This window comes from Lathyrus oleraceus, chromosome 5 (genome assembly GCF_024323335.1).
Source record: "Lathyrus oleraceus cultivar Zhongwan6 chromosome 5, CAAS_Psat_ZW6_1.0, whole genome shotgun sequence".
NCBI lineage: Eukaryota > Viridiplantae > Streptophyta > Magnoliopsida > Fabales > Fabaceae > Lathyrus > Lathyrus oleraceus.
Genome location: NC_066583.1, coordinates 74398784 through 74470872, shown reverse-complemented (window position 1 = coordinate 74470872; position 72089 = coordinate 74398784). Strand labels below are relative to the sequence as shown.

The following is a 72089-nucleotide window of genomic DNA, read 5'->3' as shown; positions in this document are numbered from 1 at the left end:
TGTTTAGCTTCATAGATGAAGATAATAAGAGCATTCAGCCCGGGAACTTCGAACGCCACTGGGGGTTATTTTACTTAGACGGACAGCCCAAGTACCAACTTAATCTCGGAACAGGCCGGGCGAATGGATTGGTGGCAGCTAGCGGCGTCGAACATTTGGAGAAAAAGTGGTGTGTGTTGAAACCATCAGCAAACCTTAATAGTGATCAATTGGCACCAAGTGTGTCATATGCCTGTCAAAATGCAGATTGTACAAGTCTTGGGTATGGAACATCATGTGGTAATTTGGATGTAAAAGGAAATATCTCTTATGCATTTAACAGCTATTACCAAGTGAATGACCAAATGGATAGTGCATGCAAATTTCCTGGACTTTCCATGATCACTGATAAAGATCCTTCATTTGGAACTTGCAAATTTAGAATCATGATTCAGACAGATTCTGCTGAGCTAAATGCTATGGTTGGATCAACAACAACAGTACTCATGGCTTTGGTTGTTTTACTGTTGTGTAATGTTTCATTTTGATATGCTTGTTTTTTTTTTTAATTTATTATTTTTGGATGACTTAATGTGCATTACAAATTCTCAGTATGTATGGGTTTAACCGGTGTAAAAAAGCACTTGTAGCAGATGAAAGAAGATTAAAAATGTTTTTCTTGGGCATTAAATTTCTAATTGTATTAGTAATGGAATATGCAATGATTTTCATGGTCCAATGATTCTGGATTGTTAAGATATGGAATTGCGAACTACATTTTTCATAATGAAAGAAAGAGAACAATACATGAAAATGGAAAAACTCTTACGCTATGTTTGGGTTAATGAAACATAACGGAGCGGAATGGAACATGATGGAGCGGGAAGAAGCGGAACGGAATGGAATATAGATGTCCCTCCATTGTTTGATTATTTTATTAAAAATGTCTAATTTCATCGCATATATTTCAAATTGGATGGAAAAAAAATAGAGATTTAGATGAAATGAATTTCATCATATTCCATTTCATTTCATCCATTATTTATAAATTCAAACAATGGAATCTCATTAGTTCTCACTCAACTCCATTCCATCTCATACCACCATTCCAAACATACCCTTAGATTCTAGAATTCGAACGCATCCCAACCCATTATCCCCGAATCATCTCAGAATTAAGGGAAAATAAAGTCTAAAAAAATGGATTTCAAAATTCTTGCTCTATCTTTCTCTCTTCCTTGTCTTTAATTTCTCAAATATGAATCACTTGAAATAGAGTTCATGTCTATTCCTACTCTAAGATTTTCCAATCTTTCTCCTAACTTCTACTCCAATTAATTCAAATCTTAGCACATCTCTCAACTTCTATTCTACTAAAGTCAAGTCAAAATCATTTATCTCTCACATTATATAAGTTTATCATTTTCTTACTTTTTTATTTTATTTTATTTAAGATGCATGCATTTCCTAAAATCACTATCGTTATACTAAATTAGGTAAATCTATGCAATAAAGTTGTTATATTTATTTTGTCCTAATTATATTTGGTAGGAATTTCGAACATCTGAGGCGGCACATGGTTTGTAATGGTCTATTTCTATTTTTGTTTTCTAATATTGTGTAGTTTAGATTTTAAAATCCAAAACCTTAGTATGAATAACAAAATTTGGATTTCTTTGTTTTATAGACTATTTCGAATTTTGATATGCTAGTATATTGTTTTCGTTTCGTTGATTATGATATGCATTTTATTGTTTGATTTTAGGGGGGAAAATTGGCTGACAACCAATACAGATTAGGACATAGAAGAGTGTTCCAACATGCCTAAGTGCGCAGTAAGAAAGCTAGACCCTCGTGACCGGCGGTTGGAGAATCGTCCTTTGTTGCTGAGGGATCTTCTTCTCAGGCTTCGGCTTATCACGAAGCCCTCGTTGCTCCAATACATGTTGTTGTACTCTACGTTGAATCTGATGTTGTCGTGTCTCATAATTTCCTCATACCTTTCACTACTACCTCTATATGCACATCATGCTGCTAGGCATGTGTGGGAGGGAGGAGTAACATAAATAATTGAATTGCCAATGTTAAACATTTGCGTTATAATAATTGAATTGTTAAATCACTACTACAAAAACACATTTCCTAACACTGTATTAGTACGACCATTTAACCCACCGAAGTAATATATGTTTATTAGACGTCTTTTATTTTTTATTTGTAAATTACATATAACCATAATTCATAAAAACAATCATTGTGATATGTGAAGTAGTGACACGTTTCGAATTCCCACACCTACAATTTTATATTTTTTTACGTTAAAAAATGGTGTGTTCCCTTAATTTTTATTTATAAATAAAAATTAAATATTTTTCATCACAATCCATATAAAGGGAGTAATGACCCGGTCTAAGATAAGTAACTTTTGTTCTCACTTCGCGTTTGTTTCACAAGTAGAACCTAAAAATGCCAAAGAGGCCTTGATTGATGAATTTTGGCTAATGGCCATGCAAGAAGAGCTTAATCAATTTAAAAGAAATGACGTTTGGGAACTTGTCCCTCGTCCGCGAGATCATCATATCATAGGCACTAAGTGGGTTTTTAGAAACAAGCTTGATGAAAACGGAGTGATTACTAGGAACAAGGCACGCTTAGTAGCACAAGGATATAACCAAGAGGAGGGCATAGACTATGAGGAAACTTATGCTCCAGTTGCTCGCCTCGAAGCTATACGTCTTTTGCTTGCCTATGCGTGTTCTAAGGATTTTAAGCTTTACCAAATGGACGTAAAGAGTGCCTTTCTTAATGGTGTCATAAATGAAGAAGTATATGTGTCACAACCTCCCGGTTTTGAAAATGCTGAAAATCCAGATCATGTTTACAAATTAAAAAGAGCTTTGTATGGTCTTAAACAAGCCCCTCGGGTTTGGTATGAAAGGCTTAGCAAATTCCTAATTGATCATGGATATTCAAGAGGTAAAGTGGACAATACTCTCTTTATTAAACACAAAGGGAAGCACATTCTTTTAGTTCAAGTTTATGTCGACGATATCATATTTGGTTCAACTAACATACACTTGGTCGAAGAATTTTCTAAGGTTATGCAGGGTGAATTTGAGATGAGTCTAATGGGGGAGCTGAACTACTTCCTAGGACTGCAAATAAAGCAACTTGATGAGGGTACAGCAGTATGTCAAACAAAATACTGCAGAGAACTACTCAAGCGCTTTGGAATGAATGACTCAAAATCGATTGACACCCCAATGCCTACCAACGGAAATCTAGACAAGGATGAGCATGGTAAGTGTGTAGATGTCAAAAGGTTCAGAGGTATGATCGGATCTCTCTTGTATCTTTCTGCTTCTAGGCCTGACATCATGTTTAGTGTTTGTATGTGTGCACGCTATCAATCAAATCCTAAGGAATCGCACCTTAAAGCGGTAAAGCGCATATTTAGATACCTTCACGGAACACCTAAATATGGGCTTTGGTATTCCAAAGGAAGTGATTGTAGCTTAGTAGGGTACTCCGACTCTGATTTTGCTGGCTGCAAATCAGATAGGAAAAGCACAAGTGGCACATGTCACCTGTTTTCAAACTCCTTGGTCAGTTGGCATAGCAAAAAGCAAGTTTCTGTGGCTTTGTCAACTGCAGAGGCAGAATACGTTGCAGCCGGTAGTTGTTGCGCTCAGATTTTATGGCTGAAGCAGCAACTACAAGACTTCAACATTCAACTCAAACGTATTCCTATCAAATGTGACAACACTAGTGCCATAAACCTTACTAAAAACCCTGTTTTACACTCACGCACTAAACACATAGAGATTAGACATCATTTCCTTCGTGATCATGTTGAAAAAGAAGACGTTGTCTTTGAGCACGTTGATTCCAAAAATCAGCTCGCTGATATTTTCACTAAACCATTGGCAACGGAACCTTTCTTCAACATTCGTCGCGAATTGGGAATCTTAGATCTTTCTCAATTGATGTCATAAGCATGTTATCTCTTAATTATATTATGCCTCACCATGGTTAATAAGAGCTGTTTTAGATTTCAATTATCCATCACACGAGTTCTCCAACAGAGGTAATATCAATCCTTTCTACAATTTTCTTATTGCTAAGTGATTGTGTATGTTACATCAAATGTTCTTACTCTAGTTGACACAAAATTTGATTGCATATACTCCTGTCCATATTGTGTGCACACTAATAAATTGACTTCTGAATCTCTGTTGAGCATAATCATCATGACAGTGCATAATGCATATTCATACTGCATTAAAATTCATTAAAAACTGGTTCAGCATCAGTATGCATCGACACAAACAAAGCCTGCATCGATCCATATATTCAAAAATTTCAATTTTTTTAAAACTGCTTCAGGATGTATCGATGCATCCATCGCATGTATCGATACACAGGGCAATTGTAAACACTTGGCATCGATGCATCCATCGCATGTATCGACACACATGACATTTTTGAATACTAGGCATCGACGCATGACTATCTGCATCGATACATACTGATGCTATCTGAATTAAATGCAATTTCTTTCTCTCTCATGCATCGACACATCAACCAATCATATCACCTCCTATCTCATTACTTCATCTCATCTGCCCTCAAAAACCCCAAAACCAGTGGCTAACCCTAATCCTCCTCATCTTCACTCTCTCTCACAAACTTGGTAAAACCCTAAATCTCACATCACCATGCCTCCACGCACTATTCCAGCCAGAGCCAAAGGAAAAGGAAAGGGAAAGGAAGCAGCCGGTACTTCTCAGCAACCACCAGATGTTCCTTCAAATGCCTTAGACATTCTTCATCCTGCCATTACTGCTGAATTTGAGGAATCCTTCAAAGCCAGGTAGAGGCTATATGTTCCGGTGTTCTATCGGAGTCAGAACATATACCTTTGAAGCCGCTGATTGGGAAACGGTATTTCAAATGCCGCTTCCGTCGATGGCTGTCAAGTCCTGGCATGACCTGCATTTTGATCCTGAATTTGACCTGAGGGAATTTACAACTTCTATCCTAAAGATTGACAGACCGTTGAGTGAGGACGAACACGTCACGTCAGCTCCAAAACTGTGGCTCTAGGGTATGCCTCTCAAATAATGAAAATTCTTAAGTTTTGGAAAGTTGCAATACCTATTGTGCCTCTCCTATCTCCATCGGCAGCTCAAGAGTTTGATTCTGCCACTCTATCGCATATGGGATATAGGTGGGACAAAGACCGCAAATGCTTCTATTTCTTCGAAAGAAAATCCAAAACCAGAATTTACAACTTTGATGTGCCTTCGGAACGCATCCATGTTGCTGAAGAACAACCTGATGAAGAAATGCAGGATGCACCTGAAACAGATGTGCCTCAAGCTGAGGCCAATACTGGGTGGGGTGAGTGGGTGCCACGAAGGTGGTCTCCCACCAACTACGTACCTGAACCTACAGCCCCTCCATTCTCCGGTGGTACTTCAGCCTCAACACCAAATGCGGACATCACTCACATGCTTCAACAGATGGAAATTGTCAACAAGGAACGCCATGAAGAAGCACGGTACTGGCATGTTCAACAATCTGAATGGCACAACGAGCATCGGGACTGGCATGATGAGCATACACGGATGTATCACAATCAACACGCTTGGCACCAAGACTTGGTTAAATGGCATCAGGTTTTCTACAACGAAATGTCCGGCTTTATGGATGATTGCCGTGAAAATCCTGGGATTATGGACAGCTTTAGAAGCATTGAAGTTCAGAATCGATTTAGGCAATACTCCTTCATGGGCCAAAATCCAGACAAAATGCCTCCTCCTCCGCCTCCGCCAAGCTACCGAGATCCTGACAGACATGATGAGGAGTCCTGTGGTGGCAACAATCCAAATTAACCCACCATCCTTGCATCTCACTGCATTTCATTTCATATTGCTCAAGTTTCATTTTGTTGCACAACATACGGTTTAGCTTATGTAACTCTTAAACTCGTCTGTACCTTTAAAATGCTTTTCAATTTCTGTTTATCTCTATTTGTTATTGCCCTTACCTTTTGAATGATTCTTTGTGAATGATTCTTTAACTTGCAGCTTCTTTCTTTGTGATTGATAGCCTATTATCCATTTTTGCCATGCCCTGCTACACTTTCTGCCTGATAACTATGTTTCTTCCTCTTTTTGATGTTGACAAAGGGGGAGAAAATGCAGATATGCACAAACTCAGGGGGAGTATCACACATCTTGCCAAGAATTTGCCATCATCAAAAAGGGGGAGTTTGTGAAAGAATTCTTTAACTTGAATTAACTTTTAATGATAGCAAATTGTGTGATCATCATCCAAATTAGTTGTGCATTGCATTACATGATATATTTGTGTTCTTACTTTGTCCTTCATCCCACTTTACTGTTGCATAAACATACATATAAATCTACATTGAAAATTCCCTTAAAATAACTATTAAAATGCATTTTATATCAGTATGTATCAATACATGAGCCTTTGCATCGATACATGTAACCTGTGATTAATCACAAAACAATTTCTGTTCAGTATGCATCGATGCATACGAGCCATGCATCAATACATGGAAGGCCAAAAACTCTATGTATCGATACACACGATTCCTGCATCGATACAGGACTACTTGAGACTGCATGTGCATCAATACATGAGCATTAAGCATCGATACATATCAGTGTAAAAATCACATGCATCGATACACACGACTTATGCATCGATACATGAGTAATTGATTTCACCAAATATTCACACAACTTACAGTATGTATCGATACACACTCCCATGCATCAATACACAAAGTTGTTTTAAGTCATAACAGCAACTGTTTTTGCAGAATATAAGAACAGGTTTCAAAAGCAGATGCTAGAGACGAATTCATTGAGGGAAAACAATTGAACACAGATCAAAAGCAGTGTTGGAGCAATTGTTTGTGAGCACATAGAAACCTGAAAGAGACTTCATCTTCTTCATCTTCTCAATCACTTTTCTTCAAGAACATTTACACATAACAATTCTTGTTCTTTGGATTAAAGAAGCATTGAGATAACGTTCAGTGGTACGATCAAGGATCTAGCTGTGGTTTGCAGTGGAACGATCGAGGATCTAGCTGAGTCGAAGATTGAAGGGGGTTTCTAGGAAAAACCTACTGGTTTGTCCTTCAAGAACTGGTGTGTTCTTGAGGGTTTGGGAGTCACATTTGCAGAACATATTCAGCCGCAGCGTTGCGTTTGGAGATCGGGGGATTTCGCAAGCAGGTCGTGGAACCGGTGAATTGTTTGCAACTTTGTGCAGGAAAATCTTGATCGAGCTCAGATCAAGTGAAGGTTATACAAGAAGAGGTTCTTAGAGTTTAGAATTCTGTCTTTGTATCAAAACCTTGTATCAACGGATTCGGCAATAATTGATAATCAAAGTTCTCAATTTCATTTGAAATTGAGAGGGAGACGTACCCACACGCGAGGACGACGTGGGGAACTTCCTTACCAAATCTCTGCGTATCGTATTCTTACCTTACTCCTCTTTACGTTTTTCAAACTGTTTTCGCAATATCAGTTAGTGTGTGGTGATTGCTTCTTTTTCAAGACAGCAGTGGCAAGAAAATTTTAATCAAACTCCATTGCCGTTCATTGACGATCACACACACACCAACTGTTTGATAAAACGGTTAGCTAGATTTAAATTCATTGGAAATAGAATTTAAGGATAAGCGCATTCAATTAGTTAAAATTCTGGTGTGAATTGTTTCTGTCATTCTCATTAAAATCCAGCAATTACACTTGTGTGTCCGGCTTTCTAGTAGCGGTTCAGAATAGACGGAAGTCGATTCGGGACCGATTTTTCCGCCATTTTTGAAAACTCTGATAAAACGTTAAATCCGTTAACTTTTTAAAGAGGTGATCTATTCACCCCCCTTCTCGATCACTAGCCACACCGTCTAACAAGTGGTATCAGAGCGCCGGTTCGCTGGTGCTCTGTGGCTGCCTGTAACAGTATGGATTCTGAACCAAAGGGGGCGTATAATAGAGCGCCTATTTTCAACGGTGAAAATTATGGCTACTGGAAAGACTGCATGCGAGTTCATATAAATTCTGTGGATAGGTTAGTATGGGCTGCCATTGAAAACGGTCCGTTTCAAATTACAATGACTAATGCGGCTGGCGCCATAGTACCTAAACCAGAAGATGATTGGAATGAGAAAGATGAGAAAAAGTGGTCGTGTGATTGGAGAGCTCGAAACATGTTAATTTCAGCACTTGGTGTTGATGAGTATTATCGAGTATCCCATTGCACGACAGCTAAAGAAATGTGGGACGCTTTAGAAGTTGCCCATGAGGGTACTACTGAAGTAAAACAGTCCCGCATTAACACACTCAATCAAGAGTTTGAGCTCTTTCGCATGAAACAAGGAGAATCCATCTCCGACATGCAAAAGAGATTCACCCATCTAACTAACCGATTGAATGCTCTTGGAAAACCTATTTCCAATGAAATTGCTACTAATAAAATTCTCAGGTGTCTTAGCAGGGAGTGGCAACCTAAAGTTACAGCAATCAAGGAAGCCAACGATCTTACAAGACTTACGATTACAACACTGTTTGGAAAGCTGGAAGAACATCAGCAAGCTTTGGAAAGTCTTGAAAAATATGAGAATAAAAGTAAGAAGGAAAAGGAGAAGAAAAGAGACAAAGAGGGAGAGAAGAAGCCAATAACTCTTGTGGCCTCTAGCTCTAAGTCCTCACGAAAAGAGCAAAGCGACAATGATTCAAGTAGTGACAAAGACTCGGATGATGAGGAAATGGGACTGTTTGTAAGAAGATACAATAGATTCATTCGAAAGAATGAAGTCAAACATTCCGACAAAAATCTCATGAAATTTCGAAGACAATCTATAAATTCGAAACAAGAAGAGAACAAGAAGAGTAGAGGAAGAGGATCATGCTTTAATTGTGGTAAATCCGGACACTTTAAAACGGACTGCCCTATGAAGTATAAGGACCAAAGAAAAGATTCACCAAAAGGGTACAGCAAACAAAGAAGAGCGTATATTGCATGGGAAAGTGATAGTGATTCATCAAGCACACAAAGCTCAAGTGATGGTGATGAAGCTGCAAATCTGTGCCTTATGGCTCACACTAAAAATCTGTCCTACCACAAGAAGAAAAACAATGACAAAAAGGTAAAACAAGTCTACTACAATAATTTCTCCTCTATGTCTTTTTCGGAATTAAAAATAGCTTTTGAAAAACTGCATAACGAAGCTGTAGATGCTTTTAAACGACTAGCTTCCGACAAACATATCTTCTCCTTTTTGGAAGGAAAAGTAAACAAAGCTGAAATTGATTTAGAAGCATTGAAAACTAGTATTGCAGAAAATTCAAAAACTATTGACATTGACGGATGTAGTAGAGTTAGGTATTGTGACGCTTGTTATGTTTGGCAAAAAGAGGTAAACACTCTTAAGGTCAAATTAGAGAAAGCGCTACAACCTAAAATTACTTATGCCGTTGACCCCATGTTGTTTAAGAAGTCATTGAATCCTCCATATGCAAAATACTCTTTTATTCTAAAGGATTCAATGAACAAGAAACAACAAACACATCATCATGGTTTATGTCATTATTGTTGTCATGCTGGCCATACCATTGAGAAATGCAAATTTAGGAGATTTCTAGTCCCTAAAGGTATTTATCAATGGAAGCCAAAAGGCAACCATGTTAACACTTACCCTCTTGGACCCAATGAAAATTGGGGACCAACTTCTCTCTTTTGATGTTGTAGGATGAGTGCCTTGCCTCCGTAGATAGAAGATGGTTTCTTGACAGCGGCTGCTCAAGGCACATGACCGGTGACATATCGCTTTTTATAGACTTCAAGGCGAAGAAAAAGGGATATGTTACTTATGGAGACAACAAAAAAGGAGCTATACTCGGCAAAGGTAGTGTAGGTAATCCCTCCACCACTACTATTTCAAATGTCCATTTAGTTGAGGGACTTAAACACAATTTGTTAAGCATAAGTCAACTATGCGACATGGGCTATAAAGTTTCGTTTACAAAAACTTGCTGCATAATTGAACATGCTGAACAAAACATTGTGTTTAAGGGTGTAAGAGTAAACAATATCTATATGCTTGACTTGTTTGATGTACCGTTAACAAATACTAAATGTCTAGTCACCTTGAATGATGATTCTTGGCTTTGGCATAGACGTTTAGCTCATGTTAACTTCGATTTGCTAAACAAGGTTGTATCTAAGGATCTAGTAGTCGGTCTACCAAAAATAAAATTTTCAAAAGACCACCTATGTGACGCGTGCCAAATGGGAAAGCAAACAAGGGTGTCTTTTAAATCAAAAAATGTAATTTCAACTTCACGACCCCTTGAGCTTCTCCATATGGACCTCTTTGGACCTTCTAGGACAAAGAGCCTAGGTGGAAATTACTATGGCTTTGTAATAGTTGATGACTACTCTAGATTCACTTGGACTATATTCCTTCATAGCAAAGATGAAACTTTTTCTGCTTTTAAAAATTTTGCAAATCTGTCCCAAAACAAAATGAATTCCAAAATAGTTACAATTCGTAGCGATCATGGTGGTGAGTTTCAAAATTATCACTTTGAGAAGTTTTGTGACAAGTATGGCATTGAGCATAACTTTTCAGCCCCTCGCACTCCACAACAAAATGGCGTTGTAGAGCGTAAAAATCGTGTTTTAGAGGAGTTGGCAAGAACAATGCTTAATGAGGGTGGATTACCAAAATACTTTTGGGCCGATGCTGTTAGCACAGCCTGTTATGTTCTAAACAGAATCTCAATTCGCCCTATTTTAAAAAAAACTCCTTATGAACTTTTGAAAGGAAGAAAACCAAACTTGTCACATCTTCACGTATTTGGTTGTAAATGTTTTGTTTTGAATAACGGTAAGGAAAACATTGGGAAGTTTGATGCAAAAGCGGATGAAGGTATTTTTCTTGGTTACTCAATGTCAAGTAAAGCATATAGAGTGTATAATAAGCGTTTACTTACTGTTGAAGAGTCGGTTCATGTTTCTTTTGATGAGTCTTATCCAAAAATTGTCGGAAAAGGTATTTCTTTTGATGACGCAGGTGTATCTACAGAAGACATACTCAAGGAAGCTGTTGAGGAAACTGATCAGTCCAAAACAGCTGCCCATGAGAAGGAGGAAGATACAAGTCATGAAGAAATTGAGGAAGAAAAGACAGCTGAAGTAAATGATCTTCCAACAGCTTGGAGATCCTCAAAAGACCATCCCATCGACAACATTTTGGGAGACATTTCAAAGGGAGTAATGACCCGGTCTAAGATAAGTAACTTTTGTTCTCACTTCGCGTTTGTTTCACAAGTAGAACCTAAAAATGCCAAAGAGGCCTTGATTGATGAATTTTGGCTAATGGCCATGCAAGAAGAGCTTAATCAATTTAAAAGAAATGACGTTTGGGAACTTGTCCCTCGTCCGCGAGATCATCATATCATAGGCACTAAGTGGGTTTTTAGAAACAAGCTTGATGAAAACGGAGTGATTACTAGGAACAAGGCACGCTTAGTAGCACAAGGATATAACCAAGAGGAGGGCATAGACTATGAGGAAACTTATGCTCCAGTTGCTCGCCTCGAAGCTATACGTCTTTTGCTTGCCTATGCGTGTTCTAAGGATTTTAAGCTTTACCAAATGGACGTAAAGAGTGCCTTTCTTAATGGTGTCATAAATGAAGAAGTATATGTGTCACAACCTCCCGGTTTTGAAAATGCTGAAAATCCAGATCATGTTTACAAATTAAAAAGAGCTTTGTATGGTCTTAAACAAGCCCCTCGGGTTTGGTATGAAAGGCTTAGCAAATTCCTAATTGATCATGGATATTCAAGAGGTAAAGTGGACAATACTCTCTTTATTAAACACAAAGGGAAGCACATTCTTTTAGTTCAAGTTTATGTCGACGATATCATATTTGGTTCAACTAACATACACTTGGTCGAAGAATTTTCTAAGGTTATGCAGGGTGAATTTGAGATGAGTCTAATGGGGGAGCTGAACTACTTCCTAGGACTGCAAATAAAGCAACTTGATGAGGGTACAGCAGTATGTCAAACAAAATACTGCAGAGAACTACTCAAGCGCTTTGGAATGAATGACTCAAAATCGATTGACACCCCAATGCCTACCAACGGAAATCTAGACAAGGATGAGCATGGTAAGTGTGTAGATGTCAAAAGGTTCAGAGGTATGATCGGATCTCTCTTGTATCTTTCTGCTTCTAGGCCTGACATCATGTTTAGTGTTTGTATGTGTGCACGCTATCAATCAAATCCTAAGGAATCGCACCTTAAAGCGGTAAAGCGCATATTTAGATACCTTCACGGAACACCTAAATATGGGCTTTGGTATTCCAAAGGAAGTGATTGTAGCTTAGTAGGGTACTCCGACTCTGATTTTGCTGGCTGCAAATCAGATAGGAAAAGCACAAGTGGCACATGTCACCTGTTTTCAAACTCCTTGGTCAGTTGGCATAGCAAAAAGCAAGTTTCTGTGGCTTTGTCAACTGCAGAGGCAGAATACGTTGCAGCCGGTAGTTGTTGCGCTCAGATTTTATGGCTGAAGCAGCAACTACAAGACTTCAACATTCAACTCAAACGTATTCCTATCAAATGTGACAACACTAGTGCCATAAACCTTACTAAAAACCCTGTTTTACACTCACGCACTAAACACATAGAGATTAGACATCATTTCCTTCGTGATCATGTTGAAAAAGAAGACGTTGTCTTTGAGCACGTTGATTCCAAAAATCAGCTCGCTGATATTTTCACTAAACCATTGGCAACGGAACCTTTCTTCAACATTCGTCGCGAATTGGGAATCTTAGATCTTTCTCAATTGATGTCATAAGCATGTTATCTCTTAATTATATTATGCCTCACCATGGTTAATAAGAGCTGTTTTAGATTTCAATTATCCATCACACGAGTTCTCCAACAGAGGTAATATCAATCCTTTCTACAATTTTCTTATTGCTAAGTGATTGTGTATGTTACATCAAATGTTCTTACTCTAGTTGACACAAAATTTGATTGCATATACTCCTGTCCATATTGTGTGCACACTAATAAATTGACTTCTGAATCTCTGTTGAGCATAATCATCATGACAGTGCATAATGCATATTCATACTGCATTAAAATTCATTAAAAACTGGTTCAGCATCAGTATGCATCGACACAAACAAAGCCTGCATCGATCCATATATTCAAAAATTTCAATTTTTTTAAAACTGCTTCAGGATGTATCGATGCATCCATCGCATGTATCGATACACAGGGCAATTGTAAACACTTGGCATCGATGCATCCATCGCATGTATCGACACACATGACATTTTTGAATACTAGGCATCGACGCATGACTATCTGCATCGATACATACTGATGCTATCTGAATTAAATGCAATTTCTTTCTCTCTCATGCATCGACACATCAACCAATCATATCACCTCCTATCTCATTACTTCATCTCATCTGCCCTCAAAAACCCCAAAACCAGTGGCTAACCCTAATCCTCCTCATCTTCACTCTCTCTCACAAACTTGGTAAAACCCTAAATCTCACATCACCATGCCTCCACGCACTATTCCAGCCAGAGCCAAAGGAAAAGGAAAGGGAAAGGAAGCAGCCGGTACTTCTCAGCAACCACCAGATGTTCCTTCAAATGCCTTAGACATTCTTCATCCTGCCATTACTGCTGAATTTGAGGAATCCTTCAAAGCCAGGTAGAGGCTATATGTTCCGGTGTTCTATCGGAGTCAGAACATATACCTTTGAAGCCGCTGATTGGGAAACGGTATTTCAAATGCCGCTTCCGTCGATGGCTGTCAAGTCCTGGCATGACCTGCATTTTGATCCTGAATTTGACCTGAGGGAATTTACAACTTCTATCCTAAAGATTGACAGACCGTTGAGTGAGGACGAACACGTCACGTCAGCTCCAAAACTGTGGCTCTAGGGTATGCCTCTCAAATAATGAAAATTCTTAAGTTTTGGAAAGTTGCAATACCTATTGTGCCTCTCCTATCTCCATCGGCAGCTCAAGAGTTTGATTCTGCCACTCTATCGCATATGGGATATAGGTGGGACAAAGACCGCAAATGCTTCTATTTCTTCGAAAGAAAATCCAAAACCAGAATTTACAACTTTGATGTGCCTTCGGAACGCATCCATGTTGCTGAAGAACAGCCTGATGAAGAAATGCAGGATGCACCTGAAACAGATGTGCCTCAAGCTGAGGCCAATACTGGGTGGGGTGAGTGGGTGCCACGAAGGTGGTCTCCCACCAACTACGTACCTGAACCTACAGCCCCTCCATTCTCCGGTGGTACTTCAGCCTCAACACCAAATGCGGACATCACTCACATGCTTCAACAGATGGAAATTGTCAACAAGGAACGCCATGAAGAAGCACGGTACTGGCATGTTCAACAATCTGAATGGCACAACGAGCATCGGGACTGGCATGATGAGCATACACGGATGTATCACAATCAACACGCTTGGCACCAAGACTTGGTTAAATGGCATCAGGTTTTCTACAACGAAATGTCCGGCTTTATGGATGATTGCCGTGAAAATCCTGGGATTATGGACAGCTTTAGAAGCATTGAAGTTCAGAATCGATTTAGGCAATACTCCTTCATGGGCCAAAATCCAGACACAATGCCTCCTCCTCCGCCTCCGCCAAGCTACCGAGATCCTGACAGACATGATGAGGAGTCCTGTGGTGGCAACAATCCAAATTAACCCACCATCCTTGCATCTCACTGCATTTCATTTCATATTGCTCAAGTTTCATTTTGTTGCACAACATACGGTTTAGCTTATGTAACTCTTAAACTCGTCCGTACCTTTAAAATGCTTTTCAATTTCTGTTTATCTCTATTTGTTATTGCCCTTACCTTTTGAATGATTCTTTAACTTGCAGCTTCTTTCTTTGTGATTGATAGCCTATTATCCATTTTTGCCATGCCCTGCTACACTTTCTGCCTGATAACTATGTTTCTTCCTCTTTTTGATGTTGACAAAGGGGGAGAAAATGCAGATATGCACAAACTCAGGGGGAGTATCACACATCTTGCCAAGAATTTGCCATCATCAAAAAGGGGGAGTTTGTGAAAGAATTCTTTAACTTGAATTAACTTTTAATGATAGCAAATTGTGTGATCATCATCCAAATTAGTTGTGCATTGCATTACATGATATATTTGTGTTCTTACTTTGTCCTTCATCCCACTTTACTGTTGCATAAACATACATATAAATCTACATTGAAAATTCCCTTAAAATAACTATTAAAATGCATTTTATATCAGTATGTATCAATACATGAGCCTTTGCATCGATACATGTAACCTGTGATTAATCACAAAACAATTTCTGTTCAGTATGCATCGATGCATACGAGCCATGCATCAATACATGGAAGGCCAAAAACTCTATGTATCGATACACACGATTCCTGCATCGATACAGGACTACTTGAGACTGCATGTGCATCAATACATGAGCATTAAGCATCGATACATATCAGTGTAAAAATCACATGCATCGATACACACGACTTATGCATCGATACATGAGTAATTGATTTCACCAAATATTCACACAACTTACAGTATGTATCGATACACACTCCCATGCATCAATACACAAAGTTGTTTTAAGTCATAACAGCAACTGTTTTTGCAGAATATAAGAACAGGTTTCAAAAGCAGATGCTAGAGACGAATTCATTGAGGGAAAACAATTGAACACAGATCAAAAGCAGTGTTGGAGCAATTGTTTGTGAGCACATAGAAACCTGAAAGAGACTTCATCTTCTTCATCTTCTCAATCACTTTTCTTCAAGAACATTTACACATAACAATTCTTGTTCTTTGGATTAAAGAAGCATTGAGATAACGTTCAGTGGTACGATCAAGGATCTAGCTGTGGTTTGCAGTGGAACGATCGAGGATCTAGCTGAGTCGAAGATTGAAGGGGGTTTCTAGGAAAAACCTACTGGTTTGTCCTTCAAGAACTGGTGTGTTCTTGAGGGTTTGGGAGTCACATTTGCAGAACATATTCAGCCGCAGCGTTGCGTTTGGAGATCGGGGGATTTCGCAAGCAGGTCGTGGAACCGGTGAATTGTTTGCAACTTTGTGCAGGAAAATCTTGATCGAGCTCAGATCAAGTGAAGGTTATACAAGAAGAGGTTCTTAGAGTTTAGAATTCTGTCTTTGTATCAAAACCTTGTATCAACGGATTCGGCAATAATTGATAATCAAAGTTCTCAATTTCATTTGAAATTGAGAGGGAGACGTACCCACACGCGAGGACGACGTGGGGAACTTCCTTACCAAATCTCTGCGTATCGTATTCTTACCTTACTCCTCTTTACGTTTTTCAAACTGTTTTCGCAATATCAGTTAGTGTGTGGTGATTGCTTCTTTTTCAAGACAACAGTGGCAAGAAAATTTTAATCAAACTCCATTGCCGTTCATTGACGATCACACACACACCAACTGTTTGATAAAACGGTTAGCTAGATTTAAATTCATTGGAAATAGAATTTAAGGATAAGCGCATTCAATTAGTTAAAATTCTGGTGTGAATTGTTTCTGTCATTCTCATTAAAATCCAGCAATTACACTTGTGTGTCCGGCTTTCTAGTAGCGGTTCAGAATAGACGGAAGTCGATTCGGGACCGATTTTTCCGCCATTTTTGAAAACTCTGATAAAACGTTAAATCCGTTAACTTTTTAAAGAGGTGATCTATTCACCCCCCCTCTCGATCACTAGCCACACCGTCTAACAGTTATTGTTGTTCAAAACTTTTCTTGTTTGTCTTATTCAAAATATACGTGAAATATTTGACTTATTGTTTTCTTATTGTTAAGATGAGATTGTAGTTTTTATATTGTTATTTTTGTAGAGATTAGCAAATGATCTAAGTTATTGTTGATGTACGTTGTTGTTTATGTTAAGGTAAATTATTGTTTTCTATCGATAAATATTGTTGTTTGTGTTATTGTAAATGTTTTTTATTGTGTATGTTGATGTTTTTGTGGAGGTATGTTCTTGTTTTATTAAGTTAAGTTGTTGTTTATGTTAAAGTAAGTTGTTATTTTTGTTGATAAATGTTGTTGTTTATGTTATTTTAGATGTTTTTGTTTAGGCATGTTGATGTTTTTGTGGAGGTATGTCGTTGTTTTATTAAGATAAGTTGTTATTTATGTTGAAGCATGTTGATTTTTTATTGATAAATATTGTTGTTTGTGTTATTGTTAATGGTAGTCCTTATACAATGCAACTTTCATTTTGTTCAGCCAACATGTCGTAGAAGATGAATTTATTATATCGTATGTGGTTTGAGTAATTTATCAACCCTTCACTAACTACATAGCCTTTCAAGTTGAATTAGAAAATAATAATATGATATATTAATTTATATTGGAAAACAACTTACACTTATCAATGTTTTTCGAGCTTTTTGCGGCTCATTTATATCTTTCTCTTTAACGGTTATAACTTGGTTATGTGCTTCTAGTTATTCTTCTATCACTTTCCTCACTATTAGTTTTGTTGCAAAGTAATTAATAATTTGCAAAATGAAATAGTGGTGAATGAAGTGTTAATATAAGAATTAGAAGCATTGAAACTGATTTTAATCCTTAAAGAGCAAAATGCGGATAATGGATTATATTAAGCTCGTATAATATTGATTAGTGTAAATCGTTCTTCTAATATAACTCAACTTGTTATACTATTAATTCCTAATTCAGATTGAAAGGTTATATGTTTAATGAGCAATTGGTGAAATAAGCATTCCACATAAGTTATAATAAATTCAAGTATACATATCACCATGGTTGGAATCAATGATTATGGTGATATATTGTGCGCTAAGTCTTTCACTACAGTTGGAAGGAACAATCGTGATGAAAAGGTTTTAAAATCTGCCAAAATATTGGCAGTGGCTATCAAACCCATTGTTTCAACCTTTTACTACGCTTGTTTTCTACAATTGTAGTGATATGTTACGCACTACTATGTTTTTACCACAGTTACCATCTTGTGATGGTAAAAATGGCACATATTACCATACCTACTTTTTCTCATAAAACCAAATTGCAATTTGGAATCTTTCAAAGCAAAATTAGTATGTCTTAGTATTGATATTTTTTATGATTAATTTATAATTTATTTAATTAAATGTAATTTATTTTCTTACTATTAATTTATAATTTGCTTTTAATTTATAATTATTAATTTTTTATGGTACTATATTAGAGAAAAACACAACATAATAAAATATAATTGAATATTAATTAAAGTCTTTTCTTCATGATTTAATTATTAATATTTTTTTATGATTAATTTATAATTTCTTTTATTTAATGTAATTGATTTTTTTTGTTATTGATGTAGGAACACAATTTCACAACAGGATAATTAGTAGATCATCGACGGACACAAAAGACATTATGAGAAATTTCAGTTTTTTTTATTATGCCTCATAAGATGCCTCCTAAGAATAGAAAATTTGAATGTGGAAATGATAAACGTAAGAAAAAGAAAAAAAATTGAAGAGTTAATTTAATCTCAAGTAGGAGCTCTTGATAAATTTTTAATCAAAGAACCACAAGTTTCAAATGAAAGTCGTTATGTTGATAATATTGATAGTTTGCCTATTGAAAATGATAATCTTGATAGTGTGCTTATTGAAAATGATAATCTTAATAGTGTGTCCATTGAAAATGATAATCTTGATATTGTGCCCATTGAAAATGATAATCTTAGTAGTGTGTCAATTGAAAATGATAATCTTGATAGTGTGCCAATTGTTGATAAAGTTAATAATGATGATGATGTCGATGATGATGATGATGATGATGATGATAATGTTGATTATGATATATATGATCCAAGAAATTGGGATCGTCTTCAACCTAAACTGATTGATTTATTAGTTGTGAAAGGTCCTAAAAGAGATAATTCTATTGTGAAGGGTCCTAGAGATAGTTTGAATAGACTTTTTACGGCTAATTTGTATACTAGAGCTTTAGCAAATGGAGAGGTGTGTGATAGAGATTGACTTGTTTATTCGAAAGAGCTTGATAGAGTATTTTATTTTTGTTGTAAAGTTTTTAAAAATGGGATTGTTAGGGGACAATTAACAAATGAGGGTTATAGTGATTGGGTACATGTTGGTGGAAAAATTCAAGAGCACGAGTTAGGCATGGAACATGTTAAAAATATGACTACTTGGTATGAGTATCGCAAAAGGCTGCAAAAATTTCAAACTGTTGATCAAACAACTCAAAGATTAATTGAGAAAGAAAAGGATCACTGGAAAAATGTTTTAAAAAGAGTTATTTCAATAGTGAAATTTCTTACTAAACATAATTTAGCCTTTAGTGGTTCTAAGGAGAAATTGTACGAAGGTAGCAATGGAAACTTTTTGGGTTTGATTGAAATGTTAGCTGAATGAGTTGATTTCATTATCTTGGGCATAACATACAGAATGAGTTGATTTCATTGCTTGGTTTTGCGATTAAAATTGAAATCATTAGAAAAATCAAACAGGCAAAGTATTTTTCAGTGATACTTGATTGTACTCCCGATGTTAGTCACCAAGAGCATATGTCTTTGATAATAAGATATGTGGATATTTCTTCAGCTTCTGTTAGTATTGAGGAAACATTTTTAGGATTTTTGAATGTGAATGATACAAGTGGTCAGGGGCTTTTTGATGTTTTACAAAATGAATTGAAAGAACTTGGTCTCGACCTATTTGACGTGAGAGAGCAAGGTTATGATGATGGGTCCAATATGAAAGGAAAACACCAAGGTGTGCAAAAGAGATTTTTAGACATAAATCCGAGAGTCTTTTATACTCCTTGTGGTTGTCATAGTCTTAATTTGGCATTGTGTGATATGGTTAACTCTTGTATTAAAAGAAAAAGGCAATTTGATGAGAATTTGAATATCCCATCAGTCGAGCTATCAGAAGAAGAATCATTCAGGGTTAATTATTTTCTTTACCTTGTTGATCAAGTTGTTGTTTCTCTTAATAAGAGGTTTGAGCAATACCAAGAGTATGAAGATATTTTTGGTTTCTTGTTTACTTCTCACAAGTTACAATCATTAGATGATGCAACTTTGAAGTCTTGTTGTACTAACTTTGAGCAGACATTGAAATATAATGAGCAATCTGATATTGATGGGTATGAATTTTTTGCAGAGTTGAAGTTACTAAGAGAAATGTTGCCTGAAGAAACCATAAGACCTACTGATATATTATTATTTTTAAAAGGCTTGGATTGTTTTCCTAATACAGTTATTGCATATAAAATCTTATTGACTATTCTTGTGACAGTTGCTTCTGCAGAAAGAAGTTTTTCAAAATTGAAGTTGTTAAAGACTTACTTGCGGTCTACCATGTCACAAGAAAGGCTTAATCGATTGGCATTAATAGCTATTGAAAATGATATTTTGGAGACAATAAAATATGAAGACTTAGCTGACGATTTTGCTTCAAAAAGTGTTCGTAGGAAGGCTCTTTTTATGTAGTTAGATAATTTAAGTTGTAAGAAATGGTGTTAGTAGTTTAAACAATACCTTTGAACTTTTTGATACTTCATTTGGTTAATATATAATTTTATCTTTTGTTTGTCATTTTTAATCATTACAATTATATATATATATATATATATATATATATATATATATATATATATATATATATATATATATATATATATATATATAGGTCCATTTTTAAAATTAGAACAAAGTCTCTGAATTGATTGGGTCGGTCTTGCTTACGTTACCACAACTCATCACTTGTGATGATATATCTCTACCAACTGTGGTGAAAGACCATTTTTGTAGTAGTGGACAATAACACATTTATTTTTGCAGTACTAGGGGATGTTGAAATGTATCAACCATGACAGAAATGTAGTAAAGCTTCCGCAACCTGATGTACCATAGTTTCGGGATGTCTTGCAATTATTCGGGCTGAAAGATTTCTACAAGACTGAATATGGTTATATTAACCATGGTTGCTTCAAATGTTTCATATCATTGAGATCCGAACACAAAGATGTATGTTGTAGCCTCGTATTTTTTGTCAATGTTAAGACTCAATAAAATTGCCGAATGTATGTTGAGTTAATGCTATTGTGTACAATATCATGTCTTGTCCCTTTTGGAATGACAAGAATAATTTTTATGAAATCACTACCCAAGACAACAACTTTTCCTCTAAAGGGAAGATTCTTACTTCTTGTATTAAACATTCTAAGTATATCCCTACATAACTTATCAACAACTTCAAAGCAATGTTTATGGACCATAGGAACTTCATCCCAAATAATAAGCTTTAACTTAACAATTAATTCAACTAAATGTTAAGTGATTATTATAGCGTCTTTTTATCATATTTTATTCTTGTTCTATTGTGTGTTTTAATCATTTTGTTTTGTTTTTATGCACTTTTGTGTGTTTTTCTTAATTTCAATTAATAAGGAAGTGTCAGGCAAGATTGAAGTGAAAAAGCTGGAAAATCATGCATTCGAAAGTCATCTTAGTAAAAAAGACTTGTGGCTAACATGATCTGGTTTTGTCAGCTGACACAGGCTATGTTAGCCCTTGAAACCCCCCTTGTAGTAGATTCTTGAGAAGAACCGGGTTGGCCATGTTGCATGATACAATTGTGTTCCTTAACACAACCTCTTTGTGTCAGACAACAGTGCATGTGTAAGGCTCAGTTTCTATTGTGAATCTTGGCATTATGTATTACCTGACTCCTGGACTTCCAAATTGCTTTTTTTTTGTTAATAAATGATCATTTATATTAGTGCTCAATATTTTGAAGCCTTAATTGTTCTATTTGTTGGTTCTATGTGTTGGCATCAATTTTGGTAAAACTTAGTGTTATCACAAGATGTCACGCGTGTTGTCTTGACATGTGATATCAACTTCTTGCAGGTTGTTTAAATATGGTTGTGCAGGATTTAGTCAAGATGTCAGACCCGATATTTAAGACATGTGCATACAGAACATTCAGTCTGAATGTTATGTGTTTTATTGTTGCGTTTTTCATGCAAATCTTTGTGTGCTTATGTGGAGATTGCATGCGCTATTCAAGGAGTAATTCTATTTAAAACCAGAATGTTCGTTTTTCCAAAAAGGAATGATTAGCTGCTGGTTCTTGGGAGATACACAATTAAAATAGAATTAGGGTTTCATGTTGCCCAAGCCCATTCAAAAAGCTTCTATTTAAAGGCTATGTAAAACTTGTTTTATACACACAAGATACGAACGATGAAGTGAGAGAGTTTTAGGGTTTTAGTCTTGTGTGAACTTGTGAATTGTGAGTAATTCATTCATCTTATTGATGTATGAATTGGACTGAGTTTTGTGTTGTAATTTGTCCACTCTAAGTTTTGAAGTACATGTGTATTTGTTTACTTGGTTGAAGCTTTTAAGCAAGATCAAGTATGTGTCCTTGAAGTGTGTATTCTTTCTTTTTGTATTTGTTCTTATATCACTACTGTGATTGAGGGGGGGTGAGTAGGGTCTCATATCTAAGAATTCTTAGATAGAAGTCACACGGGTAGAGATTAGGTGAAAAGATTGTAACTTGAAGTTGTTTACTGGGAGTCTTTGAACTAATTCTGTTTAGTGAATTTCCTTCCTGGCTTGGTAGCCCCCAGATGTAGGTGAGTTTGCACCGAACTGGGTTAACAATTGCTTGTGTCGCTTGTTCAATTATTTCTCTATTTTTATCCTATTTATATTTCACTTGTTGTTCAGATATTAGTGTCGTGACGTTACCTTCGACATCTCATATCTGATACCAGAATTTCAATTGGTATCAAAGCATGCATCTTGCTCTGGTTCTGGGTGAGATCTTGGGACGTTACTTTCTGGTACTATGGATAGAGACAGAGGATATGTACACAGACCATCAATTCTGGATGAATCTAACTATGACTACTAGAAACCTCGGATGGTAGCCTTCCTGAAATCGTTGGATAATAAGGCTTGGAAGGTTATTCTAACAGGCTGGGAACACCCCTTCACTATAAAGGATGAAGAAGTTACAACTGATAAGAAGCCTGAGGAAAAATGGACCAAGGAGGAGGATGAACTAGCTCTTGGAAACTCTAAAGCATTGAATGCTATATTCAATGAGGTTGATAAGAACATCTTCAGACTGGTGAACAATTGTGAGGTGGCTAAAGATGCTTAGAATATTTTTAAAACCACTCATGAAGGTACCTCTAGAGTGAAGATGTCTAAATTGCAACTGCTTACTACAAAGTTTGAGAATTTGAGAATGAAAGAATATGAAAGTATTCATGACTTCCATATGAATATCCTTGAAATTGCTAATGCCTCAAGAGCCTGGGTAAGAAGATATCAGATGAAAAGCTTGTGAGGAAAATTCTCAGATCACTTCCCAAGAGATTTGCCATGAAAGTGACAGCCATAGAAGAATCTCAAGATATCTGCAAGATGAGAGTGGATGAGCTAATTGGATCCCTCCAAACATTTGAGTTAGGAATGAGTGGTGGATCTGAAAAGAAAGTCAAAAACATAGCCTTTGTGTCAAACACTAAAGATAAAAAGGAAGAAAGTAGTCAGGATACTGATGAAGATATGGCAAATGATTTAGCGTTACTTGGAAGACAATTCAACAAAATCCTGAAGAGGATGGATGTGAGGTCAAAGTCTAATATCAAGAACAACACATTTGACATCAGTAGGCCCAATGATGCTGGAAGAAGAACAAAATCAGAAGAAAAATCCAGACATGACAAAGGAATTCAGTGCCACGAATGTGAAGGGTATGGTCACATTAGAGCTGAATGTAGGACCTATCTCAAGAAATAGAATAAGAGTCTTGCAGCTACTTGGTCTGATGATAATTCTGAAAGTGAAACAGAAGGAGAATCTGTCAATCTTGTGACTGCCTTGACTGGGAGATGGGATCCTGATGAAGACTCCAGTGATGATGAATTAACCTTTGATGAATTAGCTACTTCTTACAGGAAGTTGTGCTTCAGAAGTGAAGAAGTGTGTCAACAAGTGGAGAATCAGAAGAAACTGATAACTCAGCTAGAGGCTGAGAGGACAGAACACTTAGAAACCATCTCTAAGTTGAAGATTGAAGTTGTGTTCCTGAATTCGAAACTGGATGAGATGATAAAGTATGTCAGAATGCTAATTAGTGGATCTGACACCTTAGACAAAATCCTCCAGGCTGGAAAAATGGCAGAAGACATGATTGGCCTTGGGTTCAATGAATCCTCTCCTGACTGTAGTCCCACTAGTAGCAAACCAAAGATGTCACATTAGGTGTCTCAACATCACAAGGAAAAACAACATAAAGGAAAACACTAAAGATGGAGATGTCATTACTGTGGGAAATTTGGTCACATAAAACCATTATGCTTTAGGTTGTATGGTTATCCTAGTCCTACTCATCAACCTAGACCCAAACAACACATCCCTGCTAACAGAAAACAGTGGGTTCTTAGGGCTAGTGCTACTAACTTGATAACTCACACTTCCTTCAGAGTCTCAACCAAAGAAGATTGGTACTTTGACAGTGGATGCTCCAGACACATGACTGGAAACAAAAACCTGTTGGTTGACCTTCAATCCCATGTCACCAACTATGTAACTTTTGGTGATGGAGCAAAGGGTGAAATTAAGGGGATTGGAAAGCTGAACTATCCTGGAGTTCCTAACCTTGATAATGTGTTGCTTGTTAAAGGATTGACTACAAACCTGATCAGCATCAGTCAACTATGTGATCAAGGCCTAAATGTGAACTTCACAAAAACTGAATGTTTGATTACTAATGCAAAAATTGAGGTGATCATGAGAGGAGTCATATCTAAGGACAACTGCTATATGTGGATTCCTTAAGAAACTATATATTCATCCATATGTGATCTAGCTAAAGAAGAAGAAGTGAAACTATGGCATCAAAAACTGGGTCATCTACATTTAAAGGAATGAAGAGGATCATATATGTTGAAGCTGTCAAAGGAATTCCAAAATTAAAGATTGAAGAAAGAAGAGTATATGGTGAATGTCAGATTGGAAAGCAGACAAAGATGTCACATCAGAAGATCAAACATGACACCACATCTAAAGTGCTGGAACTTCTCCACATGGACTTGATGGGACCTATGCAGGTGAAAAGTCTTGGTGGTAAAAGGTATGCTTATGTTGTAGTCGACGACTTCTCTAGATATACCTGGGTGAATTTTATAAGGGAAAAATCTGATGTCTTCAAAGATCTTTGCCAAAGACTTCCAAGAGAAAGAGAAAGTCATGTTATTGGAATCATAAATGATCATGGGAAAGAATTTGAGAATAATAAATATGCTGAATTCTGTTCATCTGAAGGGATTGGTCATGAGTTCTCTTCTCCCATTACCCCTTAGCAAAATGGTGTGGTGGAAAGGAAAAATAGAACTCTCCAAGAATCTGCTAGAGATATGATTCATGCTAAGAAGTTGCCGTACCACTTCTGGGCCGAAGCGATGAACATGGCCTGTTATGTTCACAACAGAGTAACATTGAGAAAAGGGACCTCAACCACTTTATATGAAGTCTGAAAGGGAAGAAGACCTACTGTCAAATACTTCCATGTGTTTGGTAGTAAATGTTATATCCTGGCTGATCGTGAACAAATAAGGAAAATGGACCCCAAGAGTGATGAAGGAATATTTATTGGCTACTTAACAAACAACAGAGCCTTTAGAGTGTTTAATTCCAGAATAAAAGTTATGGTGGAGTCTATCAATGTCGTTGTTGATGATCAAGAGACTGATGTCACTGACGATGTTGAAACATTTTCGAATGATGCCCCAACTGATCTCCTGGACAAAAGTAGTGAGAGTGAGTCCACTCAAGCTGAACCTGAAGCTGATAAAGTTAATAAGGGACCCTCTATCAGAATTTAGAAGGATCATCCTAAAGATCTCATTATAGGAGACCCAAATAAATGGGTCACCACTAGGTCAAGGGAATTGATCCCACACGCCTGTTTTGTATCCAAGATTGTGCCTAAGAATGTTAAAGAAGCCTTAACTGATGAATTCTGGATCAATGCCATGCAGGAAGAGTTAGGCCAATTCAAGAGAAATGAAGTATGAGAATTGGTTCAAAGACCTGAAGGAATAAATGTTATTGGAACAAAGTGGGTTTACAAGAATAAACCTGATGAAAAAGGTGTGGTTACTAGAAATAAAGCAAGATTGGTAGCACAAGGATACACTAAAGTTGAAGGAGTTGACTTTGATGAAACATTTGCTCTTGTAGCTTTCCTGGAGTCCATTAGATTATTGCTAGGTGTGACATGTATTCTGAAGTTTTAACTGTTCCAAATGGATGTGAAAAGTGCCTTCTTAAATGGCTACTTGAATGAGGAAGTATATGTTGAACAACCAAAGGGATTCACATACCCAAATCTTCCAAAGCATGTGTATAAGTTGAGGAAAACTCTTTATGGGTTGAAACAAGCTCCTAGAGCTTGGTATGAAAGACTCACAGTGTTTCTCATTGACAATGGATACACAAAGGGGGGCATTGATAAGAATTTATTTGTCAAAGATGAAGGAGAAAAACTCATGGTTGCTCAAATTTATATGGATGATATTGTGTTTGGTGGGATGTCAAGTAAAATGGTTCAACATTTTGTTGAGTAAATGCAGTCTGAATTTGAAATGAGCCTTGTTGGGGAACTAACCTATTTTCTTGGCCTGCAAGTCAAGCAGATGGAAGATTCTATCTTTATATATCAAAGTAAATATGTCAAGAATATTGTTAAGAAGTTTGGCATGGAGAATGCAAGCCACAAGAGGACATCTGCTCCTACTCGTCTGAAAGTGTCTAAAGATGAAAATGGTGTCAGTGTGGATCAAAGTCTCTACAGAAGCATGATAGGAAGTCTGTTATATCTTACAACAAGCAGACTTGACATTGCCTTCGTTGTAGGTGTTTGTGCTAGATATCAAGTTGAACCAAAGATGAGCCATATAAACCAAGTGAAAAGTATCCTGAAATATGTCAATGGCACTTGTGACTATGAGATGTTATACACTTATGGATCTGAATCTGTGTTGTCTGGATATTGTGATGCTGATTGGGCTGGAAGTGATAATGATAGGAAAAGCACATCAAGAGGATGCTTCTTCTTGGGGAACAACTTAATATCATGGTTTAGTAAGAAGCAAAATTGTGTTTCTTTGTCTACTGCTGAAGCTGAATACATAGCAGCTGGAAGTAGTTGTTCTCAACTGGTGTGGATGAAACAAATGCTGATTGAATACAATGTCACACAAGATGTCATGACATTGTACTGTGACAACCTGAGTGATATAAACATCTCAAAGAATCCCAGGACAAAACATATTGATATCCGTCACCATTTTATTAGAGAACTCGTGGAGGATAAAATTGTAGCCTTAGAGCATGTTGCTACCGAGATACAGTTAGCTGATATTTTTACAAATGCCTTGGATGCAAATTAGTTTGAAGTCCTGAGAGGAAAATTAGGGATTTGCATTTATGAAGACTTGTAGCAATTAATATGGAGTGGGAAAAGTAAGCAAATTAGTGTCTATGTGGCTAAAATAAAGCGCCCCCATTATGGTAAATCATCACCTAGTTTTGGAAATACCATCTATTATGTCTTCATACGCTACCCTCACAACCTCACTACCTACTCCAACTCTTCCATCTCCCTGCTCCTTCCTCACACACCTCTGCTAGGGCAACTGCATTTTTTTCCACAAAAACTCCAAAATATCACAACATCAAAATACTTTTGCTTCAAAAACTACTAAGTCTACTCAAAAGGTTAGCGCTCCTTCCACGGACATTCTCGATGATGAGATTCTGGATGTGGTTCCTCTATCAGTTATTCCCTGTGAGGCCCTTGATTTGAACCATCACATGGATGCCTCAACTTCTACATGCCCCAATCAAGGTAACATCTATAGTATCCCTTCTGGCTCAACTCCTGCCACTAATTCTAAGGAAGATATACACCACACTGATCGTGTTATAAGAAACCTAGTCACTAGAATCCTTAATGAAGGACATTCTGTGAATGGAGTCTCCACTCCCCTTTCTAAAATGTACCCCTCTCATAAGGTTGAACAACATAGTGAGAAGGATGACGATTCCTCTAGTTCTGAGAAGGACATGGCTGCTGAAGAGTTGTGCTCTCTAGGGAAAACTGTGTCTGATAAAGGAAAATCCGTGGCATCTAAAACTGCCAATGCTTCCCACTCTGAGAAGCATGATGATGCAAACGATGTGATTGACCTAGAGGATGATAGGTCTGATGATCAAGAGGATAACTTACTTCATCATTTAAAGCCAAGTGTGGCTAAATGCATGAAAACTCGAAAAGGAAGATTTGTGGCTGAACTTATGTCAACTAGAAAAGCTAAGAAGACTGCTGGTATTGGCCCTCCAAATCTTGGAGCAAGGTTGAAGTAAAGAAGAGGAAGGTTAAAGAAGATTCTGAGTATGAAGAGGATGTTGAGGAAGATGTCCCTGACATCTCTCTTGTGAAGAAAACCACTGTGAGGAAGTCTCTTGTTAAACTTGCTGTTGTGCATTTGGATAACATCTCTTTCCATCTTGAGGATGGAGCTGCCAAGTGGAAATTTGTGATTCAAAGAAGGGTGGTTATGGAAAGGGAGTTGGGAAAAGATGTTGCTGAAGTCAAGGAGGTCATGAACCTGATAAAGGTTGTTGGGCTGTTGAAGACTGTGGCTGGGTTCTATCAATGCTATGAGGGTTTAGTTAAGGAATTCATTGTCAACGTTCCTAAGGATATTGCTGATAAGAACAACAAGGAATTTTGCAAGGTGTTTGTGAGGGGTAAGTGTATCACATTCTATCCCACTGATAACACGAAATTATATCATATTTTTGGACTTAATTCAATTAAATTTTATTATTATTTATTTCAGTTCACTTCATTTTATAAGATATTACGCGGTATTTTCTTCCTATTTGTCTCAGGTGGTTTATTTTGAAGCACTAGTAAAAATGGAAGAAAAGGAGGTGCAAAAAGGAGAGAAAAAGAACCAAATGCCAAAGCCCAGCCCAAAGCGCAAGACACAAATGTTGTGCCTGTGACGGACGTCACAGAGGGCGTGACGAGCGTCACGCAAAACAGCCTTGTGACGAACGTCACACCATTCCCCTACTTTTTGGGCGCAAGTAACGCCTCAGAGACTTGAAGAGACGTTGAGGAGTGTTGGGCCCTATATCCACGCCATGCAATTAGCTACGTTGAAGACCTTTTGGCAGCAGACAGTTACTTAATGACACCAATATAAATAGCCACTTTGGAAAACCTAAAGTGGTTCCGAAGCTTTTCCAATTTTTTCCTTTGCCGCTTTTCGCTTTTGCTTATTTTCTTTTCCAGCAATTTCAGTATTGTTTCTTTATTTATTTTTTACAAGTTCTACACTATTTCCCTTGCAATTTATACTTTCCTTTTTAGCATTTAATTAATTCTTTTCGCACCATAGTTTCTACACCGGAAACTATTGTGCAACTTTTACCGGATCTAACCTTACGTTAGAATCTAGTTTTTATTTCCTTCGTTTTAATTTGTTGTTTAATTGAAGAATCCAAGAACAAATCCTACCGGCTTGTGGTGGAGTGTTCAAGACTATTGTTTAACGCATTCAGGTTCTTTAATTATTATTTAATGCTTTGTTTTATTACTTATTTATATTATCTGCCTGGGATGAGTCTGTTTATGCATGATATATATTTTTGTTTGTTTAGCATGTCTGGCTAATTCGCCTAGATATCGGTATGTAAAGTAATCGGAATAAGGGATCAAGACTAAGTCGGTCTAATTAAATTTAAAATTAAAATCAATCTTTTTACGGTCTCAATTTACAGGTTTAATAACAAGATTTTTTTACAAAAGTAAAAGACATAAAGAAGTTAAAATCAATAGAGCGAGAGTTTGAGGTTTTAACTGGACAGTGTAAATTAGGCATTAATTCTAGATCAGGGCGAGAGCAAGTTTTAGAGTTAATTAAATTCTGACCTTTTCCAAAAAGTATTTTTAAAGATTGAATGTGAGGACGAGAGTTAAGCATTCGGGTTTAATTGTATAACCTAAGTCAACAGAGCGAGAGTTTGAGATAAGGGTGTTTAAAACGGTCAGTGTTTTCTTAAAAAGAGTTTCTGCAACTTTATTGCTTTCAAAAAATGGTTTTTGACTTAATTATAAGTGACAGCTACATTAACATAAAATCATGGTTTATTCAACAGAGCGAGAGTTTGAGATAAAACCTTTAATCAATAAAGTTAACTGAAACGATTTATTTTAAAACCAAGAAACCGACAAAGAATTGATTCCCTAATTACGACGAACTACATACCGATATCCGCTTTATTAATATTTAATCTAGATCTTAGTTTAGTTTTTAGCTTTGCCCCCAAACAATCAACCATTATTCACCTTAGCTTTACGAAGTAACCTTAGATAACGGTATATCGATTCATAAGTCCCTGTGGGATCGATATCTTTTAAAACTACGCGATAGAACTGTGCACTTGCAGTTTGTACCCCAAATTCGACTCATAAAGTCGCGATCAAGTTTTTGGCGCCGTTGCCGGGGACTTTTATTTAATCGATATCGTAACTCTTCCGTTACGCTGTAGAGACTAAGGTTTCTTTTTCTTCTATTCTTTCTTTCGTTGATTTGTATGCCACGCACTCGCTCACAAGGCGAACCGCTCTATTTACGAATCAACGATATCGAACTATATCTCCGAGTCTTACGACGAATTCGGGAATATCGTGCTGCAAACAATCTCCCTCCTATAGAACTTCCTGATTTCAAAAACCTTTTTCCTTCGATAACCGAGATGGCAGAACCAGCTCGTGCTCTTAGAGATTACGCCGCTCCATCGCAAGATGAGCCGCATTTAAGTATTGCTCCGCCCGCAATCGAAGCAAACAACTTCGAGCTTAAACCTTCGCTGTTGCAGGCGGTGCAACAGAACCAATTCTCTGGAAATCCTACCGAGGATCCAAACCTTCATTTATCCGTATTTGTCCAATACGCTGATACTGTTAAAGCTAATGGTGTCACTTCAGAGGCAATTCGACTTCGTCTTTTTCCTTTCTCATTAAGAGATAGCGCTAGAAGATGGCTTCAATCTCTCCCTTCCAACTCAGTCACCACATGGAACGAGTTGAAGAAAGTTTTTCTTGCCCGATACTTTCCGCCAAGCAAAACAGCTATGTTAAGAGCCCAGATAAACGGATTTAAACAGAAAGACAACGAGTCTCTTTTCGAAGCATGGGAAAGATACAAAGACATGATGAGACTTTGCCCACACCATGGTTTGGAAGACTGGTTAGTAATTCACACATTTTATAATGGTCTCTTATACAACACAAGGTTAACAATAGACGCCGCTGCAGGTGGTGCATTAATGAACAAACCTTATGCTGATGCTTACCAGCTTATCGAGAGCATGGCCCAAAACCACTATCAGTGGGGAACCGAACGAACAACGGTGGAAAAACCTCAAACGAAAACTGGCATGTACGAGATAAGTAACCTTGATCACGTTAACGCAAAAGTGGATGCTTTGGTCCAGAAAATTGAAAGTTTAAACGTATCACCTTCAGCCGCCGTGGTTGCTATAACTCAGAATTGCGAGGTCTGTGGAATCCAAGGCCACACTCCTACGGACTGTCAACTCTTGACAGGAATCCAAGCAGAGCAAGTAAACTATGCTCAAGGAAGCCCCTATGCGAACACCTATAACTCAAATTGGAAGAACCATCCAAACTTTTCATATAAGAGTAATAACGCTTTGTACGCACCTGGACAGTCTCCAAATCAAGCCCCAGCTATACCTCCGGGATATCAGAAACCGAACCCATCCATGCCTAACAATAACGCCCCTAGGAAATCCAACTTGGAAATCATGATGGAAAACTTTATAGCTTCCCAACAACAAACCAATAAAGATTTCTTAAACCAGAATGTACACACTGGCGAACAACTTAAACAACTAGCAAGCAAAGTAGATGCCTTGGCTACCCATAACAAAATGCTGGAAACACAAATATCACAAGTAGCCCAACAACAAGCACCTACTGCTGCCCCAACTGGTACATTCCCTGGACAGCCCCAACCTAACCCGAGAAGCCACGCTCATGCAATTATATTAAGAAGTGGAACGGAAGTGGAAGGACTGTCTGATCCAAGGATAGAAAACCAAAACCCTAAGAAATCAACTGAGGAAAGTGAACCTAAGGAAAAGGAAGAGAGTAATAAGGAAACCCTAGAAAAGAAGGAACCTTATGTACCTCCACCACCTTACAAACCACCTATACCTTACCCTCAAAGGCTTGTTAAAACCAAAGATGCGGGCCAATTTAGAAAATTTGTTGATCTCCTTAAACAATTAAACGTTACAATTCCGTTCACCGAAGCTATTACGCAGATGCCCTCATATGCTAAATTCTTAAAAGAAATTCTTTCTAATAAGAGGAAACTTGAGGATAGCGAAACCGTTACACTCCCTGCCGAATGTAGCGCTATAATCCAAAACATGCCCCCTAAACTCAAGGATCCAGGTAGTTTCTCTATACCCTGTCACATAGGAAAATTTGTCATCGACAAAGCCTTATGAGATTTAGGAGCCGGAATTAGCGTTATGCCTTTATCCATATGTAAGAAACTGGAAATGGGAGAATTAAGACCAACCAAAATGTCTGTGCAACTAGCAGATCGTTCCATCAAATATCCTGTAGGAATCCTTGAAAACGTTCCCGTACGCATAGGTCAATTCTACATTCCCACTGATTTTACAATTATGGACATTAGAGAAGATGATATTACACCCATTATACTGGGAAGACCATTCTTAGCAACTGCCGGTGCAATCATAGACGTAAAACGAGGACGACTCACCTTCGAAGTAGGTGAAGAGAAAATTGAATTCATTCTTTCCCAATTCTTGAAAGCACCTGCAATAGAAGATACATGTTACTTCATGGATATCATCGATGAATGCATAAAAGAAGCAGAGTTAGAAGAAGACAAATCATCTGACTGCCTTGTAGAAGACAGATCTAACCAATGTTTAGCAATAACACCGGACCCTATGCAATGTCTTAACAAACCAACCTCTGACCTGAAAACACTTCCCAAAAATCTGAGATATGAATTCCTAGACTTAGAACTTGAACGACCTGTGATAGTTAATGCAGACCTAGGAAGACTCGAAACAGAAAAACTCCTACATATCTTAAGGAAGTATCCAACCGCACTAGGGTACCACATCACCGATCTTAAAGGAATAAGTCCTTCTATTTGTATGCACCGCATCATGTTAGAAGAAGACTGTAAAACCTCTAGGGAACACCAGAGAAGACTAAATCCGATCCTGAGTGAGGTAGTAAAGAAGGAAATAACCAAGTTATTGGAAGCAGGTATTATATATCCTATATCTGATAGCAAATGGGTTAGTCCTGTGCACGTTGTACCAAAGAAAGGAGGCATAACCGTTATTGAAAACGAAAAAGGGGAAACTATAACTAAACGAATCGAATCAGGATGGAGAATGTGCATTGATTATAGGAAACTAAACAAAGCAACCCGAAAAGATCATTTCCCTTTACCATTCATTGACCAAATGTTAGAACGATTAGCAAAACATTCACATTTCTGTTATCTAGACGGTTATTCAGGCTTCTTTCAAATACCAATTCACCCTGATGACCAAGAAAAGACAACGTTCACGTGCCCTTTTGGTACCTTCGCTTATAGACGAATGTCGTTTGGTCTGTGTAATGCTCCTGCAACCTTTCAAAGATGCATGATGGCAATTTTCGCCGACTTTCTCGAAAACATCATGGAAGTATTTATGGATGACTTTTCTGTATACGGACAAAGTTTCGAAGAATGCCTTGAAAACCTGGAAAGAGTTCTTGAGCGATGTGTAAAAGTAAACTTAGTACTTAACTGGGAAAAGTGCCACTTTATGGTACAAGAAGGAATTGTTTTAGGACACATCATCTCGAACAGAGGAATTGAAGTAGACAAAGCCAAAATAGAGGTAATCGAAAAACTTCAACCCCCAAGAACCGTGAGAGAAGTACGAAGCTTTTTAGGACACGCCGGTTTTTACCGACGATTCATCAAAGACTTCTCTAAGATAACTAAACCTTTAACCGGACTATTGATGAAAGATGCTGAATTCATATTCGACGATAACTGTTTAAAAGCATTTCAAACGCTTAAGCAAGCATTGATCTCCGCACCCATAATGCAGACACCAGACTGGAATGAACCATTCAAAATAATGTGCGATGCCAGCGATTATGCTGTAGGTGCTGTTTTAGGACAACGAAAGGATAAAAAGCTTCACGTTATATATTACGCAAGCAGAACCCTGGATGAAGCGCAAATGAATTACGCCACTACCGAGAAAGAACTCCTAGCAGTGGTATTTGCGCTAGATAAATTTCGTTCTTACTTGGTCAGAGCTAAAATAATAGTTTACACTGATCACGCTGCTATCAAGTACCTTTTAACAAAAAAGGATGCTAAACCTAGACTCCTAAGATGGATCTTGTTGCTACAAGAATTCGACTTAGAAATCAAGGACAAGAAAGGAACTGAAAACGTAGTAGCAGACCACCTCTCTAGACTTGAGAACCTTGAACCGGAAAGAACATCAATTAATGATGATTTCTCGTACGACAAACTTATAGCTACTTTGGAAGAGAACAACTCCGACATGCAAGTAGAAACCACCTTAGCTATATCTGTCACACCATGGTACGCTGATCTCGTCAATTATTTAGCTGCCGGAATAGTTCCACCTACTTTATCTTACCAGCAGAAGAAACGATTCTTCTACGACATAAAACACTATTACTGGGATGATCCCTTACTTTTCAAAAGAGGCCCCGATGGTATTTTCCGTCGATGTATACCCGAAGAAGAGGTAGAAAATATAATCCAACACTGCCACTCCGCTCCTTATGGTGGACACACAAATACATCCAAGACCTGCTCTAAAATCCTACAAGCCGGCTTTTATTGGCCAACTATATGGAAGGACGTACATGCGGCTATTAAGGAATGTGACAGATGTCAACGCACGGGAAACATATCTAGACGTGACGAGATGCCACAAAAAGGTATTTTGGAAGTAGAGATCTTCGACGTGTGGGGAATAGACTTCATGGGACCTTTTCCATCCTCTTTCGGTAACAAATACATACTCGTGGCAGTTGACTACGTATCAAAATGGATCGAAGCTGTAGCCTCCCCAACAAACGACACCCGAGTAGTAACTAGACTCTTTAAGAATATAATATTTCCGAGATTTGGCATCCCAAAAATAGTAGTCAGTGATGGTGGATCGCACTTTATATCCAAGGTACTCGAAAAATTATTATTTAAATATGGAGTGAGACATAGGATAGCGACACCTTACCACCCTCAGACCAGTGGACAAGTGGAAGTATCTAACAGAGAAATCAAGCAAATACTAGAAAAAACGGTCGCCACTTCAAGGAAAGATTGGTCATTGAAATTACCAGAAGCTTTGTGGGCATACCGAACCGCTTATAAAACCCCCATAGGGACGACCCCATTTAAGCTCATTTATGGAAAATCCTGTCACCTCCCGGTAGAATTAGAACATAAAGCCTATTGGGCTATTAGAAATCTGAATCTAAACTATAAAGCCGCCGGTGAAAAGAGAATCCTTGACATAAACGAATTAGAAGAACTCAGAAGAGACGCCTATGAAAATGCCAGAATCTATAAAGAAAGAACAAAACAATGGCATGACAAGCGTATATCAAGGAAAATCTTCAAGCAAGGCGACGCAGTCCTTTTATTTAACTCTAGACTAAAGTTATTCCCGGGAAAACTACGATCCAGATGGTCAGGACCTTTTCATATCACTAACATCTTCCCCAGTGGAGCAATAGAAATTAAAGGCAAATCCACAGAACCGTTTACCGTAAACGGGCAACGTCTAAAACACTATCATTATGCGGAAACCAATGGAGATTCGCAAATCCTACACTTAGACGAAATGCCCCCAGGACCTATAGATTATACTTAACAGAGTCTTTGTCGAGCTTGCGACATTTAAACAAAGCGCTTAGTGGGAGACAACCCACAATTATTTTATTATTTTCTTATTCTATTATTATCATTTTCCTATTTTTTTCCTCAATTATTCTTTTAATTTCTGTTTAGTATTCATTCCGGATTTATTTTAATTCAAAAGAAAAAAAAATAAAAATATAATACTAATTTTTTTCTTCTTTCGGCATTTGGCCAAATCCTGACTAAAACTCATGTTTTCTTTTCTCTAGCTAACACTAACCAGATGGGACATTTTGATCGTATGGGTATCAAATTCAGAGGAATGGCTCAGAAACAAAAGTTTGAAGAACTAGCCATTAGAGAGATGCTACCTAGTTTATATGCTGATGATTGGGCTATGACTGCCCTTGGACTTAGACAAAGTGTCCTGTATTTGCTGAATCAGATAGGATGGGAGACATCCCCTATCCTGAGACATTTCACCACCTACCGGAGACTCACACTAGAATTCCTTAGCTCATTAATCTATCTACCCAGCCATGGAAAAGGAATTAGCAGAGGTTTTATCCAGTTCAGAATGTTCAATATGGAGCACCAATTTAATATTAGAGACTTTACCAACCTTTTGGGTTTTCCTACCTCCTTTGACACATTCACAGTAAGCCAGGAAGAACTTTTTGAACATAGAGAACTTGAAAACTTTTGGGGTAAGCTGACTGGAAATGATGAGCCCGAAGAACATGAGTTTCTCTCTGGAAACATACACAACCCGACCTTTCGCTATTTCCATAAGATCCTGACCCACACTTTATTTGGGAAGAAGCCAAATAGTACTTCAGTTTCACGTGATGAACTCTTCATCATATTTTGTGCTTCCCAGAACCGTCCAGTAAACGGTGCCACTTTTATGTTAGCTAATTTGGACCACCTTATCCAGGATGAGCGAGCACCCATTAGAATAGGCGGTTTGATAACTATGATAGGTAATGCTATTGGATTACGTCAGCCTATGCTTGACCTAAGCCCTTTTTGTGGCATTACTACTATGAGTATACCCTTCCTCTTCAACACTATGTTTATAGCAAACCTAGGGTCTGAAGAGTTTGAGCTTATTATTGATAACCAGGTTCTTTGCCTATTCACCATGCCCGATCCTAGGACTAGCATTCATAACCGCAGTAACTGGCTCTACAACCTGAACGAAACTCCCACTCCTGCTAGATCCACTGAATCCATCCAGGACTATGAGATTTGTGATGACTATGAGACTTATGATGACCAGATCCCTCATGCTGAATCTGACCCTCAGACACTGTAACACCCTTCTAAATACCCCAAATTATTATTATTAAAATAACAATATATTCATCAGAGTAATTATGCCCCGAAGGGTGTCACACAATCATTTCACAAAAATCATTAAAATATCCTGTCATGCTCATTTATTTAATCAAAATAAGGTTCTTTGCATAATTCGCAGCGGAATAAAATTCAACTCAATGTAAAACATGTAACGCAATACATGTAAATCATCAACAACCAATATTCAATCAATTAAGACATCCCCTCCCGATGTTACATCTATCAGAGCATGACCCATAAGAACTACTCTAGACTCCAAGCATTAGCTTCTACTCAACTCATTTCTCGTTACCTGAAAAATAGGTGTAAGGGTGAGTTCCTCAATCAATATAACAAGCATTATAGAACAACATGTAATGCTAAGTAATTAACACATTAATTCACCCTAATCAGACTACACACTCAGCAACGGCAGTATCCGTTCAAACATCATATTCAACAATAACATATAACATATATATAATCTCAACCATACTCAACATCAACAACACAACACACAACACACATATAATACTGGAATACATCCATTCATATTATATGCCATACATTTATTATGCAATGAGACTCCATGCATGCGGTACCGACTATTTGTGAACATATAGTTCAACCTCACCGTCCAAATCCAGGCACGGCTACCGAGCTCACTAGTCCCACTCATTTGAGACATAGTGACTCACTCACTAATTCCTCACCATGGGAATTAGCTACCACCCCAAATGGGCCATGAAATGCACGCTACTCACCTAGCATGCAACAATCAACAACAGTCCAATAATGACTAAACTCACTAATTCCTCACCATGGGAATTAGCTACCACCCGAAGGCCACAATATGCATGCTAATTACCTAGCAATGCAACATCAACAATAATCAAGAATAGACACATGCTCACACTCTAAGCCATAAGATAGTCCATTCACAAATGCATACATTCACAACATCATGTATACCATCACACATTGTCAACACAATTTATCACAAAAGCATATTATATCATGCCACATAATCAAACACAGTATTAACACACTCTACTAATACCTATGCTACTTAAAACAACGGGAAATGATCCCTATCACATCATACCTCAGCTAAGTCGCATCACTCAGCCTAAACACCCAAAAACTGCACAACAGTAACACAGAAAAATCACAATTCTGCCCATACGCGTATTGCCTCTGCCATACGCGTATTGCCCAAACCTGGCCAAACCCATACGCGTAATGCCCACTCTCATACGCGTATTGCGCATTTCCTCGCCCAACTCATACGCGTATCACCTATCTCATACGCGTATGCTACGCGTAACAATCTCCCATTACGCGTACCACCAGAGACCAATTTACGTTCAAAATGTCATCTTTTTCTCCCATACGCGTAAGGCTTCCCCCCATACGCGTACCAACATCTCATACGCGTATTGCCTAGTGCCATACGCGTATGACCAGAGACCAGAGCTCCCAGATCTGCAATGGCTTCCCTGCTACGAGATCTACCCAATCCCACCTTCCACAGTCCAATTTTCACACAAAATCACTCATATCGTCTAACACGAATCATTCCCTGTTCTATTTCACAAATCCTAACATCATTACTTACGATTTCTACGAATTCCTTCGATTAAAACCCCAATTTCGTTCATCCCAAAAATTCAGATTTCCAGCATACAACAATCTAATCAGTGTAAAACAATGGTCTATTACTACCCATGACATATTATCATATAATACCCGTTAACCGATGATAAACCCCCCTTACCTGAGTAAATCCGGCAGCTTCCGTGCTCTAAGCTTCTCCTTCCTTCAACCTTCGTTCTCTGGCTTTTTGTCTCTTTGCCCTTTCTCTTTCAGCCGCTTCTCTTTTCCTTTTCACGTGAAAACCTTTTTCCAAAAATTGGGACTTTTTATTAATCCAACTTATATACTCCAATAATATTATTCCACTAAATAATTATCCCAATAATTATTTTTCCAAAATAATAATAATAATTCAAATATTCTAATTAAATTAATAAACATATTATTAATTTAATTTAAATAAATACATATTATTATCGGGGTGTTACAACTCTCCCCCACTAAAAGAGTTTTCGTCCTCGAAAACATACCTCAAGCGAACAACTCCGGATAAGACTCTTTCATCTGGCTCTCCAGTTCCCAAGTCACATTGCCACCTGCTGGTCCTCCCCAGGCTACCTTCACCAAGGCAATCTCTTTACCCCGTAACTGCTTCAACTCTCGATCCTCGATCCTCATAGGTGATGTTTCCACAGTCAGGTTATCTCTCACCTGTACATCATCTATTTGGACAACATGCGACGGATCATGAATGTATCTCCTCAACTGAGACACATGGAAAACATCATGCAAATTCGCAAGCGACGGCGGTAAAGCGATACGATAGGCTACCTCTCCTATCCTCTCCAAAATCTGATAAGGACCAATAAATCGAGGTGTCAACTTCTTCGACTTCAAAGCTCGACCAACACCAGTTATCGGAGTAACACGAAGAAACACATGATCTCCCTCTTGGAACTCAAGTGCCTTCCTCCTCCTATCATGATAACTCTTCTGACGACTCTGAGCAATTCTCATCTTCTCCTGAATCATCTTAATCCTTTCCGTAGTTTGTTGAACAATCTCCGGTCCAACCACAGCACTCTCACCGGACTCATACCAACATAAAGGTGTCCGACATCTCCTACCATACAAAGCTTCAAACGGTGCCATACCAATGCTCGAATGAAAACTATTGTTGTAGGTAAACTCAATCAAAGGCAAATAACAATCCCAAGCACCTCCCTTTTCCAAAACACAAGCTCTCAAAAGATCCTCTAATGACTGAATCGTCCTCTCAGTCTGACCATCAGTCTGCGGATGATATGCAGAACTCAATCTCAGCTTAGTTCCCAAAGCCCTCTGCAAACCTTCCCAGAACTTCGATGTAAATCTAGGATCTCGGTCCGAAACAATACTCGACGGAATACCATGCAAACTTACAATCTTCTCAATATACAACTCGGCTAACCTCTCTAACGGATAATCCATTCTGATCGGAATGAAATGAGCCGACTTTGTCAACCTGTCAACAATCACCCAAATGGCTTCAAAATTCTTATTTGTCCTCGGCAAACCAGAAACAAAATCCATACTGATACTATCCCACTTCCACTCTGGAATAGCCAACGGTTGCATCAGCCCAGACGGCTTCTGATGCTCAATCTTTGACTTCTGACAAGTCAAACAGGAATAAACAAAACTTGCAATTTCTCTTTTCATTCCCGGCCACCAAAATAACCTTTTTAAATCATGATACATCTTCGTAGCTCCAGGATGAATACTCAAGCCACTACGATGTCCTTCCTCCAGAATACTCTTCTTAAGTTCTGTAACTTCCGGAATACACACCCGACTACCAAATCTCAAAACACCATTCTCATCAACTCTGAATTCACCACCTTGACCTTGATTCACTAAAGTCAACTTATCAACCAAAAGCATATCGGATTTCTGACCCTCTCTGATCTCATCCAGAATATTACTCGTTAACTTCAGCATTCCCAATTTAACACTATTGTGGGTACTCTCACACACCAAACTCAAATCTCTAAACTGTTCAATTAAATCAAACTCTTTAACCATTAACATAGACATATGTAATGATTTCCGGCTCAATGCATCAGCTACTACATTTGCTTTACCCGGATGGTAATTCAAACCAAAATCATAATCCTTCAGAAATTCTAACCATCTTCTCTGTCTCATATTCAGCTCTTTCTGATCAAACAAATACTTTAAACTCTTATGGTCACTGAAAACCTCAAATCTTGATCCATACAAATAATGCCTCCACAACTTCAGAACAAATACCACGGCTGCCAACTCTAAATCACGTGTCGGATAGTTCCTCTCATGAACCCTTAGTTGTCTCGAAGCATAAGCTATAACCTGCTTATTCTGCATCAACACACCACCTAGACCCAACAATGAAGCATCACAATAAACCTCAAATAATTCCGACGAACTCGGTAATATCAGAATAGGAGCAGTAGTCAACCTTCTTTTTAACTCTTGGAAACCTTCTTCACATTTTGAGTCCCAAACAAACGCTTGCCCCTTTCTAGTCAACATCGTCAGCGGTAACGCCAACTTGGAAAATCCCTCAATGAACTTCCTAGAATAACCTGCAAGTCCAAGAAAACTTCTTATCTCAGAAACTGACTTCGGAGCTTCCCACTTAGATATCGCTTCTATCTTAGAAGGATCAACAGCAACACTTCCTCTTGAAATCACATGACCAAGGAAACTAACCTCTTCTAACCAAAATTCACACTTGGACAATTTAGCAAATAACTTCTTGTCTCGTAGAACTTCCAACACCACTCTCAAATGCTCAGCATGTTCTTCTTCAGATTTCGAATACACCAAAATGTCATCAATAAACACCACAACAAACTGATCTAGATACGGATGAAAAATCCTATTCATATACTCCATAAATACTCCAGGCGCATTAGTCACACCAAAAGGCATTACAGAATACTCATAATGTCCATACCTTGTTCTGAAAGCAGTCTTCTGAATATCCTCAGTTTTCACACGTATCTGATGATACCCAGATCTCAAATCTATCTTGCTGAACACACTTGCACCAACCAACTGATCCATCAAATCATCAATCCTCGGTAACGGATATCGATTCTTGATCGTCACTTTATTCAGTTGCCTGTAGTCCACACACAATCTCATAGTACCTTCTTTCTTCTTAACCAACAACACTGGTGCACCCCACGGTGACACACTCGGACGAATAAATTTCTTATCCAACAAATCTTCCAACTGACTCTTCAATTCAGTTAACTCAACAGCAGACATACGATAAGGAGCCATCGATATCGGTCTAGTACCAGGTACCAAATCAATTGAGAACTCAACTTCACGCTCTGGCGGTAATTCATTCACCTCTTCCGGAAACACATCAGGGAAATCACACACCACAACTAGATCGCCAATCACCAGTTTATCTTTAGCCTCCAAGGTTGCTAACAGCATAAACAACTCTGCCCCATCAGCTACTTCCTCATTCACTTGCCTTGCTGATAGAAACAAACTCTTTCCTTCCTCAATCTCAGGAAATATCACAGTCTTATCAAAACAATTGATGGAAACCCGGTTAAACACCAACCAGTTCATACCCAAGATAACATCAATCTGCACTAGTGGAAGACACACGAGGTCTATCCCAAAGTCTCTACCAAAAATACTCAAAGGACAATTTAAACAAACCGAAGTAGTAGTCACTGAACCCTTCGCAGGAGTATCAATCACCATACTACCTAACATCTCAGATATCTCTAACTTAAGTTTCACAGCACAATCCAAGGATATAAAAGAATGAGTCGCACCTGTGTCAATAATAGCTACAAGAGGAAAGCCATTAATATAACACGTACCTCGGATCAAACGATCATCTGCAGAAGTCTCAGAACCCGATAAAGCAAAAACCTTGCCTCCTGACTGATTCTCTTTCTTCAGCTTAGGACATTGTGGACTGATATGACCCAACTCTCCACAGTTGAAACAAGTCACAGTCTTCAACCGGCAATCTGCAGCCAAATGACCACCTTTTCCACATTTGAAACACTTCTTCTCGTTACTGGTACACTCATGGATACGATGTCCAGCCTGACCATATCTGTAACACTTAGCAGGAGCACTAGAGTCTCCCCCACTAGACCTCTTCATCCCACTCTGCTTCTGAAAACCTTTGCCAGCTGCATACGGCTTTCCACGATCAATCTGATTCTTACCTTTCCTATCAACCCTCTGCTGATAGCTCTCAGCTCTGGCCTTGGAATCCTGTTCGAAAATCCTGCAACAGTCAACCAAATCAGAAAACACTCTAATCCTTTGATATCCAATAGCCTGCTTGATCTCGGGACGCAACCCGTTCTCAAACTTCACACACTTTGAAAATTCCCCAGCCGCCTCAGCATAGGGAGTATAATACTTCGACAGTTCTGTGAACTTGGCAGCATACTCCGTAACAGTCCGGTTACCCTGCTTCAGTTCCAAGAATTCTATCTCTTTCTTTCCCCTGACATCCTCGGGAAAATACTTCCTCAGAAATCTCTCTCTGAACACAGCCCAAGAAATCTCAGCCTCTCCAGCAGTTTCCAACTCAGTGCGGGTAGCAACCCACCAATCATCAGCTTCTTCTGACAGCATATGCGTACCGAACCTGACCTTCTGGTTATCAGCACACTCAGTTACTCTGAAGATCCTCTCGATCTCCTTCAACCACTTCTGAGCACCATCTGGATCGTATGCTCCCTTAAACATTGGAGGATTGTTCTTCTGGAACTCACTCAACTGACGAGCAGCTCCCATTCCCACAACATTCGGATTTCCTCCAAGTACTCCAGCTAGCATACCCAGAGCCTCAGCAATCGCAGCATCATCTCTACCTCTTCCAGCCATCTCTATCCTGAAAACCCAAACAAGCTAACAAATAAGTACTGATAGGGTTACACAACACCTATCCCGTACAGGGAAACAGAATAACTACGACTCGACACGACCGACTATGCTCTGATACCACTAATGTAACACCCTTCTAAATACCCCAAATTATTATTATTAAAATAACAATATATTCATCAGAGTAATTATGCCCCGAAGGGTGTCACACAATCATTTCACAAAAATCATTAAAATATCCTGTCATGCTCATTTATTTAATCAAAATAAGGTTCTTTGCATAATTCGCAGCGGAATAAAATTCAACTCAATGTAAAACATGTAACGCAATACATGTAAATCATCAACAACCAATATTCAATCAATTAAGACATCCCCTCCCGATGTTACATCTATCAGAGCATGACCCATAAGAACTACTCTAGACTCCAAGCATTAGCTTCTACTCAACTCATTTCTCGTTACCTGAAAAATAGGTGTAAGGGTGAGTTCCTCAATCAATATAACAAGCATTATAGAACAACATGTAATGCTAAGTAATTAACACATTAATTCACCCTAATCAGACTACACACTCAGCAACGGCAGTATCCGTTCAAACATCATATTCAACAATAACATATAACATATATATAATCTCAACCATACTCAACATCAACAACACAACACACAACACACATATAATACTGGAATACATCCATTCATATTATATGCCATACATTTATTATGCAATGAGACTCCATGCATGCGGTACCGACTATTTGTGAACATATAGTTCAACCTCACCGTCCAAATCCAGGCACGGCTACCGAGCTCACTAGTCCCACTCATTTGAGACATAGTGACTCACTCACTAATTCCTCACCATGGGAATTAGCTACCACCCCAAATGGGCCATGAAATGCACGCTACTCACCTAGCATGCAACAATCAACAACAGTCCAATAATGACTAAACTCACTAATTCCTCACCATGGGAATTAGCTACCACCCGAAGGCCACAATATGCATGCTAATTACCTAGCAATGCAACATCAACAATAATCAAGAATAGACACATGCTCACACTCTAAGCCATAAGATAGTCTATTCACAAATGCATACATTCACAACATCATGTATACCATCACACATTGTCAACACAATTTATCACAAAAGCATATTATATCATGCCACATAATCAAACACAGTATTAACACACTCTACTAATACCTATGCTACTCAAAACAACGGGAAATGATCCCTATCACATCATACCTCAGCTAAGTCGCATCACTCAGCCTAAACACCCAAAAACTGCACAACAGTAACACAGAAAAATCACAATTCTGCCCATACGCGTATTGCCTCTGCCATACGCGTATTGCCCAAACCTGGCCAAACCCATACGCGTAATGCCCACTCTCATACGCGTATTGCGCATTTCCTCGCCCAACTCATACGCGTATCACCTATCTCATACGCGTATGCTACGCGTAACAATCTCCCATTACGCGTACCACCAGAGACCAATTTACGTTCAAAATGTCATCTTTTTCTCCCATACGCGTAAGGCTTCCCCCCATACGCGTACCAACATCTCATACGCGTATTGCCTAGTGCCATACGCGTATGACCAGAGACCAGAGCTCCCAGATCTGCAATGGCTTCCCTGCTACGAGATCTACCCAATCCCACCTTCCACAGTCCAATTTTCACACAAAATCACTCATATCGTCTAACACGAATCATTCCCTGTTCTATTTCACAAATCCTAACATCATTACTTACGATTTCTACGAATTCCTTCGATTAAAACCCCAATTTCGTTCATCCCAAAAATTCAGATTTCCAGCATACAACAATCTAATCAGTGTAAAACAATGGTCTATTACTACCCATGACATATTATCATATAATACCCGTTAACCGATGATAAACCCCCCTTACCTGAGTAAATCCGGCAGCTTCCGTGCTCTAAGCTTCTCCTTCCTTCAACCTTCGTTCTCTGGCTTTTTGTCTCTTTGCCCTTTCTCTTTCAGCCGCTTCTCTTTTCCTTTTCACGTGAAAACCTTTTTCCAAAAATTGGGACTTTTTATTAATCCAACTTATATACTCCAATAATATTATTCCACTAAATAATTATCCCAATAATTATTTTTCCAAAATAATAATAATAATTCAAATATTCTAATTAAATTAATAAACATATTATTAATTTAATTTAAATAAATACATATTATTATCGGGGTGTTACAGACACCATCCGGCTATTATGATATTGACCCTCCTCCTCAGCCTGTTCAGACCGAAGAATCAGCCATACCCGACCTCCGGCATCATATGCCCGGAACTGATTATAACACCGCCATTGAAGCTTTGATGTCAGAACAAGACGCCCTCAGAGGAGAATTTACTAACATGAGACACGAAGTTCTAGGATACATGAGCAGTATGACAGATCAGTTTCACGAGTTGCTACATCGTGTTAACTCTTTTGCTCCTCCGGCCAGAGATCGTGCAGAGGGATAGAATTTAGTTATTTTTCTAAATTATTTAGTTTTAAGTTAGATTATTCATTAATGTTATTTGAATTCATGTTCACATTTATTTCTCTTTCATTTCATTGTTTTCCTTTCCTGTATTACATTATGATCATTTTATTGAAGCTGTTTATTTAATTTTATTATGCAATAGCTATTATGCTCTACTGTTGCTACCTATGACTTATTATTATACAAAGTAGAATAAGTGTGCACGATAAATTAAATTGCAGAATAAACCAATCATAAGCAAAACAAAACAAAATAAATAACAAAAATAAAATCCTTTACCAAAGTGATTATGTGAAACGCTACTGAAGCCTTGCCAAAAAGGAATGTGTGACGAGCGTCACACAATCCATAACGGACGGCACGCCAAGTGCCTGTTACGAACGTCACACCCCTGTGACGAGCGTAACACCCTTCAGACTAGTGAACGTTAAGGAGCCGTTGGAGACGAACGTTACACCTTTTTTACTTTCTACCTTCCCCATTAATTTCCATTCAACCACACTTAATTACTTTTCAACCACTTTTTCTTTCCAACTTCCAAATTCTTCTCCTATAAATACCCCTCCAAACCTTCCTTCATTCACCACAAACCATTCTCTCCTACCAAATACATTTCTTTTCTTTCCAAATCACCCCTTCAAAATTCATTCATCACAATGGCGGGAAATCAGAATTTCGGAAATATCATCTTCCGATCCGAAGATGAAAATTATCAAAGGGAGCAATTCGAGCGTTTCCAACAGCGAGGCGTCGTTTCCACCAGGTACCCCGATTTAACTTGTTTACAACAATTAGGATTACTCCAAGGTATCGAATGGATGCTCCGTCAAGCCAACTTAACCTTCCTTTGCACTCATAATCAACCCACCTACCCATCCATAACCTTAGAATTCTTAAGTTCATACGACTACACCACTCCCGCCGGTGAAGACGAATTTTTAACCGGTACCGCAACCTTCCGTATGTTTAACACCGAGTATTCCTTAACCCAAAACCAATTGAGTACCATGCTACAATTCCCCATAGAAGGTCTGCTACACCCCAGAATCCCTCCAAACTCAAACTGGAACACGGTTGACGTTTTCGGCCTTTTCAAGAAAATTTCCGGTATAGATACCTACAACTGGGAAGAGCTCCTTCTCTCCCATATACATAACCCCACTATCCGGTACTTTATCCGCATCTTACAAAACACAGTCTTTGGAAGACCAAACAACAGCAAGGTCAACTCAAAGGAGCTATTCTTCCTCCAGTGCGTCTTCGAACCAGATACTCAGGTAAACGCCGCCTCCTTTCTATTTCATCATATCCGCACCTTATGTGCTAGAGGCCGACAACCTTTTATAATTGGTGGATTAATCACCACCATAGCACTTGGCCTAAACCTAGGGGATAAACTCCAAACTTTAGAATCTCTACCTCCCCTATCTATGGATATCAGCTACTGTCGATCCAGCCGCCTGATTAAGAACAGAGTAGGCGGAGGATATTATCTTATGGTGAACAACCAGGCAGTCCCAAGCGTTGTTCTACCAAATATCGCCCTAACTGATGTCACAAACCCCGACCGCCACCTCTATGATCTAAACGCTCCCGAAGCCACCGAGCCTTCACAAACAAACCCGCACACAGACGAGTTTGAAGCAATGGAGCAAGGTGATCACCCGCCTACACAACAGTCAGTCCCGCTCAACCCTTCCGGCAATGCAACTGGCCCATCCTCCCAACGTCGTCGACGAAGAAGGCCTGCAACCAACGACGACATCATAGATGCTATTGAGGGTATGCAGGCACAGAATGTCGAGATGATGCAGATAATGCATCAAATGCAACAACAACAGGATGCTAGGAATGCCATAACCGACCAGCGGTTTACTGAGTTGTTCAGCAGGTTCGACAACTTAGACTTACGTCAGAGATCACCAGGCCCAAGAACCAGAGGCGGAAGACAACCTTAGTTGTAGTTTCTCTTTCCTTTCCATATTGTATTTCATTTCCTTAAAACATTGGGGACAATGTTTAGTTTAAGTATGGGGGGGAAACCATGTTCTTTCTATTTTCATTTTTTCAAGTATGTACCTTTCCCTCCATTGTTTTGCTTTATTTATTACTTAAAAAAAAAAAAAATCTATTATTTTAAGTTAAGTCCCGAGTGTGAATAAATTTCTATTATCTATTCCCTCAAACTTTCATGAGCCACACAACAAAAACTCAACACCCAGTAAGTATAAAGGTCGCTCATCTTATCGATCTTGAGTCGAATCAAGACAAAGACTACTACCGCCAAACACTCTAAACGAACCCAACACGTTAGATCAGGATAAGTACCTATTATACCAATTCCTTGAACTTTTAAGTTTTATAGTAACCCCAAGTAGTTTATACGAGAAGTCAGCACCATCTTAATAGCAAACTACGTGGAGAGCCGATGAATATAAGTGGATGATTCCCAAAGTAACATAACAAAAAAATATATATCAGGAAATGCACTAATTAAGTTAGGTGATCCTTACCAGATCATTTAATCTAAAGGTTGCAGATCATACAAAAGCATAATATGAAAGATCCATTATGAGTTGGTTCAGCAGGTATCTGGTACTGAACTTGGTAGGGCGTACTACGGTTCGATCCCCCGCAATTTGCAATGGACTGAATAACGAAGTTATCCGACTTATGTACCAGAACTTCCAGCTAAAAGGGAATCATAATCACTAACCGGTTACTCCACTATGTGCGCGAAAAGATAAAGGGCTTAATGTGATTTCGCTAGAATGAAAACGGGTGAAATAAGAGTAAAGGAACTAGGATAGCTATCATAGTGTACTTGAACTGATTTGCATAAGGTGGGGTTGTCTAGGTTGTGACGGTGGTTGTTGATATCAAGATTTAACTCAAGTTGCTTCTAAACAAAATCCACTTGCAACCTATTACGAATTGATGAGTGTTTTGAAATTTCATCTGGCTAAATTTTTAAAACGATTCTATACTGAATTTTGCTTGAGGACAAGCAAAGATCTAAGTATGGGGGAGTTTGATAACACGAAATTGTATCATATTTTTGGACTTAATTCAATTAAATTTTATTATTATTTATTTCAGTTCACTTCATTTTATAAGATATTACGCGGTATTTTCTTCCTATTTGTCTCAGGTGGTTTATTTTGAAGCACTAGTAAAAATGGAAGAAAAGGAGGTGCAAAAAGGAGAGAAAAAGAACCAAATGCCAAAGCCCAGCCCAAAGCGCAAGACACAAATGCTGTGCCTGTGACGGACGTCACAGAGGGCGTGACGAGCGTCACGCAAAACAGCCTTGTGACGAACGTCACACATGGTGTGACGAACGTCACACCATTCCCCTACTTTTTGGGCGCAAGTAACGCCTCAGAGACTTGAAGAGACGTTGAGGAGTGTTGGGCCCTATATCCACGCCATGCAATTAGCTACGTTGAAGACCTTTTGGCAGCAGACAGTTACTTAATGACACCAATATAAATAGCCACTTTGGAAAACCTAAAGTGGTTCCGAAGCTTTTCCAATTTTTTCCTTTGCCGCTTTTCGCTTTTGCTTATTTTCTTTTCCAGCAATTTCAGTATTGTTTCTTTGTTTATTTTTTACAAGTTCTACACTATTTCCCTTGCAATTTATACTTTCCTTTTTAGCATTTAATTAATTCTTTTCGCACCATAGTTTCTACACCGGAAACTATTGTGCAACTTTTACCGGATCTAACCTTACGTTAGAATCTAGTTTTTATTTCCTTCGTTTTAATTTGTTGTTTAATTGAAGAATCCAAGAACAAATCCTACCGGCTTGTGGTGGAGTGTTCAAGACTATTGTTTAACGCATTCAGGTTCTTTAATTATTATTTAATGCTTTGTTTTATTACTTATTTATATTATCTGCCTGGGATGAGTCTGTTTATGCATGATATATATTTCTGTTTGTTTAGCATGTCTGGCTAATTCGCCTAGATATCGGTATGTAAAGTAATCGGAATAAGGGATCAAGACTAAGTCGGTCTAATTAAATTTAAAATTAAAATCAATCTTTTTACGGTCTCAATTTACAGGTTTAATAACAAGATTTTTTTACAAAAGTAAAAGACATAAAGAAGTTAAAATCAATAGAGCGAGAGTTTGAGGTTTTAACTGGACAATGTAAATTAGGCATTAATTCTAGATCAGGGCGAGAGCAAGTTTTAGAGTTAATTAAATTCTGACCTTTTCCAAAAAGTATTTTTAAAGATTGAATGTGAGGACGAGAGTTAAGCATTCGGGTTTAATTGTATAACCTAAGTCAACAGAGCGAGAGTTTGAGATAAGGGTGTTTAAAACGGTCAGTGTTTTCTTAAAAAGAGTTTCTGCAACTTTATTGCTTTCAAAAAATGGTTTTTGACTTAATTATAAGTGACAGCTACATTAACATAAAATCATGGTTTATTCAACAGAGCGAGAGTTTGAGATAAAACCTTTAATCAATAAAGTTAACTGAAACGATTTATTTTAAAACCAAGAAACCGACAAAGAATTGATTCCCTAATTACGACGAACTACATACCGATATCCGCTTTATTAATATTTAATCTAGATCTTAGTTTAGTTTTTAGCTTTGCCCCCAAACAATCAACCATTATTCACCTTAGCTTTACGAAGTAACCTTAGATAACGGTATATCGATTCATAAGTCCCTGTGGGATCGATATCTTTTAAAACTACGCGATAGAACTGTGCACTTGCAGTTTGTACCCCAAATTCGACTCATAAAGTCGCGATCACCCACTGTTATTAACAATTTTCTGGGAAGAAAAATTGAGGGTGCAGGTGAATTGGAAGCTACAGACAATGAGGTCTGTAAAGAGATTACAGCTAGGCATGTGAAAGGTTGGCCTATTAAAATGCATCTTCCTGCTGGGAAGTTGACTGTCAAGTATGCTATATTGCATAAAATAGGAGCTGCAAATTGGGTGCCTACCAACCATATTTCCACCATTGCTAATACCCTTGGAAGGTTTATTTTTGTTGTTGGAACCAAAGTGAATTTTGACTATGGTAGATTTATGTTTGAACAAATCATCAAGCATGTATCTACTAATGCAGTTAAGCTGACTATTACCTTTCCCTCTATGATTTGTGGGATTATCCTGAATCAACACCCTGGTATTTTGCGTTCTAATGACTTACCTAGTAGAAGAAAACCTGTTTTCTCTGTGCACTATAAACTGTTTGAAGGCAATCATGTCGAAGATATTGTCATGACATCTGCCATGAAAAAGCCAGCCTCAAAATTTGGAATAGTTGCTGAGCTTAAGGAGACTTGTAAAGAGCTAGGTGAAGGGATAAGGGTAGAAACAACTAGGAAACAATCGTTGGAAGCCTTGATGGCAAGCTTGGAGCAAGCTGAAGGTGAAAATATTGAACATGCTAAGGAAGCTGAAGCCCACACCTCTAGTGAGAGGTCTACAAACAATGATGAGACAAGTGGCAATTCTGTTTCTGGTGCTGATGAAGCTGCAAGCTCAAGCTCTACTGATTAGTCCCTTTGACTTTGGTTCATATTTACTTGATGGTTTTTGTTGTTGTTTTGATGGATTTACTTGTTTTTGGGTATTACTTTGTTGATCTGTTTCTCATCTTGCTTATAGCTGATTATGTACTTGGTTTTGTAACCCTTTAACTTTTGACATTTCGTTTAATGACTAAATAGACATTTATTTTGTCTATTTGGTCTCATTTGGCTAAAAAGGGGGAGAAATAGCTATAGCTATAGATGATGTTTGTCTCATACAAAGAGGGAGAACTGTTTGGTGTGTAGTTGTTTGGCACAGGGGGAGAACTCTCTATGTTCTGTCTGTGTGAAGCAGGTTGTTGCTGAAGGGGGAGGTGGTGTGTTCTGAGTACAAGCGCATGTGTGTTTACTAGTTGCTTTTTCTGCTAGTAATGTGTGTATGTTTACTTCTGCTGTTGAACTAATACTTTGATTGATTTCTTGTGAACGTATGATCTGGTGTATATTTTAGCCAAAGTTTGCCAAATGGGGAGTTTGTTGGTTCTATGTGTTGGCATCAATTTTGGTAAAACTTAGTGTTATCACAAGATGTCACACGTGTTGTCTTGACATGTGATATCAGCTTCTTGCAGGTTGTTTAAATATGGTTGTGCAGGATTTAGTCAAGATGTCAGACCCGATGTTAAGACATGTGCATTACAGAATATTCAGTCTGAATGTTATGTGTTTTATTGTTGCGTTTTTCATGCAAATCTTTGTGTGCTTATGTGGAGATTGCATGCGTTATTCAAGGAGTAATTCTATTTAAAACCAGAATGTCCGTGTTTCCAAAAAGAAATGATTAGCTGCTGGTTCTTAAGAGATACGTAATTAAAATAGAATTAGGGTTTCATGTTGCCCAGGCTCATTCAAAAAGCTTCTATTTAAAGGACATGTAAACCCGATTTTATACACACAAGATATGAACGATGAAGTGAGAGAGTTTTAGGGTTTTAGTCTTGTGTGAACTTGTGAACTGTGAGCCATTCATTCATCTTATTGATGTATGAATTGGACTGAGTTTTGTGTTGTAATTTGCCCACTCTAAGCTTTGAAGTACGAGTGTATTTATTTACTTGGTTGAAGCTTTTAAGCAAGATCAAGTATGTGTCCTTAAAGTGTGTCTTCTTTCTTTTTGTATTTGTTCTTATATCACTACTGTGATTGAGGGGGAGTGAATAGGGTCTCATATCTAAGAGTTCTTAGATAGAAGTCACACGGGTAGAGATTAGGTGAAAAGACTGTAACTTGAAGTTGTTTACTGAGAGTCTTTGAACTAATTTTGTTTAGTGGATTTCCTTCCTGGCTTGGTAGCCCCTAGGTGTAAGTGAGTTTGCACCGAACTGGGTTAACAATTGCTTGTGTCGCTTGTTCAATTGTTTCTCTGTTTTTATCCTGTTTATATTTCACTTGTTGTTCAGATATTAGTGTCGTGACGTTACCTTCGACATCTCATATCTGATACCAGAATTTCACTATTCATGTATAAATAGTGGTTATTTGTTGATATTTAGGGGGGAGACACTTAAGGATGACACTTAGGAGACTCTTAGTTTTACAACTTATTTGGGTTTCAACTTTTGTTCTAAGCTTTCATCTTGTAATTTCACTACAACTTCTATTGTAATCTCTAGATTTCTTTAACTTACTCAAGCATTTATTTTCATTCAAGTTATTTATTTTGCTTTGTTATTACTTTTATGTCTTGACTTTGCTTATTTTTTATCAAGCTCACCACAAGTAAGTAGTTTCCTAGGGACAATGGGTCATGAGATCTATCTCATTCCAAACTCAAATCGACTTATCCGTTTATGAATCATGAGAAAACAAGGGCTTAAGAGTTATTTTAGAATCCAAAAACTTAAATATATTTGTGTCGACTAGCGAAAGCATATGCAACTCATACGTCGATCATGTATCGAAAGGTAGTGACTAGACATCCGACTATAAATTGCTAAATAACCATTATGAAAAGGTGTCTTATTATCGGTTGAGAAAGTTGTTTAGCTATTCCAGAAATACGTATAGATACACACGTCGTGAAAGTGGGTGTAATGCCTTTTTATATACTTTTCTATAGCTTGCTATATTTTCTCATAATTAAAATTCGAAAGTTAATTGAGTAATTTGTGAAAGATATCATGTACCATGTGTCCTACTTTCTTTTATTGTATTAATTTTTATTGAATTGCATTGAATCACCAAAATTTGGATCACTTTAGCTAAACACCATTAGGATAAAATCTAGTACTCATAATGTCTCCCTGTGGGTTTGATCTTATTATATTACCTCACATTATCGTGCACTTACAGCTTGTACCGCTAAAGGATCACCTAGCTGTTAATGCCACTCAAATGGACAACCTGAAGGATATTGAACCAAGAGCCCATTTTAGCCTAAATAAGTGAACAATAAACCCATCTCTCATAAAACTCCTGAAAGGTCAACAAAGATATGGATTTCCTTAAGAATTCATGTGCTAATATGGAATATCTGGATCTAGATTTAGATGACTTAAAGAATGAAGCCAACACTTAAGACTCCTTGTAAGTAATGTTAAACACATATCAACCATACACCAAACTTTCCCTTAAGAAGAAATCTAAATATTTTGCCATGAAAATCACTTATGGAACTAAATTCAAAGTTGGTACCTCCAACTATAAAAAGTTACGTAGAACCTGGATGGATTTTAACAAATTTCATATAAACTTGATTCATAGACTAGAAATGAAACCTTTTTCCACCAATTCAAGCCAACACCTTCCATCAAACATTTGGTACATTTATGCCAATCATATCAACCTCACCCTTATAAACTCCGATGACCAACATATTACTTTTTCTTTCCAAGACAATAACAAAACTTTAGCCCTTTGTGGAATTTATTCCTCCATTGATTATCTTAAGAGAACGACCCTTTAAACTAAGCTTTCTCACATCCAATCCAACATCAACCTCCTATGGTGTGTTATTGGAGACCATAATTGTATCATTGGTTCTCATGAATATAAAAGTGCATACACCCCTGCTAGAACTCCCATGGAAGATTTATACTAGTGGTCTAATACTCATAACCTGATTCACCTTCCCACCAAGGGAAACACCTTCACTTGGACAAATGGCAGGCAAGGTAATCAACCAACTGAAAAAAGGATGGACATGAGTATTTGCAGTCAATATATATCTAATATTGCTCCAATTTATCATTCCCAACCTTAACCAAACTTATATTAGACCATCATTCCTTACTTCTTTACTTTCAATCTCAAGACATCGAGTATGTTTCTAACTTCATATTTTTGAAAACTTGGGTTGTTGGAACAAGTTTGGTTATACATCTACCATCCTTAAGTTTTAATGATAACAACGTATAAATAATAATTTTGTACTCTAATAGTTTGTTGAGTGTGATGAATCTGAACAAACCAGAAGCTGAATAGAGCAAAATCTAAACAAGTTAAAATCTATAGAATGCAGGATCTAAATAAGCCAAAAGTTGGATAAAGAGACTCTGGACTCTAGATAAGAGGGACTCTGAACTATGGACATAAAAATGTTGGATAAAGAGAGACTATAGAGTTTAGATATAAAGACTCTGAACACCATCATATTCTAAACCAAGGAAGAATACGAAGAAGTGCTAAACCGATAGTTAACTTTGGATACCCCAATTAATGTTTCTGAAGTAATCAACCCAAATGTATTCTGATACAATTAAGCCTCCTTGTATACTTGACTCTGAAGTATATCTTTAAGGCTCTGAACTCTGATCAAACTTCAAAATATCTCTTATGCAAAGCCAATGATTTAGAGAAAATGATTGAATGAATATTCTATAAAATAGTATAATTTTAACGGCGAAATCAAAAGGATTGATACACTAATATTCTCAAGGATTGTACTACAAATGGCTATTAAAGATTTTCTCACCACTATCCATGATTTTTGGCACAACCTCATACTTACTATTACATTTATGGATTTGAAGAAGTTTCTAATTCTATCCTCAAACGGTATTATTCAACATTTATATAAAGAGGACAAAGGAATTGCGAAAGAAGAGCTTTTGTGAAGAACTTGAACGTAGAACTTCATGCTGAAAGAATTTCAATAAGAGAAAATCAATATTGAGAAAGAAAATCGAGAGAAGCATTCAGAACTTCATTTCATATATTCTTAGGTGTAAATTCTATTTATCAATGTGTATCTGCTTATTTGGAACCAATTTTGTAAACACAAACCTTGTATTTAACAATTGTTAAATTCCTTGAGAGACTAGGTTTTAGTCAGAAACCTCAAGAAGTCATTGGAAATTAGTCTTTGAGCTGTAATTCCTTAAGGGAATAAGTTTAGTCAAAATCCTTTAGAAGTCATTAGCGGATAGTCTTTGAGATTGTAATCAGTTTTATTATTGGATTAAGTCCTGTTGAGAAGGCAAAATCACTTTGGAGAGTGGACTGAACTAACATAGTTAACGGTGAATCAGGATAAAAATACCTTGTCATTTTTATCATTATTGTTATTTTATTTTTGGGTCACTAAAAATTGTCATATTTGAAACCCAATTCAATTCCACCTTTCTTGTGTTTCCCGGACCTTCAATTGCTATCAGAGTCTGGTTATGGTATTTGACTACTTTGTGTCAAACACTTAACCGTGTCAAATAAAGATCCATATTTTGAAACACATAATGACACATGCAAACAATGATAAATATCATTATTTTTCCAAACCTCTAATATTTGATGGAGAAAAGTTTGACTATTGGAAAGATAAAATCAAAAGTTTCTTCATAAGTTGTGTTACTGATATATGGGATGTGGTAATAGATGGTTACACATATCTGTCGTATCTCGAAAAATACGATCCTTCATGAAGTCTCTGAAAACATGATTTGAATAGAGAGTTTCTAAAAAAACATCCAAGTATGAAAGTTTGTATGAAAATTATGTAGAGAGTTTTTGTAAAATATGTTTGAAAGATGTAATAATCAAAATGAAATTTGAATTATATTTATAAAGTGAAAACAACTCTTGATAAAATCTGGAAATGGTTGGAAAATATTTTTGAAATATATTGAGTTTATAATTAGGAGATGCCATGAAATGGAGTGAGTGAGTTAGTGAACATGATTTAACATTTTTCAAAACTTGTTTACGTGCAATCTATTGCACAAACTTGTCAATCGATTGCAAGGGCTAAAATTTTGAAAAAAATGCATTGTGCAATTGATTACAGGATCATGTTAATCGATTGTAAGGGCCGAGATTTTGAATTTCATAATTCCATTAAATCGGTTACATAAGGATGTTAATCGATTGCTTGCTGAATTAATTTGAAAATTTGTCTAAATCCAAAATTTCATGCATGCATAAAAAACTAATTTTCAACCAATGCTATTAAAACATTAGATTTTTTTTAGCAAAGTATGAAATGAATATTTTCAAATGCATGATCAATTATTTGAGCACTTTAAGATTGCTTATGATATGAATTTCAATATACATTGATTGATCATATGCAACTTTCCTCTTCTTATTTGATAATGAAACTTGAGCTTTAAACCATTGTCTTCATCAAAACCCGTCGGAAGCTTGTTTTCACAAGGGATATGCAACCAAGTGATTCAATGAGGAAGAAAAAGTCCTAAAGATGGGAGTGTCTGGGGAGGTCGGTGATATAGGTTGAGTGTCAGATATATGTGATGGTCTAGGAAGGTTGATGCTATAGTTTGTTGGTGTATAATAGATGAGTGTAAAGTACCAGCGAAACAGTAGTATGTGTGGGTAGTTAGGGAGGATGGGCGGGCAAAGGGAAACCGAGTCTCGTCAAATATGACATATCGCGATATGATGATTTTTTGGTGCGACAAATCAAAACATTTATAACCTCTGTGATTAAGGTGGAACGAAAGCATGAATGAGAAGAGTGTGAATCATATTGTTAGTGATGCATATTTTTATTTCCACCTTGCCATTTTGTGATGAAGTATGAGGGAAAAAGAAGTAAAAAATGAGACTATTAGCAGCATATGAAAAAATATATTGTCACATTCTCGCCCATTAACACATTAAACACATTTGACAGTTTGAGAAAGTTGTCTGCGAATTTGATTTGAATGAGAGGTGAACATTTCGAAAACTTAGGATTTATTTGTTAGAGGAAATGTCCACGAAAAATAAAAAAAATCATCAAAAAATAAAACATAATAGTGATGACTAGCTGAACTCAAAATCGAGGATGTCTATAAATCAATATGTAAAATATCAAAGGGTACTACAATAACAATATTGGATGGAACAAAAGGCAACCTAACATGTTTGCCAAACACACAAGAAGCACAAACTGTCATATAATTTAAATGTTCACAACTAATGAACTTATTGCTATGAAAAGACTGCAAAAATGGTGATATGAGATGACCAAGACATATGCTCCATAGACCGTAAGCAAGACCAACAAAGGGATATGAATTAGTAATTAGATAAAGATCACAAAGACTATTACATCTCATGAGTGGAATCCTCACCTGAAAGTCATTTACCAAAAAAACTAAAGGGATCAAAAGAAACACAAACATTATTATCAATAGTGAGTTATTGCAGCGAAATCAAATTTTCAATAATTTGTGGTGTGTGCAAAACATGGGTAAGGCTCAACGACTTGTATTTATGGGAGGTGAGTAGGGTTGTGCATCCAGAACCCTAAATTGGAATACCTTATCTGCTACTAACAAACTATTTTTGATTAAAGTGATTCAAGTTAGAATAAGACGAGAGATTACCTTGTTATGTCGCTATGTGGGATGAGGCACCCGTGTCCATGTACCACGTGTCATCTGGAGGAGTGAGAGACATGATGTGCATATTAGTTACAATGTTAATGGGTGATGGTGAATCCGTGGTAGCGTAAGCCTAAGGATGCTATCCCAAAATGCCTGCTTGTTATGAAGGAGTCGATGGCCGAGTCCGCTGAGAGAATACAGGCACAAAGGCATGAACCATAGAGGCAGAGTCCAACCCCACAAATGGTAAGAGGGCTACTGCTACTGCTACTGATGTCGTTGCTGCAAAGTAAAAGAGACTTGTGTGTTGCCACCACGAGGATCATCGCAGTTATGATGATTCCCACCCAGATTTTTAGCGTTGCAAGAACATAGGCAATTGTTGGAATGGTGGTTGGTGCTATAGGAGAGTCGTTAGGAGCACGGTGCTAGGTGGTAATATAAGCAGCATGAGACTCAATGAGCATCATCTTAGGCAAATCAACTTATTCCAATGTGAGCATGTAACATGCCTGCTGAAAGGATGATAGCGAATTGCTTTGGCGAATCAATGTGGCAACACCCTAGTAAGCATTAGTAAGGCCAAAGATGAGTTGAAGGACCGATTAATGATTATTCATAGAAGCACCACATCCTATAAATGATTAAAAATCCTCTCAGATGGTGACATTATACGAAGACATTTGACAAAACCTCCATGCAAATACTAGAGAATTCCTGCTCAAGAGCAACAACATGTGCGTTCTGATTATTTTGGAAGAGATTAGCTAAACGTCTCCAGGAAGCCAAAACCGTGGATTTAGGTTCCATGATGGTGGTTAGCAAGTCAACAAAAATAGTGGAATATATCCACTGAAGCACAACAACATCCAAAATGACCCACTGTTCATAAGCATGGTTGGTAAGAGACGGTGAATGCTTGTTATCCGAAGGCACAATATGATGCAGGATCTGATGAGAGTGGACATGAATGTCAAATAGCTACACCCATGTGCTGTAGCAATTAGTTTCCATGTAAAACACACCATGAATATTGTTATTAATGTTGAAAACAACGAGATGAAATTCCGTCTTAATAAGAGATAAGAGAGGTGGTAACGGGGGGTGTCCACCTTAAGAGGAGGAGTCTCCATGCTGCTTTTGTCGTTGGAGGAGGAAGACATGTTGCAAGAGGAGAGGACAAAGAGGAACAAGGGTCGCAAGAGGGCTGGCGACGCTTGAGCAAGCCTTGACAGGGGCACACACGAGGGGCTAGCGGTGCTGGAATGTGATACAATGTAATATATATATATATATATATATATATATATATATATATATATATATATATATATTCTTTCTCATTACTATTAAAAAGTATATGTAATACATAAGAGTTGACCTAATCTCTTTAATTAGAACATAATTACATATAAATAATAATTACAAAAATAATTAAAGAATAATTCAATCAAATATAGTCTTTAAGAAACTAAACACTAATGATATGATGATGAGAGTGAGATAAGAATTAATCCATATATGATTCAACGTGACTAGGATATCTGAATCAATCACATTTATCACGAAACAAATAGATATGCATATGTTTTTAGCAAAAATGGGTTCGAACATATATTAAAATTTTTCAGTAGTATAATACTTGTCTCAAAGAGTTGATTTCTCAATTCTTATTTGAATTTAATTGAAATGCATTGACAGTGTAAAGATATTTTACGGTGTCGCTTAATTACAAATTGTGATGTAATGACGGTGTAAAATTTTTTACACTGACAATGTATAATAATTAATCTTATTTTCTTTCTAAATTCTTGATTGATTTAATTGACAGTAGCTAATTTCGTGTTAATAATTTGGAATTTTTCTCTTTCTTTTGGACATAGACCCTTCCATTAATTAAAAAAAACAAAATATACATTTTGTAAGAAGATTCTATGAAAAATAAAAAATAAAAATACAAAATTGAGTTGTTATTAGGGCTTGGAAGTGGCAAGTGCTGGTTATTAGGGTTATAAGCCCGCAACCGGGTCGAATATCTCCGGAACCTTCTCATCAAATCTTCATATCGGTGTTATTATGCGTTTCTTTTCTTACACTATTTCTCTCCCTTTCTCCATCTTCTTTCTCTCGCATCTCTGCAACCCAAACCCTTATACGTTCTTCAATCTCCATAACCCTAACTATCATAGAAATTGAATATCAACACATATTCATATAAACACAACCATCAATAATCAATCAATTTTACTATTAATCATTTAATTACACGGTTTTCAGTAATCATTTCTGTTTCGCTCCGATAATCCATGGATAATCAAGCGAATCAAAATCAAGTTCAACCTCCACGTGATGAAGAAGAAGAAGAGGAAGATCCTTCTAAGATGGAAGATGAAGAGTTAATTGCAAAGGTTAACACACTCATGGATAAAATCACTTCCTCTCCCGATAACCCCAAACCTAACGTTCTACATGCTCTGGCATCCATTCTCGAAACTCAAGAGACTCGGTATGTTCTTGCCATTTTCTTTAATATTTTACTAATTTAGTGTTTTGATTTTTGAATTAATTTATTAGCTATTGGTATATGTGTGTATGCATTTTTGTATTTTTATTGTAGGAATAATCTGCACCAGTTCTCAGTTTTTTGTTCAATTTTCCCAGTGTTTTTGTTGATAATAAATTGTTTTTTTTTGAAATGTAGATACATGGAAGATAATAGTCATTCTTCATCTACCAATGCCCGTGCTGCTCATAACATTGGGCGTCTTGGGGGTATAATTCGGGTATTAATATGATCCTTTTTGTTTTTTGGTGTAGTTTTTTTATTTTTATAAAATTATTAAATAGATTGTTGAGGTAGTAATTTGGCTTGCTATATCTTCCACAGGAAAACGATGATTTCTTTGAGTTAATATCTTTGAAGTTTCTGTCAGAAACTGGATACTCAACTGCTGTTCGAGCTGCTGCTGTCAGACTTATCTTGTGCTGTTCTCTAACTTGGATTGTAAGATTATGTTTCCTGTTTATTTTCTAGTTGTTTATGAATCTTTTTTTTTATCATTCAATGGGTAGTTTCTCATGAATTTGATCAACTTTAATTGGACAGTATCCTCATGTTTTTGAAGAACCGGTTCTCGAGAACTTAAAAAATTGGGCGACTGATGATAGGGCCGAGGAGCAAAATCTGAAACCTGATCTGGGGATAAAGGAGGCCTCAGATTCTGAAATGTTGAAAGCATATTCTACTGGGCTCCTTGCCGTGTGTTTGGTCGGGTATGCTAAGCTCCTCCATTGATAAACTGTTTTTATCTTTTTATGTTTGAGCTTCGTTTTCTGTCTTTATTTGTCTTCTACATGACTCCTTTTTCTCAGTTTTTTATTTAATTTGGAATGATTCCAGCGGAGGTCAAATAGTGGAAGATGTATTAACATCTGGCTTGTCAGCTAAGCTGATGCGTTATCTTCGAGTGCGTGTGCTGGGTGAGTCAAGTGGCAGCCAGAAAGATATTAGTCATTTATCCGAAAACAAACATTCATCTGGGAATACTCCAGTAAGAGGTAGAGATGATGGTCGTGGAAGGTTTCGCCAGCTCCTGGAAATGAGTCATTTAGGTGATACAAGGATTAATGAAGAGGGATCGTTAGATGACCAAGGTCCTGAACAGGCTCAGGATAGAACTGTTAGTGGACAGGCTTGCCAAGAAGATCCCTGGATAGATGATGAACCATCTGATGGACTCAGCAAAAGTGCTGATGTTGGTGAGGTGGATTCTGATGGGGAGGATAGATGGCGTTGTAGAGATATCCGTGATGGCAGGATAAAATATGGCGAGCATGAAGACAATGGTAGGGACGAATCTTCAAGGCGGCGTACTAACCGTGGATGGGGAAGATCAAGGGGGAAAGGAAGGGCCAATGAAGGGCTGGTAGAAAGTGAACCCATTTTGTCATCTGCTGGGTCTGCCAGTCGATTAGGGCAGGGGCGGAGTGGTAGAGATAGGAGTTCTTTGAAGAACACTGATGTTAAACGGGTACCTGATTCTAAAAAGGCTCTTACCAGTACCGTTTCCGAAGCTTTCATCTCCGAAAGAGAGGATAATGATGCTTGTTTCCAAGAGTGCTTTATTGGAAGTAAAGATATCTCTGATCTTGTTCGAAAAGCAGTCCAAGCCGCTGAGGCTGAAGCTAGATCAGACAATGCCCCTGAAGAAGCTGTCAAAGCAGCTGGTGATGCTGCTGCCGACCTTGTTAAAACTGCAGCTTTAGAGGTATGCCAAAGCTCATTCACTTTTTTCCAATACAAAAAATTATACCTTAAGCAAATATGTGTCCGTGTGCAGTACTGCATATTTTATATTCACAATTGAAATGGCATTTTATTTCATGTATAATATTCAGGAATACAAATCCACCAACAATGAAGAGGTAGCTTTTTTGGCTGCATCTAGAGCTGCATCAACGGTTATCGATGCTGCATCTGCTGTTGAAGTTTCAAGGTACGTAAGAATAATATTACGAGCAATTTAGATGCTCAAACAAACAATTGCAGATAGGTTCTTTTAGTCCCGTTGACAATGTTCTTATTGGGTTGGTCACAGGAAATCTGTATGCATTAGTACAGAGACAGAGAATGTTAGTGGCAGAGAAACAGAATCTAGTGAGGATGTTGAAGATTATTTCATCCCAGACATTCAAATACTTACACAATTGAGGGAAAAATACTGCATTCAGTGTCTTGCGTTACTTGGAGAATATGTAGAAGTTCTTGGACCTGTATTGCACGAGAAGGGGGTTGATGTTTGTCTTGGACTTTTGCAGCAAAGTTCTAAACATCAGGATCCATCGAAGGTTGCTTTCCTGTTACCCGATGTCATGAAGCTGATATGTGCTTTAGCTGCCCATAGGAAATTTGCTGCACTATTTGTGGACCGTGGAGGAATGCAAAAGCTGCTTGCTGTACCTAGAATGGCTCAAACATTCTTTGGCCTTTCTTCTTGTCTATTTACTATTGGTTCCCTTCAGGTAATCATCGCATAAATTGTCATAATTGTGATGTAAGATGTGTAATAGCGATTATACTCCAAACTTTTATGTACATTTTCCTTTATTAATCTTCTTACAATGCTATTACATTATTTTGACTATAGATGATTATTTCAGGGGATAATGGAACGAGTTTGTGCTCTTCCTTCTGATGTCATTTATCACGTAGTTGAGTTGGCTCTCCAACTCATTGAGTGTAATCAAGATCTTGCCCGGAAGAATGCAGCATTGTTTTTTTCTGCCGCATTTGTATTCAGAGCAGTACTCGATGCTTTCGACTCTCAGGATGGCTTACAGAAATTACTAGGCCTTCTCAATGATGCTATTTCCATAAGATCAGGAGTAACTTCTGGAGCCTTGGGCTCGTCTAACTCAGGGTTACTTCGAAATGACAGAACGTCATCTGCAGAAGTGCTGACATCATCTGAGAAGCAGGTAGCCTATCACACTTGTGTTGCTCTGCGGCAATATTTCAGAGCACACCTCCTATTATTAATAGATTCTATTCGTCCAAACAAAAGCAATCGCAGTGCTGCTAGAAATATTCCCAGTACAAGGGCTGCTTACAAGCCACTTGATATTAGTAATGAGGCAATGGATGCAGTATTCCTACAATTACAAAAAGATCGGAAGCTAGGTCCTGCATTTGTGAGAACAGGTTGGCGGGAAGTCGAAAAGTTCTTGGCATCTAATGGGCATATTACTATGTTGGAATTGTGTCAGGTATGGCATATTTAGTTTGTGTTCCCTTTGTCTTGCAGTTTATTTATTTACTTGGTTCATCTTGTTGTTTGTAGGCCCCAACTGTGGAACGATATCTACATGATTTGCTACAGTATGCATTGGGGGTTTTGCAAATTGTTACATTAGTACCTAGCAGTCGAAAGATGATTGTAAATGCAACATTAAGCACCAACCGTTCTGGTATTTATGTAATTTTGGATGCAGCAAATATTAGCAATAGTCATGTGGACCCCGAGGTAAGTGTCTTGTGGTAGCAATTGTAGTGTTTGCTCACTAACATCTGTTGTTGTTAAAGGGAGTTCCTTAAGATTTTTGATATACCGATTTTGGCTGCATTTCAGATAATTCAATCAGCATTAAATGTTTTAATCAACCTTGTTTGCCCTCCTCCTTCAATCAGCAATAAACCACCTGTAGTGTCACAAGGCCAGCAGTTTGCGTCTTCCCAAACCTCTAATGGTGCTCTGTCAGAGGCTAGAGATAGATATGCCGACCGATCTGCTCAAGTCTCCAGCCATGTTGATCATAGGGAGAGGAATGGGGAGTCCAGTGCTATAGATCGTGGCAATGCTGCAGCACTTATTCCACAATCTGTGAATAATACTCCCCAAACTCCCGTTCCCTCTGCAAGCTCAGGCTTGGTTGGTGATCGAAGAATAACTCTGGGTGCAGGAGCACGCTGTGCCGGCCTTGCTACACAGCTGGAACAAGGATATCACCAGGCAAGAGAGGCTGTCTGTTCTAGTAATGGTATAAAGGTTCTTATACAAATCATCTCTTCACGTGTATATTCATCTCCTGCTGCTCTGGACTGCCTTCGTGCTCTAGCTTGTCGAGTTCTGCTTGGATTAGCCAGAGATGACAATATTGCACATACATTGACAAAACTTCAGGTGAACAACTTTAACTCTTTGTTGAACATTTTCATACGCAAACTGGACCCTAACCTTGTAACATATTCCAAGATGCAGGGGTAAATTCAACAAGTGTAGAGATGTTTTAGAAATTCCAGGGTTTACACCTCCCTAGTTAAAGGCCCCATCTCATCCGCTTTTATTTGTAGTGCCTTATTTCTCTAGCCATCCCAGCCTAAAACTAACTCCACTAGCAGAAATTTACTACAATAGACATGTGATACCTAACAATTATTTCAATTATCTATGGAGTTTATCTAACTACTATTTAGTTGTATATCAGTCTGAATACTGTTATTGATGATGATAGGTTTTGAAACACAAACATTTTTTATTGTCACTGGGATCTAATTTCTGATATTGCGTGTGTTCTAGGTCGGGAAAAAAGTGTCTGACATAATTCGAGATTCAGGTAGCACAACACTCGGAACAGAACAGGGTAGGTGGCAAGCTGAACTATCCCAGGCTGCAATTGAGCTAATTGGGGTGAGTATCTCCACTCTTTGGTGACATTGAAGTTTGTATTTCAGGGTATCGGGTTGGTTTCAATGAAAATGCCGTGTGCTTTGCTGGTTTTTATGTACCCATGTCAAAAATACCATAAATTTGAGGCTTAAATTTATTCGCCAGAAATTTCACTATATTAATGCATAGAACAAAACCCATGGAATTGAATGGTATTATTGTTTTTTGTTTCCATGGTGCATATTGATCTATAAGTTGTATACAGTGTGGTCAATTATTGGCCATGGCGGGCGCCATGGCAGATATCGGCACCACATGGCCGCTACGTCATATGTCGGGCCTTATTGGGGGTATTTGGCTCTCTGCCATCGATAACACTTGTTATATGCTAGCTAGTAGAATATCAAGTTTAGTAGATATACATTCTCAATATGGATTGAATTCTTTGCTTACCTCATTTAGAAAATATTTATTTGAGCTCAAATATGTGTTGAAATCTATCCTTGTTCATTTCGAAACTATTTATTTGAGCTCAAACAAAAGTTTAGCTCAAATATGTATTGAAATCTATGTTTGTTAATTTTGGAACTATTTGTTTGAGCTTAAAAAAAGCTTTGCTTAATAGATTATTTTTATTTTTCAAGAAAAACAAACTTCTTAACATTTAATGTTTACACTGTTCCCTAAATAAATCTTTTAAAAAAAACACATAGTAAAAACAGTGTAGCAATTTGTAGGTAAAGCCCTGACAATTGGTGTCAATTATACTGTTCAAATATCAGTGAATCTTGCTTGAACTAAACTTGAGTTACATGTGCTCTATGGTGGCTACTATTGATTCTTACGTTCTAATTACGTTCGTAGATTGTAGCTAATTTAGGACGTGCAAGCACATTAGTTGCTAGTGATGCAGCTACTCCTACATTAAGGCGCATTGAAAGAGCTGCTATAGCTGCTGCCACTCCTATTACTTACCCTTCAAGGTATCCAGTCTTTTTTACTCAAAAAATTTGACCATTCAACTTTAATGGGGCATTCCTTCTGATAACTGTTTGTTTGCTGTTTGTCTTATGCAGTGAACTCTTGCTCTTAATTCATGAACATTTACAGGCATCTGGATTGGGGCAAACTGCTTCTTTATTGCTTAAAGAGGCTCAGTTAACTCCTTTGTCATCATTACTTGCTCCATCTTCTCTAGCACAACAACCCTCAACACAGGAAGCTTCTTCAACACAGGTTCAGTGGCCTTCTGGTCGTACTCCTAGTGGATTTCTTACTAGCAAATTAAAGTCTAATTCAAAGAATGAAGACGCTTGCTTGAAAAGTGACGCCATCTCTGCAAAGAAAAAGTCACTAACTTTCTCATCGTCTTTTGGTTCCCATACAAGACACCAAGTTATTGACTCTCGGCAATCATCAGCCAGAAAATTGTTACGCACTGGGAAAGACTCTTCAGAAACTTGTATATCAGAGAATCCATCTGAATCTTCAGTGAAACCTAACTCTGAAACTGGACCTCAGTTCAAGACTCCAATCACCTTGCCGTCCAAACGGAAGTTATCGGATTTAAAGGATATACCAATGTTATCATCATCTGGCAAGCGACTAAATGTTGGGGATCCGGGACTTCGCTCTCCTATTTCCTCGAGTGTAGTTCGTAAAAGCAGCCTGCATACTGATGCTGTTGGGCTTTTCACTCCAACTAGTAATTTAAGGAGTCATCATGGCCGATGTACAGCTGACTATGTGGATGAGAACCAGCACTGCATCTCTAGTCTGACGACACCTTCCTCCCAAGTAGTAAATGACCTCCAGCCCAACAACCTTGAGCGCGTGACACTAGATAATCTTGTGGTACAGTATCTGAAACATCAGCATCGCCAATGTCCAGCCCCCATTACTACCCTTCCCCCAATATCTCTTCTGCACCCACATGTTTGTCCTGAACCTAAGCGAAGCCTCGATGCCCCCTCTAATGTGACTGCTCGCCTTGGTACCCGTGAATTTAAGTTTATGTATGGTGGAGTACATGGTAATCGCAGGGATCGTCAATTTGTTTTCAGCCGGTTTAGGCCATGGCGCACTTATCGGGATGATGCCGGTGCATTATTTACTTGCATTACATTTGTTGGAGACTCTTCTCATATTGCCGTGGGTAGCCATACTGGAGAACTCAAATTTTTTGATTCCAACAACAGTAACGTGGTAGAGAGCTTCACAGGTCACCAGTCTCCGTTGACCCTAGTTCAGTCTTTTGTGTCTGGTGAGACCCAATTGTTGCTTTCTTCATGCTCTCAAGAGGTTAAGCTGTGGGATGCAACATCGATATTAGGTGGTCCCACCCGATCATTTGAAGGCTGTAAGGCTGCACGGTTTAGTAACTCTGGGAATGCTTTTGCTGCCCTGTCATCAGAATCTACCGGACGGGAAATCCTTTTATATGATATTGAAAGTTATCAGTTAAAAGAGAAGTTGTCTGATACATCAACTATTTCTACAGGGCGGGGTCATGTTTATTCTTTAATCCACTTTAGCCCCGCCGATTCAATGCTGCTTTGGAATGGTGTCCTATGGGACCCGCGAGTGTCTACGCCTGTTCATCGCTTTGATCAGTTCACAGATTATGGAGGTGGAGGTTTTCATCCTGCTGGAAATGAGGTATTTGAAATCCTGCATCTGTCTCAACATTATACTTATTTTATAGATTTTTACATCGAATTGACTCCCACTTTAGATTTATAGAAATACTGTTGTTTACTTGAGTCTATGGAAGTGAGATGATGATCCGGAGGTATAAATATGGACCTCATTAAGAATATTCCATGGGCATTCATACAATGGTTGACTTGGAGATTGTGAAAGAAGGGTTGTGATTTAATGCCCTAAATTCCGGGGTTGTTGAGTCTGACCCCAAGACTTCAGTATAGTTTGCACATATATTTCTTTTTACAGTTTTATTACTATACACAAATTGTGTAAATAGGTTTTGCATAACACAAATTGTGTAAATATATTTCATCACCATTAAATTTAAAAACATTCTAAGAAATATTTCTCTGTATTAAAATGGTGAAATATGATGGGATATGATTTGCATGTACATCCCATGTACAAGGTGGTGTTTCTGACCGTTTTTGTTTTCCCAGGTTATTATAAACTCTGAAGTCTGGGATCTCCGCAAATTCAGACTTCTGCGTAGTGTGGCTTCATTAGATCAGACATCAATAACATTCAATGCCCGTGGTGATGTTATGTATGCAATGTTAAGGAGAAATCTCGAGGATGTAATGTCAGCAATGCATGCACGTCGTGTCAAGCACCCACTGTTTTCAGCTTTTCGCACATTGGATGCAATAAATTATTCTGACATTGCTACCACACCTGTGGATCGCTGTGTTCTTGATTTTGCAACCGAGCCAACCGATTCATTTATTGGTTTGATTACCATGGATGATCAAGGTGAGATGTATTCATCAGCCAGATCATATGAAATTGGTCGTCGGAGGCCAACTGATGATGATTCTGATCCTGATGATGCCGAAAGCGAGGAGGAAGATGAAGATGAGGACGATGATGATGAAGATCCTCTTTTAGGCCCTGGCTTTGGCGGGGAAAGCGACAGTGATGCTGATGACATGAGCAATGATGATGATAGTGTAAGTGATCCCGATGATGATGATGATGAAGATGGAGGTTTCATAATGAATGATGTAGACTTTGATGGAGAAGCAGACATGTTAGATATGGTATCGGATGGTGACGAGGAAGATGATGACAGTCAAGGACTTTCAGAGAGTAGTGACGATTATGACTTTGGTTATTAATTATTTGTCTGAGAGGCTGTAATTATATTCTCTTCATTGTATTCATTTTTGGGCAAAAGGTCGTTTTATTTTTTCACAATTTTGCTGTAGTCTTTCACATCCAACTCTTCCAACTTTTTAGTCGAGAAGCATAATAATTGTAAATAGCTAGATTTCAACGGGGGGTTACGGTAGGTCTGGTGCATTTTATGCCTGGATGATTGAAGTAGAGAGGTCTCAATGGACTAATTAGATAATATATCACAGAAAAGGGAGGAGAATTACTTAGCAGGTTTTATCTAGAATCTAAACTCACAATTCTGTTGAGTTTTCAAAATCTTTTATATATAAACGCATCCTCCAACACCAATGCACCTGGTCTCTGCGCGATATTTTGAAATCGTGATTTGTTAAATAAAAAGCGGTCTACTGATAGTTTTAAACCAAATATATATATATATATATATATATATATATCAATTTATAATGTGTTATTGAATTGGAAAATGATTTTTTTTCATAGTAGTGACCGTGAAATGGAAGTGTTATTGAGTGTTATTCAATTTAATGTGTGTACTCTTATTGAAGTGTTATTCAATTTAATACAATATAAAATATATTACTTAATTATAAAATGAACAATCATATAAATTATGAATATTTATTAAATATTAATTACTATATACTCTCACTGTAAATTTTTTTACACAATCGATTCATTATCATCATCCGTTTGCATTATTTTATAGATTTTTAAAATAAAAATCAAACTTGTTTCAACATCCAAAGATTGTAATTAACATCCAACGACTATAATCCAACGACTTGATTCATTATCAATATATTTTAATTAAATCTTATTTATTATACATAATAGTTATAAAATAATTATGTTTTTATTTTAAATAAATTTTGTGTTTTAAAAAGTCAATTCTTCATTAAATTTAAAAAACTTTCAAATTATATTATTTATATTTTAAATAAGAAAATAGAGAAAGTAAAAATAAAATGAAAATAAAAAAGTGTGAAAAACGAAATGTGAGAAAAATTTAAAATTTGAATTAAGAGAAGAAAAGGAAAAGTCAGAAAGTTAAAAAATGAAGTGATAAAAGAATATAATTTTAACTTTTTTAGTATTTGTTAATTACAAATATGCCATTTTACTAGTATAAATTTTGAAAAAGAAAATGACATATTAGGAAGTTTGATGATAGTTTATTTTAATGGATTGATGAGGTGGTAAAATGAGATAATTTTAATTTTTTTTAGTATTTATTAATTACATAAATATGCCATTTTATTAGTACCATTTTTAAAAAAGAAAAAAATATATTAATATTTTTAATAATAATTTATTTTAATGGATAAATAATTGATGAATTTATGGCTGTCATAGATTTAATTCAAGAATATGCAAAATGTATTTAGACAAATAGAACAAATGAGTATCAGTGTCTATCACATGATTAATAATTAAAATCATCTTCAATTTTTTTAAAAAATAAGATTAAAACGCTTTGTATGCTCTAATAGAAGAAGAGAATCCAACAGAAAAAGAGTTAGAAATTCAACATGGTTGAATAAATGATTAATTGAGACTCTAGATTAAATTGTAATTAAATGATAAAATTCGAAGTAACTCTATTGATTCTCTTGGAGTTAATATATCAATTCGTTTTTTTTCCCGTTTAGGAATTAAAAATAGTTGGTGATGCTGTAAAACAGGATTTACGCACGATGGAGCAATCTTTCAGAACAACGAAGCGAGATGGACCTGTAAGATTAATATTCCAACTACTAAGTCAGCGATTGAATGAGAAGTAGTACGCCTGTGAGAATGAGTAAAATACTATAGTCTTTATATGTGAAGGGCTTATATAGAGATGACGATTAGAACCACCCTTATTTGATTCATGCAGATCATCGTCTGATTAGATCTAACAAGGAAAAATTGGAAAAATATCAGAATTATGTGCACGTGTCTTGAGTGAATTCGTTCATATTCTTATATGTTTTCCTTCATAGTGATTACTATTGGACCTTGACATGTGGGCCTTGTGAGCGGCCTAAAACAGTTACTCCCAAGCCCTTATTCACGTTTGCTAGGATGAGGTTTTCGATTGTGTGCGCTTTCAATTTGACCCTTGGTCGAATGAAGTGTGATAGATGTGAGACTGGTAGCATTGAGAACATGCAC

The 72089-nt window shown here is 37.5% G+C and overlaps 4 protein-coding genes and 1 pseudogene across 4 annotated transcripts in view; 4 read left to right on the top strand and 1 right to left on the bottom strand.

The window, feature by feature from the left end:
* LOC127085829 (glucan endo-1,3-beta-glucosidase 5) overlaps window positions 1-660 on the top strand; it is a 3617-nt gene extending 2957 nt beyond the window's left edge. Inside the window, exon 2 of the mRNA XM_051026375.1 lies at window positions 1-660. This exon is cut by the window's left edge and continues 587 nt beyond it. Coding sequence (XP_050882332.1) covers window positions 1-527 — 527 coding nt within the window. The 3' untranslated portion in view covers window positions 528-660.
* A 16420-nt stretch (window positions 661-17080) lies between these two features.
* LOC127078818 (uncharacterized) lies at window positions 17081-20619 on the top strand. The gene is made up of 7 exons (XM_051019243.1): window positions 17081-17116; window positions 17208-17243; window positions 17341-17405; window positions 17594-17635; window positions 18730-18878; window positions 19017-19123; window positions 19570-20619. Exons 1-7 carry the CDS (start codon window positions 17081-17083, stop codon window positions 20617-20619), a joined length of 1485 nt encoding a protein of 494 aa, XP_050875200.1.
* Window positions 20620-28778: 8159 nt separating this feature from the next.
* Window positions 28779-52264, top strand: LOC127078817 (uncharacterized). Its single transcript, XM_051019241.1, has 3 exons — window positions 28779-28971; window positions 51412-51993; window positions 52233-52264. The coding sequence occupies exons 1-3, from the start codon at window positions 28779-28781 to the stop codon at window positions 52262-52264; spliced, it is 807 nt and encodes a 268-aa protein (XP_050875198.1).
* On the bottom strand, window positions 31376-31475 carry LOC127089192 (uncharacterized; annotated as a pseudogene).
* Window positions 52265-60917: 8653 nt separating the features above from the next.
* On the top strand, window positions 60918-70059 carry LOC127085795 (DDB1- and CUL4-associated factor homolog 1). The gene is made up of 14 exons (XM_051026345.1): window positions 60918-61429; window positions 61625-61706; window positions 61811-61927; window positions 62030-62196; window positions 62324-63191; window positions 63322-63419; window positions 63522-63945; window positions 64084-64689; window positions 64764-64946; window positions 65052-65603; window positions 66000-66110; window positions 66954-67072; window positions 67166-68747; window positions 69236-70059. The coding sequence occupies exons 1-14, from the start codon at window positions 61230-61232 to the stop codon at window positions 69911-69913; spliced, it is 5787 nt and encodes a 1928-aa protein (XP_050882302.1). The 5' UTR covers window positions 60918-61229; the 3' UTR covers window positions 69914-70059.
* Window positions 70060-72089: the final 2030 nt, after the last annotated feature.

Coding starts and splice junctions, on each gene's coding strand:
- LOC127078818 (XM_051019243.1), top strand. CDS start 17,081: ATGTTTTTTATTGTGTATGTTGATGTTTTTGTGGAG. Junction 17,244..17,340: donor ATGTTGATGTTTTTGTGGAG/GTATGTCGTTGT, acceptor TGTTAATGGTAG/TCCTTATACAATGCAACTTT. Junction 17,406..17,593: donor GAAGATGAATTTATTATATC/GTATGTGGTTTG, acceptor ATGTGCTTCTAG/TTATTCTTCTATCACTTTCC.
- LOC127078817 (XM_051019241.1), top strand. CDS start 28,779: ATGGAAAGGGAGTTGGGAAAAGATGTTGCTGAAGTCAAGGAGGTCATG. Junction 28,972..51,411: donor TTGCAAGGTGTTTGTGAGGG/GTAAGTGTATCA, acceptor TTGAGGGTGCAG/GTGAATTGGAAGCTACAGAC. Junction 51,994..52,232: donor AAGCTTGGAGCAAGCTGAAG/GTGAAAATATTG, acceptor TCTTGCTTATAG/CTGATTATGTACTTGGTTTT.
- LOC127085795 (XM_051026345.1), top strand. CDS start 61,230: ATGGATAATCAAGCGAATCAAAATCAAGTTCAACCTCCACGTGATGAA. Junction 63,946..64,083: donor TTACTATTGGTTCCCTTCAG/GTAATCATCGCA, acceptor TGATTATTTCAG/GGGATAATGGAACGAGTTTG. Junction 68,748..69,235: donor TTCATCCTGCTGGAAATGAG/GTATTTGAAATC, acceptor TTGTTTTCCCAG/GTTATTATAAACTCTGAAGT.